At 41.4% G+C, this 71,375-nt stretch overlaps 2 protein-coding genes across 4 annotated transcripts; both read left to right on the top strand.

The window, feature by feature from the left end:
- Positions 1-15,173: 15,173 nt before the first annotated feature.
- Positions 15,174-38,854, top strand: DNAJC6 (DnaJ heat shock protein family (Hsp40) member C6). Of its 2 annotated transcripts, none has more exons than XM_026074533.1 (18): positions 15,174-15,331; positions 16,295-16,344; positions 16,449-16,597; positions 19,783-19,905; positions 22,096-22,229; positions 23,418-23,612; positions 24,028-24,145; positions 25,759-25,838; positions 26,017-26,210; positions 26,302-26,382; positions 27,256-27,696; positions 30,049-30,183; positions 31,549-31,617; positions 32,352-32,477; positions 34,004-34,264; positions 34,663-34,808; positions 35,560-35,736; positions 36,641-38,854. In XM_026074533.1, the coding sequence occupies exons 1-18, from the start codon at positions 15,198-15,200 to the stop codon at positions 36,740-36,742; spliced, it is 2,715 nt and encodes a 904-aa protein (XP_025930318.1). In that variant the 5' UTR covers positions 15,174-15,197; the 3' UTR covers positions 36,743-38,854. The 2 variants fall into 2 exon arrangements, with proteins under 2 accessions (XP_025930318.1, XP_025930317.1); XM_026074532.1 differs by having other exon boundaries at positions 30,049-30,201; positions 32,352-32,486; positions 36,641-36,742.
- A 1,315-nt stretch (positions 38,855-40,169) lies between these two features.
- On the top strand, positions 40,170-45,860 carry LEPROT. 2 transcript variants are annotated; one of them, XM_026074560.1, is made up of 5 exons: positions 40,170-40,281; positions 40,481-40,556; positions 40,891-41,077; positions 42,384-42,518; positions 43,267-45,860. In XM_026074560.1, the coding sequence occupies exons 1-4, from the start codon at positions 40,266-40,268 to the stop codon at positions 42,498-42,500; spliced, it is 396 nt and encodes a 131-aa protein (XP_025930345.1). In that variant the 5' UTR covers positions 40,170-40,265; the 3' UTR covers positions 42,501-42,518; positions 43,267-45,860. The 2 variants fall into 2 exon arrangements, with proteins under 2 accessions (XP_025930345.1, XP_025930344.1); XM_026074559.1 differs by having other exon boundaries at positions 42,384-45,860.
- Positions 45,861-71,375: the final 25,515 nt, after the last annotated feature.

The raw sequence follows: 71,375 nt of genomic DNA, 5'->3' as shown, positions 1-71,375 counted from the left end.
CCCCATTAAAATTTGCCATTCTAGGTAGGGTTCTTTATATGTTGTTTTTGTTTTTCTTTAAAAAAACAAACTTTTTTTACTCCTAGATTTTAGAAATGTCTTTTAATTTTGTGCTATATTTTTGCTGGTGTTGCTCATAATAATAGTATGTGTCAGTAGATTTTTATTCACAGTAGGCTGCTGTGTAATAGTTACTTGGATTCTTACATTGGCACCCACTGAGACGGCTGGATGTTACGGTCAGTTTAAAATATACCATTAAAGCAATTATCAGAATGAGTTTCCTCAAACTTTAAGAACCAGAGGCTTTGGGGCTGCAGAAGGTAGTATTCATGTGCAGCCAGGTGTGGGGAGCATGCTGTAGCTCATGTCAAGTAGTGGCTTTTGTCTAATGTCAGTGTAGTGTATTTGAGTGCTCCTGTTGCAATCGTTCTGTTCTGTTTCTTCAAGCCATTTTGCTTTCTGCCGAGTGAAAAAGACGTGTTCATGGATAGTGAGACAATACCTTTATTTATAGGTTATTTGTGCAATATTCACAAGGGAATTTGCAATTTCAACAGCTCAGCTACTAAATATGAGGACACCCTAGAGCGTTAATTGTATTAATGCTCTCCATCAGTTTCTAGGATGCTCTTCCCTTGGATACGCGGAACTGGTCAAGGGCCATTTCCAGGACTTGGAAGCTAACGGTTCAGAAATCTGTGTTATTCGGAGTTCACTTCCTTTTCTTCACTCTGGTGTTCTCACTGGCAGTACCTTACAGTCCATCTAAATCTTACAGGCACTATAAACCTGACACTTAAGCAGCAACAAGCCTCAGACCTTAATATGGCTCTTGAATTGAGTTTATGGAGCATTTTGTGATACTTTATCTGTTTAATAAGGGCTTTTTGCTGTGGGTTTCTCAATCTTCACATCAAGTTCAAAAAAATCTGCGTGAAGTGTGATACTCAGTTTAAAATCTGAAGAACGTACTTCGCTCTGCCTTGCTCTGTTAGCCATTTATCAACATAAAGTGTTTAATTTGATCAATTCATAGTAAACATACTTTTCTTTACTAAGTAATGAAATTATAGAAGTTCAAAGAACCATATCCACCCCTCTGGCATGCTTGTGATTTCTAGTGATTCAGTAATGGAAGCTGCTTATTAATCGGGGGACATGATTTATCTTTAACGCCGTATGAAGATGGATGGCTATGGGTAGCTGAAAGTAGGTAGCACTACAAGACAAAGAGGAAAAAATAATCTCTGATAATGCTGGTGTTTTGGCTAACTAATAGTGAGAAAACCCCCCAAAGCCCATCCTCTGGTTACTCTTTGGGGGATAAAATAAATAGAGAATATAATATTAAAAATATTTGAGACTGCTCCCACTCATGATGACAAAGTCTAAATTCACAAGGATGGGCAGTGGCAGAACRTATTTCAATTGGGGAGGAAAAAAGATCTGAATTCTTCAGGAAGTAGAAGGGCCATATAACCTGATGATATGTTATGGTGTAGAAGGAAACTTTACTGCTGCTTTTTGGTGGGGGTTTTTTGGGCCGTGGCCTGTCTGCTGTTAGGGCATACTCTGAAGGCGAAGGCCAGGAGGTGTCCTGGCCAAATTAGAACTCATCGTTTGCTTGAGACATACCTGCCTTTCCTTTCAGGTATTTCAGTCATTATTTATTTCCGGCTTTAAATTATGGTTTCCTGTGCAGTGGAACAGCTGCTGCCAGAGGTCTCAAAATGGATGTTTTCTATAGAGCAAGGAAATAGCTCTTAAGTAAAACTCTATATAACCCGGCAATTTGGGACACTTAGTGCAAACGTTTGCAAATGCAACGTCTTGGTTTATCTGTCTGGCAGAGTTCTTGCTGTGCTTGATCCTGACATCTCTGGATGCATTTAAATAGCTGGAGAATCAAACCTTCCTCTTCTCTTCCTCTCCCCACATATTATGTTTCATCCACGCTAGGGCAATGTCATGGACTTTGCCTGAGAACCATTTTGCAAGATAGGAATAACTGCTGGCACAGCAGACCCTCGCTGCTATCTCTGGGACACTGAAATATATACRGTTTTGATACGATGTATGACTGTGTTCCCTAACATTTTGTGAGGAGCATCTTTGTACTGGAATGATTAAACATTGTCAGAACAAGGGGCCCTTGTGTGAGGAAAAACAAGCTTAAATTTGGCTGCTTCTTCAAATACAGACACTAACACGTTGGGATGGACTGGCTTGCATTTAACTAATCTTTCTCTAACTTTAATTGGCTGTTGGTTGGCTTGTTCTTAAGCTTACTGGTCACTTAACTGGGAAGAGAATATCTTGYGCATGGGAGACGGGAAGAAAATGACAAAAAATATAGATGAAGTGTGTCTGTGTTTTTCTGTGCTGAGAAGAAAGAAAAGACTTGTATAATCAATATTTTACATGATTAATTTTAAGGTAGCTGCATTACTCTGGGCATGGAAAAAAATGGGCCTTTGCTATCTAGAAGATGTATATATAGATAAATATTAAGCAGTTACATAAATCAGACTGGTAAGGATTTGTGCTGAAGGCAAAGTGCTGGCAACTCTGGACAAATCCCTGCCTGAACTAGAAGAGCTCTTATTTTACATTGCTACAATTATACTAACTCGCATGAGTTCAGAAAGCAGGCCTCTTGCTTCTTATTTCTGTTTTTTTTWAAATAAATCCAAAGTGCTAGTTTTTAATACTTAAAGTACCAACAACTTTTAATGTGGGCTTGCAATCTCATAAATAGCTTCTTGCAATAAAAATAATTGGCAGTTACAGCTATGCTGTAACTTTCAGGTACTTATGATTACTGGCTAAATATTTTTTCGACTAGTAGTGCTTGGTATCCAAAAAAGGAACCAAAAGCACAGTGTGTGTGCGCATGCTTGTGTGTGCATTGGAGGGGTTTGCTATTAGAAGATGTAGTCATGAATAGAATAGGAGCTCATGAGGAGGGACTTTGAAGATAGTATTTGAGGCTTAACCTGCACGTGTAGCCAGCGTGTTGTAGGTATGACGGCAGTCTGAGCACTGCGATGGAGGGTCCGACTGCTCCATTTCCAGTGACTAAGCCTGGGAAAATAAAACACTTAAAGTCTGTTATGACTAGTAAACACTTTTTGGTCTAGCTTATTTAAAGCTCTTACACGGCCGTAACCTATGCCATGAGGAGAAACATCGTTATAAGTCATTTAACCAAAGAGGTGACAGTTTTTTAAGTTGCTCAAAGTATAGCTTAGGATACCCGTGTACTCATAGGCAGTATGAAGGAGACATCTGACCTATAGTGATGGCGAATGCCTCACTACCAGGGTTGTGCTCAGCCCAAAGGAACCAAGAGCAGAAACTACTACAGGTGGGGTGGCCATGTCAGCTACTGTGGGCTTCTGATGCTTCTTACATCATGACCTTGCTTGCTGTTGCTTTAAAYTTTGTCAGGCTTAAACCATTTGAACTGAAATATTGGTCAGTGTGTGCTTAACATATACATCTCGAATTTAAATCTCAGTGTAGTCTGACTGTATAAGGTTACATTTCAGTTCTGGGACTTCTTGGGTGTGCGTTAAAGCTCTCTGTACAACTTTAGTACATGCCCTTAACTTTTAAATGATCGAGTTCTGATATAAAGTCTTGAACAAATTCTATAGAATATACTGGATGCCATATACTAACATGATGATAGTGCGTAACTCTAACTAGGTCTCTAATGGGACCTAAATATTACTTGCATTACTTCTAAATATTAATTGGTCTAGAAAGTATGCTGGATTTTGGTTGGAAGTTAGAGGGAAGGGGAGAGAAAAGGGAGACTTAAGCTGGAGTTGGAAGGACACAAAAYGTTGCAAGTTCAAAACAAAGAATTCAAAGAAGATCATCTATGTAGTATTTCTTTTTTTGCTTTAATTTCTGAAAATGATTGTAAGATGAGAAGCAGGCAATGCAGAAACTCTTTGCTTGCTGAGTATTGAAAGAAAAAGAGGGTCTGGAAAATGTAGAAATATAAAAGTAACAGCAAGAATATACTTTACAAAAGGAACAAACTCTTGCTCTATGCTCTCCCATGGCATTTATAAACTATATAACCTACAAAATAGCTTTTAAACACTCAAGGGATAGACTGACTTGCAAATGTAATCTCTTGTATTCTGGTGATTACTCTTCACTGAGCTGGGAGAGAGACATCTCCGTGTCACTGACACAGAGACAAAGACCGTCTCTGACAATGTTGTCTTGTGTTCTTTTCTATCTGCATTTTCAAACAAGGAGGTTCAGTTTAATAACTCTTTTGTTTGTATACTGGTTTTGGACGCTTGCATGGTGTGGTGTTGGCAGTAGCTTTTTAAGGCAAAAAAGAGAAGAGGATAGAATGTAAATCAACTTTAAAGACCAATTTCATGGTTTGTGTTAATACTTCAGCATTCCACCCTGAAAAGCATTTTGTTCAGTGTAATATAAACTTCATAAATAAGGGAAAATGTATAACAAATGAAACAACTTTGGCACAGTACTGGGGGAAGGAGGGCTTTTATTTGCCCTAACATCACTACTCTTTTAAAAGATGAAACAAAAAGCCCTCTTCACTGAAATCTTACATATTGTTTAGTTGATGGGGCAAGCAGTATTTTTATTTAATGTTTCTAAAGCAAAAGCATCTTAATTCTTAAAATTTCCATTACATGTATGGTTAGGTGTCTTTAAAAAACCTTCAGATAAAAAGCCTTAGACTCGTACAATATTAGTTCTAGATTTTTTTTAACCATAGAAAAGAAGGAGGAAAAAAATCTGTGAGCTTCTCTGCCCTGCAGCTTTATATCCTGTCAGAGGCCCTCGGAGTGCTTCTGAGAGGAGATCACTGGCCCTACCCCAGCCCATACAGAAAACTGAGGCACAGAGAGGGAGCGTGACTCCTTGGGGAAGGAGGAATACAACTCCTCTAGTCAGGTCAGTGCTCTCAGAGGTTGGCAGCACTGCCTGCCTGGGGCTGTCACCCCGCATCAGCAAAAGCGCACACAGAAATCTCCCTTTGCCAGTGGTTCCTTAGGGCACGAACCCAAACCTTGGTTCAAAAGGTGTCCAAGTGTCCAAGCATCACAACTATGTGGTGTCAACTGTGTACTTATTGTGTAACGGGGGCCCAAGCAAGCCAGGCCTTTGACTTGCCACGTGCAGGGCCTGCAGCCCCGCGCGTTCTCAAGGCAGCCCATCTTGTAAGCTTTGCTGTGGTCTCTAATACACTGTGTTGTTTTGCACAGCAAGAGCATGAAGTGCTCCATATCTTTCGGTTAACAGGAACAAAACAGAGCAAGTCTTCGTGTTCTCCAGAGAGAACTTCCTATTCAACGGATCACCTTTAAGCAGTTGTCAGTTCCTCTTATCTCCTCTCTTTCCTCCCAATATTTACACCATACGAGCACCGTGTAATCTTGTAATGGATTTATCTTCACAGCCTAACTTCATCTGAAAAGGATTGCTCATAGCTTTGAGGAGCGAGTGAGGCACAAGTGTTTCACAGGGTTACTGTTCTGTTAGAAGTGAAGCTGCCAAGAAGTTCTCCTGCAGGTAATAACATGGCTTCAAGTCTTGAGGCAGTTTCTGTCTGGTAAGCAGACTATTTCAGGCAAAAGCTCCATATGGATATGGTGTCAGCTAATTTCAGGAAGGTTGTAGTAAAAAAAAAAACCCTCATATTTGAACAAATTATTTCAGATGCCGTAATGCTTAGGATGTCTGTGCCATGAGCAGCATCTGTGCTGAACACTGCATGTACTTAAACATTCCTGATGATGAAAACTGCAAATACTGCCCTGAGGAGCAGTGGTTTTGCTCATCACCTGCACTGACTGTCCTTGCCAGCCTGCAGACCCCCTTGTAGCCTCCTGACACCTCAGACCTCTTCTCGGTCTATCTTTATGTCCCGTAGCACATCCTCTGCCAGCTTCTTGTCTAGTATTCCTTATACAATYGCAGTTTGTATTACTGCCTCTGTCTGTTTCTTATGCAAATTGCCTACTTAGTAAAGAACTATTCTTTATTTATCTTCTCTGTATCTGAGCTTGTTGTGTTCTCAAGGAGCTCGGTTCTCAAGGAGCTCAGTACAGGCGTATTTCCTTTCTGGGCAGTCCTCCGAGCTGCATGCAAGTCAATCACTGTTCTCGTCCGTCAACACTCCTCCAGCAAATCTAGCTTTCCCCTCCTACTTAAGGACCGTTTTGTCTTGAACACTCTTGTCCTTAATGCGCTTACTACAAAATAGCCAAACTGTGCAGTTTTTAGGATGAAGGATAATACTGTTCTGTTGTTGTGTGATTTTTTGATCTGATGAGCCCTTCTCCTGGCTCGTGGTATGTTTCCCTCTTTCCCTGAGTCTGTTTAGAGTCTGAACTTTTTTGTAACCTGTTCTTAAACTTCCATTTGGCCTTACCTAAGTCATGTGGTTTAACCTTATTCAAAATAATCATCCATGTAATAGTGTGCCCTTAACATGACCCCTGTCAAAGCTGGGCCAGGAGTGCAGCATTGCTTAAACTACTGCTTACATGGCTTAAGGGGCCTTTTACTTGTTATGGAAATCCTGAGAAACTACTTGGCAGCTATTCTGACTTCAGAAAGATTGTGTACCATTTTGCAGTAGCTTCTGGGCAATGTAAGTTTTATTTAATTATTTCTAATAAATCCACATTGCCTTTCACTGGTGTAGACTGGTGTTCTAGGTGTTCCAGTAGTCACTGGAGATTTTCCTCATCTGTGTTTAGAAACTGTAGTCCAAATTATCTGTCCCATTGCTAATTCTGCAGTTCATGTCTTCCTGTTGCTCAGACAAAAACAGATCTCAGCTACAAAATTTTCCTCTGGTATGCCTTTTGTTTGGGGGTTGTCCTCATCCTGCAAGAGGAGCCCCCGCTCTTTTCTCTGCTTTTTCTGGTGTCTCCCTTGCTCCTGCTTTAGGAGACTAGACTAGAAGTGCTTACATTCAATACAGTGATAGGATTATATATGCAGTTCAGGAGTTCAAATCTCATGTTTTAACACAACAGGCAATGAAATATTAATGGAAATTATTTGATTACTGAGGCAAAAAGCAAAAAGTCAGCTTAATTCCTTAGCTGTGGCAAAAATACCACCTTGTTACACACTGAAAGTGCAGTCATGTCTGTACACCTAATGGATTGCTCAGTGCTTCTGATTTGTAACTTAACGTGTTTTTTTTTAAGAGCCAAACCACACTTATTTTCTGCTAAGTAACCTATTGCAGTAAAATGAAAACATACATATCAAATGTACATGCCAAAAATCTTCCAACATATGAAGCCTACTAGATCCATAGGAAGCAGAGAAAGCTGCCTTGGATTGTGACCTTGGAGAAGGTGCTCAAATGGCAGGACATTACCTGCGACTGAGCCTCCTGACTGCTAACCTGGTGCCTTGCTTGCCGAGGTAGTCTTCGTTGCCTTCTTGGAAGGGAAGCTCTGCTTCAGCAAACGACAGTGAGTCCTGCCTTGCCCTGTGATGCAAAAGCCTGTGTAAAATGAGGGAGGGGGCCTCCTACCCTTTTCCTTCCTTTCCTTGACCGATAAAATCGTGTCAGCCCTTCTTGTGCTTTGGAAGGTCCTCAGCACCTTGGTGAGCACCAGCAGGAGTGAACAGAAGAGCTCGCACCTCAGAGCTATTGCTGGCAGACAGTTTCTTGTGGTGTTTCCATTGCTACGCTTAATCACTTGTCAGGGGTTTCGTTGCAGTTCTGGGAAATACTTGAGGCTTCTGCATGTTCGTTATTACTGAGCCTGGTATGGCAACCATAGTGTGTTGTCTCTTATGCCCTCAAATAGTTCGTCCTACTTCTTTGCTCACGCTTTAAAAACATTTGCATGCCTCACGTGTGTATTTTAAAATGTCAGTAAGAATGAAACATCTGTATTGGGATCCCAGCTGGACAAGCAATGAAGGTATCAAATGGTATCAGCCTGTTTTGCTACTGTTGTACTGCAGCTCTACCCTGAATGTGATTTTTCTTTTTTTTAATTTTTATTTTTTACAGAATAACACTTAAGATATCTGTGCTCAGTCTTTTAGGGAATCTAACTATACCAGAAATCTGGGGTAGCAGTGGAGGAGGGGACAAGTGAGACTCGGTTTGTTATCAGAGAATCTAGTCTGCTCTTTATGTGAGTCTGAGGAATTTCCCAAGTAATTTCTGCAAATATAAGTGCTTTCATTTCAGGTAAATGCCTCTTTATCTCTGTCTTAGGCACCTCTACTGCAGCTGATTTATCCCTTACCCCTTTTAAGCCCCTTTACAAACCTGAGCTCAGTACCTATTAAAAAGCTGATGTAATCCTGACACTTGAGTTCTCCTTAATCTAAGAGAGGATGTAGGCATATAAAATAGCATAGATGCTATAGTGTCTTTGCTTCAGTTTTATAGAACTTAGTTGTTCGAAAGAGAACTATGCTCTAGAACAAACAGTTCAGGAGGGTTGGATTGAACACTGTCTCCCAGACCTCCAAGATTGTGCTCTGAAAGGCGTATTTAACAAATGAAGCACTTTGTTCTACASGCTGCTGATTATCACTAGCTGCAAAGGAGCCACCTGCCTAGATATCTTCCTTTAGAAATACTTGCCACCCTCCCACTTGAAACGTGAGTTTAAATTGTTCCATTAATGGCTGTAAATTGATTTGCAATCTCCTGAAAGATGAAGTGCCAAGCATGGAAGATAGCCTCAATCTGGGGAACAGAAGGAGCTGGAAATGTTGAGGGATATTGAAACTCTTCTTGCATGGATGGTTGCCTGGCTTTCTGTTCTGGTCTTTCTGCACGCATGCACCCCTCGGTGTGAAATGGAGATGCTCTAATAATGTCGTGGCAGGAGTGCCAACCCCTCTGCTGCTGCTTCTCCACTCCCCTTTCTGTGTTGCTTGGACACTTGTGTGATGCTGAGCCAAACCTCGTAAATATGATGGGGCTGTGACAGCCTGGTTTCATATCCCTTAAAGCTGCTGTGGAATCGCATCCTGCATTGCACCGGCATCGCTGGGAGGGCTGTAGTGCAAGGAATGTAAGCCAAGGCTGCACCTCATCTGGTGAGCAGGGACACTGTGTGGCGTTAGAAGCATAAATAGTACCGATTTTTGCTGAGTGTTCCTTAAAAACAATTCAAGCATTGTTGCTGAAGTTGCAACAGCAGAGGCTCAGCCTCTTTCAGTTTGTGAACCGCTAAAAGAACCCTTTCTTCTCAGGCAATGAATATCCTACACCAAACGTTCTTGCTTCTCTTGGGCCCGTTTCACTGCGTTGTGGTAATAGCATATGGGGGAAAGACAAATGAGGGGGAAAAGCCCTAGAAGTACTTCATGGGGAGGGAGAAGCAGTGGCAACTGCTGAAAACTTCTAGAGATCTGGAAGCTGGGACGTGTATGCGGTTAGCTGACAAGTTTTTTTCTCAGCATAGCGTCAGACTGTCCTGTACTATGGAAACAGAATTCAAAAGAACATTTAATACTCTCAAACTAACCCTCCCATAGCTTTTGCCTAAAGGAGAATTGAAATCTTCCGTGGCTGGATTCTTCTGAATTGGTCCGTAGCTCTCGCACTGATTTCAAGTCATATTTTATTTTGCTATGTTAAACTGAAACATATACTGACATCAATTTACAGGAGCCACAACCATCTGAGTGCATATAATGCACTATTTTTCTGTGAGGGGAAAATGAGTTGTTTTCTTCCCCCTCAGTAGAAGAGCATACTGGAGCATACCCCGGGAGTTACTTGTTAAAACGCTACCCTTGCAAGTAAGGGAAGGTGAAGGTGATTTCTGTGCTTCTAGAAGGGTAAGCATGTGCATATGAATCTCCTTAATGATAAATTGTCCTTTCTGCAGACTGCAAGTGGCTTAGTTAATTTAAATGCTTCTTGTTTCTGCAAGGGCCAAATTGTACCAAGTGGCAGGTACGTTACAACAGATTGTCATATGGAAGGTAGGTATGCACTGGGTTTTGGGAGGGTAGGAGAAGAAATGGTTAATGTTTTTCTAGGGAAGAACCATGGTGACCCCTATTCCTACAGGAGCCTAGTGAGGAATAGGGAAGGTTTAGCTCTTTCCTCTCTCCTTCTCTGAAAGAAGTGCAGGCAGTAGTTCAGAAAAGGTTTGATCAGAAAAGGTTTGATGTTAAAGATATGGGCAGACTGAGGTAAACCTGCTTCCTTTCCTATGGTTTCATGTCTGCTTTTTGTCTGCCCTTTATAGGCAAAGGTTTGCTTACTCTTGCTAAGTAGTCTCTGAAACTTCATGTTTAACTGCCTGATTTTGAATTTCTAGACCTCTTGCTTTGACCTCCCCGCTCTCAAGCTAAGTACTGCTTCATCAGCATAAACCTTCAGACTGACACACATTCTTAAGTGCCTTCTAAATGTTGGTTTGCTTCCCCCTTCATTTCGTGAAGAACTGGAATTCGGGAACTGTGGTTTGCAAGGTTTGGGGATGGCCTGGGAGGTGCTGTGCCCAGAGCATGAAATGTACCCCCGCACGCGGTGTTGGACTGGCTGAACAGCCAGCCAAGATAATTGAGGGAATATGCACTCCAAAATGAGAAATGCATTGAGCTAGATTGAGCCATAACAAATAAAACTTCAACACATCAACCAAATGGATGAAGTTGTCACTTCTCCATGCTGCTCTGTTGACTGGGAATGCTTAAACGAGGAGCCCATGGCTGTCATCGCCTAATAGAATTATTCAAGAGAAACCGTCCTGTGTATTGTCTCAGTCCTCCTTTGCAGTGGGCATACTGCAGTTAAGTTGCTACACCAAAAGTTCCTTTATTAGGAAATTAAAAAGCTGTAGTTAGTGAACAACCCCTCCAAATACAGGTCAGAAGCATGTCTGTGAAGCACACTAAGCCTTTCAAGGAATATCCAGTAACTGGGTTAATGAAGAATTCTTACTGTATAAAGAACAAGATGCATTTCACATGCATAAAAGCTGCTTATTCATAATAAGACTTCTAAACAGCAACTCTAACACACAAGGTTAATTGCTATGTGTTAATGTGCTGAAAATCTGAATTGTTGCAAATTGCTGAGAATTGCAAATGTGCTGTGCTGCTAAATTGCAGTGAAGTATTTCTATGCAGACAAGCTTGCAAGCACCTCTTTCTACCATAGCAGAAGATGCTATTGTGGTTTGTGGGGGAATTTGAGAGTGTTAATGTTGGCTTTGATTGCAGCATAAACAAATAGGCGTGCAGGATGCAATCCCTGGTGGGGATGGAAGTGTTGAAGGGAGAGCACTAAGGACATATGCCTTGTACTTCATTTTAATACAAAATGTGCCCATTGCCTTTGTGTTAAGCTAACAATGTCTCTCTTCTGAGTTTACTACCTGACTCTTGTACAAAGATTTTTCTGAACAGGAAAATTGTTTGCTATGCTGCTAACTCAATATCCTCTGCATCTTATCTGCATTGTCTCTTTCCTTCCAGGCTCCAAGACAGAGCAATTAAGAGATCATTCCTTCAGACTTAGCGAGTGTCCTTGGTAGTCCAGGGCTGTGACTGGAAGCAAACAAGGATTACTAATATCTAGTCTCATTTGCAGTATTGAAATCATGTCTGTTAAAGGGGCTGTCAAGGAGGATCATTTGGGGGTGCATGTCTGGGTACTTCCTGGTGTGTGTGTGGTTGCTTGTTTGGTTATTGTGTTGTTCAGCCTGATCTAATTTCTGRTGCTTGTGCAGCTGGAGCATGTTTCTGCTGAGTTTTTGATTTCTTCTACTACAGAGCAGGATTTAGCACGCTGGCCAGCCTGCAGAGGACTTGGTGGAAGAATCCAATGCCATTTGCTTAGGGCTTATATGTTCAAGAAAAGCCTATCTGTCAAGATAGCACTCTGAGAGCGGTGTACAGATATGCAGTGACAGCGGTAGGTGATACTAGGCCAGCTGGCCGGTTTCCCCAGGAGCTGCGTGGAAGCTGGTCGCAGCCCTGCCTGTCACCATGCCCTGTTGCAGCTGGCTGTTACACGAAGCAGGGGGAACCGTAGCCATCCTTCTGAAAGGTCTGCAGTAACTCTGAAGGTTGCTTTTGCAACAGCGACTTAGCTTGGAAGCATATTATTTGGCAGAAACTACAGGGGCAAACTACCATTTTTTCCCAGTCTTTTATTCTTTTCTTGTGGGTTTTTATATATGTTGTCTGATTGGTATGTTAATGCTTTAACCATTTCTGCTCCAGTGTTGGGACTTGTGTGGCCTTTAAACATCTTTATGCTTTGTAGGAAACACTGCTTATTAGAGGAGCCTTTGAATATATTTTCGGTTAGCATCTCTGCTGCTCCTGATCCTGAAGCTTTAGTATTTCTGGAATGAAGTTAGATTTTGTTTCTCTGTGAACAGCCTGTGGAAGCTGTATCCTACCTAGTAACTAAGAAAGGCAGTCTTTGTCAGCAGCTGGGATGCTGCTCTAATTCATTGGCAAAAAGATAATTCAGCAAATTATTGCACTTAGTGTAGTGCCAAATGCTGGTACGTTGTAAGCTTCTTCCATAGCTTTGCCTCATCTTAAATCTTAAAAATGTAGTGAAATTCTCATTCCCTCTCTGTTTCTCTCTTTTGCTCTCATTTTTTGGGAGGTAGGGTGGATTCTTCAAGATTTTATTGTTGAAAATGCTCTAGGAGAACAGCAAAAACGCTCCAAGAATATGGAAAATGTAAAAGCTGCCCAGTACCCATTGGTCTTCTGATCCCCTTGCCCCTTTTCCTTGTTCTGAGTTACCATCTTGCTCCCTTCCTTTCTTTTAAAGGTTGACCTACAAAACTAAATGTGCCTGTGGAACATTACTTCTTTCCTCTACTCCTGGGTCTTCTAACACAGAAGAATATGAAAGCAAAGTATTTGAAGAGATATCAAACACTGATTCCCTACTCAGAAGCCAAAACGCTACTTTGATTTCTACTTGAAGTAGACACTTGGAAATGATTTGGATAAAGGAAATGTTCCTATGCCTTAAGAAGGCATCTTCTGTTCTGAAGTTGGCAGAGCATTTTAGATCTTATTACAAGCACAATGGAGAGTAGAAGATACTGGCTCTGATTTTATCAGTTTAGCACATGGATCACATGCATATGGATCATGACCACATCACAGTGCATTAAGCACCCCTTGAGTACAGGGGAATAAATAGCATCCCTCTACCAGTGGAGTCTCCAGGTTAAAGATATATATTATATTTATTGATGGCTTACTCTGGGTTTGAAATAGTGAATACCATTTAAATGGGTTTGGTAATCTACAGAATAAATCAGWAGAGACTTTTTTTTTACACATAGCTTTTTCATGTTTCTTAATAGTCTTAATGCCTCTAGAATATTTATTCTGGTAATGATGATCTTGTGAGCCATGCTTCAGCAGTGTGTATCTAATATCACTCATGTACATGCTATAGAACTAAAGAAATTATAGCTGTAAGGTTTCTCTGTAAGCTTCCAAAAATGTATAAYGAGCGCTGGGAATGCCACTGGCCTGCCTTAGCCATGACAAATATTTCACTCTTCCAGGTGCCTGAGTAATTATTAATGACAGGTATGGTTTTTGTTAGAAAGCAGCTGAACCACTACTCTAAAACAGGACAAACATTTGCAGACTTTCTGGGTGCTCTGTGAAGGGCAACTCATATTGGATGTCCTCTTGATTATTAAGACTACCTTAGTGTGGCATGTATTTACATAGGTTGCTTGTTAATTTGTTATGCTGGGTGATCTAGATCTCCTTTTCCACCTCCTGCAGCTCTCATTTTAACTAACTTCTAGCTGATCTGTTCTACTAGATAAAGAACAATTAGTAGTCTCTGCGACAGTTTATGTCCCGCTTTACCTGTTCTTTATTTGTTCTGAAAATTAATCCATGCTTTGACTTAAACTAGGAGTTGACTTTTTAAAATTAATGAGACTGAAGCAGTAGCATTCAGACTAATCTGACATAATTATACATTTGTTACCTCATTAAAGTAACATAGCTTAAGTTTGGTAAGGTCAAAATAGTTGAGGTCTGGTGAACAGAAAACAATTTAAGTAGTCAAAAACCTAATTTATAGATAAGCATTTTAAAATATCATTTTATTAGGCTTGTGTCTGACAATTATGCAATAAAACAAAAGCATGTTTACTGAAGTCTACATTCAATTTATTATATTTCTACATTTCTAAGAATGACTTACACTATAAACATAATGCTGTTGTAATAAGAAAGGCTACAATAAATCAGTTCTTGATTAAGACCATGGAATAGTTATTTTATTACAACTGTAAAATGCAAACACTTGAAGTATAAGACCATATTGCGTTCCATCAAAATAACACTTGAAGTAGCTCTTCCGCTGTCTCATTTAGTCTCCTATTGGCTTTGCAACGTTGACATTTCAAGCTGTGAAGAAAAAGCCTACTAAAAAGGTAATCCTCAAGGCCCTGCTCCCCTTTAGACTTACCAGTTTGCTGAATCCTGTACTAATGCTGCAAGTGTAAGAATATCCAGAAAGCTGCTCACTTTTTCAGCTAGAAAGTTTAATTTCTCAACTCTTCTCCTTTCTTCTCTCCAAAAAGCAAACTTCCGTCTGCTTCCTTTCGAGCAAATGTAACTGTACTGTTAAATGGCTTAGTCGCTCCAATTAGCTATTTAATATTCATAGAAATTGATAGTCATAAGACAACCTTCAGTCGCCTAGCTGCATTCAAACTGGTAGCCATGCCGGTTATGCAGAAGAGCTGTTGTACGTACTAGGGACTCTTTCGTACCCCTGTGGAGGCAGTTGTTGTTTTGGTCTTGTCTGTGATTAGCAAATTACTGTGATTAGCAAATGCATACTAAGGAGCTGAATGTAACTGCTCTCTGGTCTTGCTTTGGGTTGAGATGAGAGAGCTTGAAAGGCTGTTGTTGATACTGTGCTGATACTAGACACCCAGCCTACATACAACACTGAGGATCTCTGATGGTTTCTGTGGCTTAGCCAACAAGAATGTGCCGCTTCTCACCTCTGGAAAATCACTACTTTAATGAGCAAAGCTGCTTCTGCACTGCGCTTGACAGGCGTAGTTCTGTCTGAATGGAGCGGTAGGTTTGGCCCTATGGATTTGTTCCAAAAAAGTGATGTTGGGTTTGGTTTTGTTATGCTTGAAGGTGCCTCATCACCAGACATGGAATCCAGCTATGGGGGAGGCTTGCTAGATATGGTGAAAGGAGGAGCAGGGAGACTCTTCAGCAATTTGAAGGATAACCTGAAGGACACTCTGAAAGATACATCTTCAAAGGTCATGCAGTCGGTTGCCAGGTACAGTACAGCTGAAGCTACGTAATTCAGGTGAAATCAGTAGCTGCAAAGTGCCAGTCTGAGCTGTCATCTTAACTAGCACAATACAAGGAAACTATACTTCCAGACGACCTAATGAAAGAATGAGGTGAAAATCACAAGTGACTTCTATAATTCTGTCTCATAATTGGATATTTGGCCTCAAGGAAGCAGAAAAAACAAAGTAAAACTCTAAGCTTGATAATAACTGAACATCGGCATCCTGAAATCTAGATAAGGCCTCCCCTATGAAAACGGAGTGCCCAGTCTCCAATTCTTTCATTTCCCCTTGTGGAGTCCTCCTACTACTTAGCCACACTTAAATATTTTATCACTAAATTTGGCTCATTTTGTATTTCAGCACTTGGTGTTCTGTGCAAGAAGATTCCTCTTGCTGAACAACCTAATTCTCCCTCTTTAGCTGTTCTAACTGTTCCCTTTGCTAACGCCACTTTTTGAGTTGAAGAAAAAGCTGAGTCTGATGACCAGGCTTTGCTCTGGTCATCTATATTGGTGATATCCCCCTGTACTTGGCACTCTACCTGCCTCTGAGTGATACGGGGCTACAATAAATTAAGTGGAATAGAATGCAAGACCTCAGAGGTTTTGAGGGATCAACAAAGTGGCTACCTAATAGAGATTTCTCCTGAAAACTGGCACTAACAATTCATGAGAAAATGGTGGAAAAAGGACTTTTTTTGGAAGCTTCTGCAACCAGTTAATACAAATGGATATAAAAGGGAAGGCCAGGTCATTGACTGCACGAAATTACTTGTACCTTTTCCTTAAGACATAAAGACATAGTACAAAATCAGTTTTAAGATCATTCTTTCCTTATGTCAAAAGTAGATTTTTGCGGGAAAACAGTGTTCTGTTGGTTCCTGTAATTAGATGTCTTCTGTAAACATGTGCATAACATCTGTCTCCTACTTTGTCTTCTTTTAGTTACACCAAGGGAGAGCTAGATATTTCATACATTACCTCAAGAATCATAGGTAAGTACTGCTTTTTACCATAAATAAAACTTGCAGCATTCCAGGGTTCGGAAGTTCATAAACATGTTATCGTGCATACTCAGCCTGGCTTCTTGTGTTTCTAGTGATGTCTTTTCCGGCTGAAGGTGTTGAACTGGGATTCAGGAACCACATTGAAGATGTACGGACATTTCTGGATTCCAGACATCCTGACCACTACACAGTCTTCAACTTGTCACCGAAGTATTATCGCAGTGCCAAGTTTCATAACAGGGTGAGTGTGTTCGGACAGGATGACAAGAACAGGGGAAAATTTCTTGAAAGTCCTCTAAAGTCCTCCCAGTCTTCCTGTGAAACAAGGCAGCAGTTCGTGTTTGTCTTCTGGGTGTAGCAGAATGTAATAGGAAAAGCAATTATAGACACTTTCTAAGCTGCCATGGTCTTTTCTGGGTTTTATCTGATGTCTGGGACTTCAGGAATTAGTGCTGGAAAGTTCAGGGTAAATGCTTATACTAGGAGCCTGTGAGAGTAAGTGGAGTTGCACAGAGCTGGTGCTGTGCTGCTCTTGGCTCCTAGACAGCTGCTAGAAGCTGCTGCAGAGGACTAAGGAGTAAACACTTTGGTTTCTCACACCCTTACACAGGTGAGCTCCAGAAGGAGTTAACATACAGACAGAAGTGTATGCATATGTACTATGGGGGTGCACATGAATTAAATGGGATCTGAGCCACAACAGATCACTACTGAGACTCCGGTACTCCGAATACCAAGGGATATAGCTGTGGATTGCTTTATCGGTATGGTCAGAGGGGTGACAAGGATTCAGCAGGAATTCTAAAGAACATCTGTCAGAGCCTAACAAACATGCTTCAGAAGAAACTATTAATAAAAGGTAGCTTATTTTCATGCTGAAGGATCCTTCAGTTGTGTTGGAGTGCTTAGCAGGCAAAGCACAGGACTGGACACTAGATCTAAGGTGTGTTTTGGCTATTCTGCTACAGTATGACTTCAAAAAGCCAGCTGCCCTCTCTGCCCCAGTTTCCTCCTCTAACACCAAAAGAGTATACAGAAGCATTGCTCTGATTCATTAATCGCTTTTAAAGGATATCTCTATATGACATRCTGATGCTGTAGTGCAAGATTAGGTCTAATCTTTCAGAAAACTTCCTGTCCTTTCCCTCTGCCACAAGGAAGCAAGGATTTTTGTTGCTGTTGCCTTCAACAAAAAAGGCAACAGCAACAACTGCCAGGCTTAACCCTCTGTCAGGGAAAGCGAATCTCATGCTGCATAAGTCTCGCTTCATTTTAGTTTGAGGTATAGTTGAATTTATTTTCAGCAACTGCTCTAATCACCAATAACCACTCAAAGCAAATTTCTCAGTGGCCATCACTAACCAGCTATGACTTTAAATATGGGTAAATGAACAGGAAAGACTAATTTAAAGATAACAAGGGCTCTGAATCTTCAGTTTTGCTTGGTTCTGGTACAGTGCTGTTGCTGTTAGTAGGAGAAGGACAGATCTTTTGATAGCCCAGCATTAAACATCTGTTGGTATATTGCTTGACCTGGCTATAACTCCACAGTGCCTCCCCCCCCGTACTTCATTTCCTACCCTACAAAACCACTTGACAAGTGACTTTATGTCACTTTCTAAGCATCACCTGGTGTCTTGTAAGCTATTGCCTTGACACAAAAAAGAAAATGATGCATCTTTTAATAAAACATTATTTTCAGGTTACGGGCTATCTAATACTGACTCTGAGTATTTATCAGGAAAATGTAATGTGCAGAACAGAATACATGAGTTCAGATAGTCATATGAAACAATTATGAGAAGTTCAACCTCATGTTTATACATTGGAAAAAATACTAATGGGCTGTCAAGGAAGTGAAATCATATTAAGAGTATTTTCTGCTTTGGATGAGTATGCCAGATGAAGCCAAGTTTTGAGACACATACTTGTTCTTTAAATTGAATGGCTTTTAATTCTTACCTTCTTTAAAACTTTTTGTCACGTTGTGGTGACCGCTAATGGCTTGCTGGGTCATTTGCATCCTCTGATATGGCTGTGTCAGGAGGGAAGGCAGCCCTACGTGTGAGGCCCAAACTGTCCAGTCTATTGAGGAGAAGAGGGAAGCGTGAGGAGAAAAACCTGCTGCTCACTAATCTTGTTGTATTCTGTTCTTCTCCTTCCCTCACTGCCTTGGCTCTCCAGGCAAGAGAGGAGAGCTCCCATCTGCTGAAGAAAATGTGAACAGTATAAAAACATACAACTCAAATGTAGCATTAAACAAAACCAAACTTCAAAGCCCCCGATAGGTCATATTCTTGGCTCTTACTGCCCTAGTCATAGTACTGAAATAAAACAAGCGCTAACTGCACATTTCAAAAGCTCTATAGCAATTCTTCTTACTTTTCTATAATGTTGCCTTTCATGAGTGGTGGTAAGGTTATACTTGAAATAAATGAAATGCTACATAATGCATATTTAACTTAATATACGTGAAATTATAGGCAAGTAACTACACAATTATGGACTGTTTGGAAATGTATATTTACTTGATAAGTGATAATGGCTTTTCCAGATGCTTTAGTGTGTTGTCATGAGGCCTATTGAGAGGATCTGCAGTTGGAGAGTCACTGGCCATATTAATTCTAGCAGCTGCTGGTGTTCTGGATTGCCTTTTGGTGGACTAATTGCAAGTGGATCTTGTGCCTCTAAAAGCATGATGCAAAAGTATTTGAGGTTGGAAGGAGAAGACTTTCATCTGATAATATAAAACAATGGGCATGCACATATATCTTAAATTTATGACATCAGTACTCCTGCTCTGTTAGACTTGAATGAATATTTATGATCCCTGTTTGTAACAGGAATAGCCATTTACAGTGATCCCTTAATTGTCGCAGTACATACTCTGTCAGATTGATAGAGTAGAAAGCTAACATTGGGTATTCTGCACAGAGGGCTACTGAATGCTGAACCTTTTGTTGCTTTCTCCCCAAACAAATGAAATGGAGATGTCTGCAGAAGGCTATTTGATTGCACAAAATCAGTGAGAACAACAGATGCTCAGTATCCTTTGAAAATCGGAGCCATAGCTTTTAGGGACAAGTTAGACAAAGACTTTGTAAATAACAGAAATCAATGTGCTGCTGCAAGACTCGAGTATTATGAAAGGTCACGCAAGATAATCTGACTTAACATGTAAATTTTTAAAAATGTATTGTCATTGACAATACATCAATATCATGTTATTTAACTGTGAATTCTTTTTTGTTTGTCCCTTCATAATTCATAAAAGTCTTGGAGCAGAATTATGCATGAGAAGAGATGGAGTAGATTAAGTACAAAACTCTAGATTGTAAAAGAGAAGTACTCTTCTTGGCAAAAAACATTTGTAGAAGTATACTTAATGCTCTCACGAAGCCGGTTTTCACTATGTGATTCCTTTAGGTATCTGAATGTAGCTGGCCAGTAAGACAAGCACCCAGCCTGCATAATCTCTATGCTGTCTGTAAGAACATGCACAACTGGCTACAGCAGAACCCCAAAAACGTGTGTGTCATCCACTGTATGGTAAGTACACCAGAAGGTAACTGAATTTTGAGATGTATGAATCATCGGTCAGTGTTCTGTGTGGCGTGTCTTGAGCCTGTGTACAAGGATGGTGACAAATTCTAAAAGAGAAAGAAATGTAATAAAACTGACCCCCTAGACATCTGCCATCTGCTGCTAAGTGAAAAAAATCTAACTATGAATGTCAAGGGGCAATGCCAAGGAAGAGAAATCAAAGTAGTTCTAGCAGTGAACTAGTAGAGGTGAAGAATAACAAAAAGGTTTGAACTTCAGCTGAGAGCCAAGCTTAAGGATTGCCAGCCTGCTGTTGCTTTGCACTGTATTGTTGCTAGTCACAGTACAAAACACAGCCTCTAAACTGAAGGTGACTGCTCAAAGTGTGTGTGTGTGTGGGGGGGGGGGTTAAAGCTGGGGATTCTATTTAACTGTGATACTGAGACTCTTAAGGTCTCGTTGTAAAGACTGCTTGTCAGAGCTGGCTGAAGGAGRCAAGTTGCCTTCTGTTCCTCCTTGTGCACGACAGCTGAATTGTTTGTTAAATCCCACTTAAGGGTTTTTCAGTACTATGTGATGTATACATCTGATGCTTGAAGATGGTGTGATTCTGTATCAGTATCTTCTAATTTAGCCTACGCTACCTTTAATATTGACAGTAATGCCCAAAGGCAGGGTTCTGTTTAGCTCCTGGAGCCTAAATTAAATCCGGGAGGCTGTCAGCCCTGATCAGCATAAACTGAAAGGAACTGGGGAAATGATCGATCCCAAACTGCATAAACCTTCCGTACAAATCTAGCAGTTTCTGCCTTCTGTTGTACAGCTAGCACCTCTGAGATATAAGCTTCCATTCAAAAGGAGACTAATATACACTTGATTTGTCTAGTCCTGGAAATCTAGCTCAAGAATCAAATTCCTTCACTGTCCTTCAGGCACTAATACCAGGATAACGCTGTAAAGGGCAGGGAGTCCTTTTTAACACTTTCTAATAAGTCTGAAGAAGCCCACTCATTTTTTAGGAACTCGTTTCAGAGACAATTAGGCAGGGGCTAAACCTTAAAAAGGCAAATAGCCTAATGACCTTAAGCACATGCTCAGGTTCAGCAGATTACTGGGACCGGTCAGCTGTGGTATGACAAATCCTACAGTATGGCTGGAGTGCCTAAAAGGTGCCTGAAAGAAGTAATTGTAAGGGCCTGTATTACTTTTTGACTTATGCTTCAAGCTTTCTAAAAGTGACTGCCTGCCTGATGAGCCAGTAAGAATTTCCCACTTCTTGGTATATCAATCTTGACTTCTGGGATCTTCTGCCATCCTCTGAGAAGTGGGAGATGAGCTGTGCAGCCTGGCACTCTGGTAGGGCTGAGCAGGCTCTCGCGTACCCATTGCTGTGCCGTGAGCATGTGTCCAAAACTAATCAGACATCAGACTTGGAATTTGGCAGAAGCTGATGGAAGGGCTTTTTCTTACTGTTTGGCTTGCCAGAGCTGGGATATAGGCCAAATAGCTCATCACCTAGAATTTCCCTGGATATAGCAAAGACACAGGACACATACTATGGTTCTCTTGTTCTTTCTGTATTTTTGGTCTTTTGTACCAATCTGGCTCGAAACAAAACAAACAAATGAACAAAAAAAAACAACCCCCACCCCACTCCCCCAACCAAACACCTACAGAAAGCTTAGGCTTGTTCAGGAGCAATCTGCAGGTTGGAGACTGGAGCTGTTTTGGTGAGGAAGCCATGGGCTGAATTTTCTTTGTCTGTGAACTCTTCTAGGTTAAATTCCTATTATATGGCTGCCTGGAGCAGTGGGACAGGTGTATTTCGATCCCTGTGGTTAGTTCCAGGCCAATGTTTGAAATAATTATGGTATGAAGGCTTGGGAGCATCCATGAAACACTGACATTCATAGACAAAATGTAGTTCTGGTCATTCAAACCAAGCCTAATCCATTACCCATCCTTGGCTGCTCACTGGATATCGTCTTAGCTTTGATCCAGTCCAGTGCAACTAACTGAAGTCCTAGGTATTAAACAATAATATGAGATTAAAAATTCTTTAGTATCATGTGGTCTCATGACTAGACTTTCTGGGGAAATTATTTTATGTGACTTAAGGAAGAGGTGTTTTACTGAAATTTAAAGGATATCCCTGATACTATTCATTTTCTACCCTCCCTCCCCTTTCCTTAACAGGATGGCCGTGCAGCCTCAGCAGTTCTGGTCAGTGCGATGTTCTGTTTCTGTCACCTCTTCTCTAATCCAGGCCCTGCTATGCAATTGCTGAACTTGAAGAGACCTGGAATTGTACTTTGGCCATCTCACAGGAGGTAGAGTATACTGGTTAAATGCTAAGTAACCGAGCTATATTCATCATACTAAAAAGTGTGTGAGTGCACGTATGTGTGTTTTGGCAATGTTATCCCATCTCTTAGGTTGAGACATGCATTCAGATTTCGTTTAGTTCCACTGAAACAAGTGAAACTGCTAGTTTCAGTAAAGTAGTGGTCAGATCCAGTGGAATCGCTATCCTTGGAGATGCACAGGGCTTGGCTGGGTATCACCCTGAGTGACACAATCCAATTCTGAGGTTAGATACAGCTTTGAAGTTGGTCCTGCTTTGAGCAGAGAACCAGACCAGATGATCTTTAGAGGTCTCTTCCAACCTGAATTATTCTATGTCTTTATGATTTTGTGAAATAATGCATTTGAGTTAAAGGGGGGACTGTATGTTGGAATATGGGGTATGTTGCATATTCCAGCCTCTCCACCCAGACTGGCCTAAAGATTCTGGCAGGTGACAACAAACTGAAAACTCCAGAGTTCCTATTCTGAGCATTAGCAGACTCATGTACTAGTCATGTTACTTAGCTTTGCCAGGTCTTAAATGGTTTATGGCCACTTCCATTTTGCCCACATTGATGTAATAGCAATGGAGGAACAAAATAAAGTATTACAATAATTTTGCTCTCTAGCTCAGGAAAACGGAGAAGTCTGTAGTTAACATGGCTTTAGTGAGGCCCCCTCTCTCTGTCGGCTTTGTCTTTATAGAATTTTTGCACGTAGAAACCTCTTGCTTACAGTTTCCTTTAGCAGAGGAAAAACTGCTTGCCAAAGCAGACCAAAGATAGTGTTACATATGTAATAATAATCCTTCAATACCTGACTGACAAAATACTTCATGTACTATGTGCATGTAAAATAAAAGGTAAATTTCTACTGGTAAACCAGGAAAACCATTGCTCAGCACCTTCTCTCCTAAAGGGTGCAGAGAAACAATCTTCAGCCCAGATCTAAAAGTTAACTTCCTTCCTCTTGATCTCTTTTTCTTGTAATTAAACACAAATCAGGAATGTAGATTTTGTGCCAGCTGCAAGCATGCTAGAGTATATGAAAATTCCAGTTTTGGAACTGTGAAAGACTAGCATTTTCACTGGATTTCAAGGAACTCTTCACGTACAGAATAAAAATTCATCATCTGGGGAGAAGATTTCAGTAATGGCTTTCTCTGTCTGCAGATACATAGGATACATTTGTGATCTAATAGCAGACAAGCCTGTCATTCCTCACTGCAAGCCACTTACGATCAAGTCAGTCACCCTCAGTCCAGTCCCTTGTTTCAACAAGCAACGAAATGGGTGCCGACCCTTCTGTGACATTCTCAGTGGAGAAACCAGAATCCTTACCACTTCCCAAGAATATGAAAGAATGAAGTGAGTTCCTGTGACCTTCTACCAACCCTTAGGAGGTTAAAGCGAGGGGTGGGGTTGGTTTTGCTGTACTGTGTCTAGTATCTATGCTGGCTGCAGTCATTGTCACACTGCCTGATAAATCATGGAGTGCAAATATTAATTGAAGGTTGGTGCCTAGTGTTGAAAATAAACTGCCTGAATAAGTCTGAAATGGTGTCATACAGTGGAATGCCTTCACAGAGACAGTTCAGGATTATGCTGGTTTCCTCTGTGGAATGTTTCTGTTTCAACTAAAGCTAACACTAAGCAGAGTGCTGAACGCAGTTTCTGTTTGCTTGACCTGAATGAGATGATAGCTTTTATGTTGACTTTTTTTGGGTGTTACTGGCATGTGGAAGGGAGCTTAACAATGGATCTCCTTCTCTTCCCTTTAAAGAGAATACCGTGTACAAGAAGGGAAAGTCCTAATTCCACTAGGAGCCACTGTACATGGAGATGTTGTTGTTTCTGTCTACCATATGAGATCAACCATTGGGGGACGCCTACAAGCAAAAGTATGGGCTTCTCTAACTTCTCTTGAATGATAGAGGCAATGTAGCTAACTAAGAGAGGGGTAAATATGGGGTCTAAGACTTCACATGGCACTCGTCATGGTGATGTAGAAAGTTTCCTTACTTGACAGCAGACATGCACAAATTTGGGCAACGCCAAGTAAAAACAAGGAACAGCTTTTGGAGAAGTCCAGGATGGCCCTGGTGTCTCTTTACAGAGATGGGGTCTATTGATGGGGTGCAGGATCCTTCCAGCTGATGAAAAGATGCTGATGAAAAGACAGAAATCCTCTGTCAGTAACCAGCACAGGGCAAACCACGACTAAATCCTCTACCTACCTATTGTAAAAAGATGGAATAAGCATCTTCTTCAGATGACTTACTGAGCCAGCGCTACCGCATAGTGTGCATGTTGCTTGTTCCAGAACAGCCTTCATAGTACATGGAGAATACTTTTTTGCTTTTGAGGGCGATGAGGCAATTCTGTGCTCATTTGTCAGCCACAGGTCAGATAGCCACCTCTCCATAGCCAGACAACCACGCAACACTAGCAGACCAAAGAAATGGGAGACTTTGGGAACTGGGGAGGGAGAACATAGGGATACTGTAGTAAGTGCACCCTAATTTCTCCTTTCCACAACATACTGGCAGTGCTGAAAGTGAAGATGTTTATTGGTCCATACTGTTCTAAGACTTGAGATTAACTTTGAAATGCTGTTCTTTGGCTCTTGTAATTGCAGAAAAGGAATTTGGAAATGCAGTATGCACAGACTAGCAAACTTTTCTTGGATCTGCAGAAACTGAAGCAGTAGCTGTGATACACTAAGCTCCAGCAATAACCTTTACAGTAATGATGGTTAACTATCTTAATCAGTGAAACAGTCTGCTTAAATTGTCATGCCTTAAAGCACAAAAAATGATGGAAGTACCAAGTCATGCCCCACCTCATTTGCTCCCTGCAGTTGGGTGCTGCATGGCTGCTCAGGCAGAACAGCTCCTGAACCCCAGTAGCCAGCTGTGGTGGCTGCATTCTTGAACTGTCATGTTATCCACCAGATCTGATACTGTAGTCATCCAATCTTAATTTTCCTGATAATATATCTGAAACCCTAATGTTCAAGTTGCAGAATGACTAAAAATTCTTTTTTCTTCTGAAGTTTTTATTGGTGCTCTCTGCTGTGTAGGCAATGCTTTACTGAAGCTTCCACTGCAAGTGGAATGGTCATCTATGTTCCTGGGTTACAAACCTGTTGCTCCAATATATTCAATAGAAACAGATATCAATTTCACATATTTAAGTGCTAAAATATCAAGTAGATCCTTGAAATGAAGACAAGTAGGAGATGAAGACATATTCATGGGAAGGCACTCTGCTATATGGAGGCAGGAGCAGAATTTAAGGCAGATGGTAGAAATATTTAGGTCTGAGAAGTAAAAGTTCTGCCTTCTCTAAAAGAAACTGAATGAATTAGCTTATATACCTATTTATAGTTAGCCTATATAGTAACTGGTAGAGAGGTAGTCTTAAGTAACTGTCTGTGTGTATTATGAACACTTGTTCAGTCTGGTGCTCTGTGTTTTTTGTTTGTTTTTTTTTTGTTTTCCTTTTTTTCCAGATGACCAACACACAAATATTTCAAATTCAATTTCATACTGGATTCATAGCCCTGGGAACAACCACACTAAAATTCACCAAGTGAGTATTTTAAGCTGGGCATTAATCAAACCTGAAATGTAAAAGCCTTATGAAGGCTGAAGGAGAATATTCACAGATGAAACATGAAAGTCTGCATGCATGCATATATTAAAAGACTTAATATAGATTTGCAGAAACAACCTTTACTTTTAACTGAACAACTCTTTTTCCCATTTAGACCTGAATTGGATGCCTGTGATTCTCCAGACAAATATCCACAACTCTTTCATGTTATACTGGACATAGAAATACAGTCTGCTGATAGACAAACTGAATTAACTCCTCCATGGGAGAACTTCACAACAAAAGACATCAATCCAAGCATTCTCTTTTCCTCTCATCAGGAGCATCAGGACACTCTTGCTTTGGCAGGTAAGAGCTGCAAAGGCTTACTTGCTTAACTTAGATGCTTAACTGCATGCTGGACTTTTTGTTTGATTTTTCTTTGCGCTCTGTGCTGCAGGTAAAGGTCCCACTGACACACCTCAGGATAACATAAGAAATGTTGGACAGAGTGCATTCTTCTCATCTCTCAGCTGGCAAGGTATGTAGAATTGCTCTTTAAAGTAAAATCCATTTAGAACTAGGAAAACTTTTTTTTACCTCTCCCTAAAGCATAGAGGCCAAAGGATCTGACTGTAACATGTCTCTTGAATTTGGTTAGAGTGGATTGCTGTCACATCCTTATGCTGCAATTGAGTGGAAATTAATTTCTTACAATGTTCTCTTCAAATATTCCCTGCCTTTGCTGTATATGACAATGATTACWGACATAGTTCTAGTGTGAAGTTTCACTGTAGGCCTCCTCAATGTTAAAATAAATTCAAGCTACTTTTTCCTAATGTTGCATTTATATATAAGATGCTATGAGAATGTAAAATATTGAATAAAAGCATGATTTGGGTGTCTGTCTGAAAGGCCATTGAATAGTGCTGAATACCTTTAAAATCTCATGGTGCAGCCTAATGCAAGGTTCCTCCTTTGGCATTAATGATGTTAGATAGGAACCCAGCATAAGAGATCCTTGTGTGCAAAACCAGGAAGGTGATTTATGGCACTACTCCTTTTAAATGAGTGTTGTTTTGCCTGGATTTTGAGGCATGAGTGGAGATCATCCTGGATGCTCGGTCTTGACCCAGAAATTTGTTCAGTTCTCATCTGTGCTCTTTACACTCACTCGCTCTTCAGGTTTGAGGAGAGTCAATTAACTTGTGTCTGTTTCCTGATCAACAAAGCTGATTCCTTACAATACAGGCCAGCTAAGACTTTAAATTAATCTTTGTAAAGGACTCAATTTAAAATCTAATGAACGCTACGGTGGTGTTCTCAGTAACTGTTCTGTGTGTAAGCTGATTTTATGAGAGCTTTGTGATTGGAAAAAACTGACAGCTAATTAATTTTATTTTTAATCATTTAGATCAGAAATCTGACAAAAGTAGCTCTCACCCCACCTCAGAGGACCGAGCAGCGTTGGTACATGAGGAAAGCGAACAGTCAGATGACGAACTCTTGTCCCTTTCCAGTCAGCACAGTAATGCCAGTGGTGACAAGCCTCACGGGACACCAAAACACAGCAAAAAGCAGCAGGAGCCTCCAGCGCCGCCTCCGCCTGAAGATGTTGACCTGCTGGGCCTAGATGGTAGCCCTATGAGCAAGAATTTTCCCTCACAGCCCACTGCTGCCCCCTCTAACTCAGACTTGCTGAATGATTTGTTTGGGGTTGGTGGGCCAAGTGCACAAGGTGGACAGTCTGCTGCTGAGGAGGTCTTTCACGTGGGGGGAACTGGATCCGTTCAGTCAACTCCTCGGCGTTCTGCAGCTTCAGCATCCCCATCGCCATCCCCAAGGGTAGGAGAAGGTAATGTTGGCCATGCCTAGTACATGCCTTGGGGCAAGTGCTTTGAGAATCCCACCTGAATGATCTCCTCTAGGCTATTGGTTTCCTCTTTGGGTGTACTCATTTCATGGAAGCAAAGAGCTGCAAGGGATCATAAGTGTTCAGCCAGCTCCTTTACTCTGAGGCAGAAATTGGTGTAGCTTAACAATCCCGGTTTCTGCTCTTGACTGTTCAGTGTGTTCCTTAAAGCCTCTGGTGTGGGTCACCCAAGTGTTGGGCTGGCTTTTTAAGCTGACAGTCACTGGAGGTCATCAGTTTTGCTCTTACGATGTGTCCAGTAATACATAGRAGGAGAATATGCATTCATTTAAAAACAAAATGAAACAAACAAAAAACAGTCTCTTGGGTTTTCGGTAGACCCATAGCAGTCTGGATCTATTTTTTTTTTTTTTTTAACTTTAGGGGGATTGGAGCTGTGATGCTGGTCTTGGAATATGACATTTGGCTACACGCTTCTGCTGTTTCTGGTCTTTCAGCAGACAAGTAGGCAGTATGAGAAGATTTTTGTTTCTTTCTTCAAAGACAGATTGAGATCAGGCTGCCAGAAGGAGTGGTTGAATAGGTATTAGAAAGAGACAGGCATCTTTTGGAGGGTTAAGTGAAAGGAGGAAGGTAAGTGAAAATAATTTGGAAATGAAAAGGCGAAGAGCAGAATCCAAGTTGTTGAGATTCTGCTAAGGCTCTCTGAAATAGATGGTCAATTTTGCTGAAGGCAAAATGAGAACAACTGGCCTGATCAGAGAACAGATCTCCAAGTACTGTACTTCAGTGGCACAACCTCCCTGTGTTTGGTTTGTCCTAAATCTTTATGTTACAGTTTAAGAACTGACATGTGTTGTCAACACATACTGGATTCAAAGGGCATAGGATACTTGCTTAATTTTTTTGCAGCAACTAATAACTTAAAGCATTTGCAGTGCTTGCCATTTTTCTTGTACAGAAACAGTATTTTTTCATTATGTTAAGGAGGCCCAGGCTTGAGGGATGCTACAGCTGACAGCAGTTGTACCTTCCGTAGGACAACCATGCAGCCAGTTTCTGAAGACTCTTCTCCCTTCCTCATTAGAATTTAATTAGAATTAAACCTCCCTAAGCTTGCATTTTTTTTATCTAGTAGTACACTCAAGCACCTGATTCGCCCATGGTCTTTTTCAAAATGAAAAAGACGGGAATAATTATAATCTAATTGTAACAAGACTTGTGAAGGGAGGAAAGAAGAGGAGATTGAGGGCTGGAGACAAAGTGTTGTCAGGGGAGATGGGACAAGCACACAAGTTTCATCAGAAGAAATTAGGCCACTTGTGTATGTAGAAAGTTGATTTTTGCTGTGGATGTTGTACACTCCCTTAGAGAGCTTTCCGGGGGAGGGGAGGTTGTGTAAACACTCACTCCACAAGGCAGAGGTGCAACAACAGCATCAGAAGATTTCTAGGTAGTGGTGTTGAGTGGCATAGCAACGGGAGTTGTATGATGCTGTTTTGCAGAGGCCAGGTTGGCCAGAATAAGAGCTTGGGAGATGAGTGAAGACTAGTAACGTATTAAGTATCATAAGCAATGAATAACTTTATTAACATACAATCCTTAGAAGCGATGCGTTGTCTTTCTCACAATGTTAAATACTACATCTCTATTTAAGATGTTCTTTACCTTAAACTTGTTGACAAATAAGAATTTGAGTGACTTTATGGATTTCTTCTTTTTTTATTTACATGAAAGATAGTGGGCTAAACAAATTGATCAAAAATGGAGGCTGAGAATGAGCTTGATCACTTTTTATTTTTATTTTTAGTTTGGTAACAAGTAATGCTTTGTAGGAAGATACCAATTATTTTCTAAAGCTATTTCTAAAAGACAGCCATTTGTCCCTGGATGTGTATAACTTTAGATGGCCTGAAATAATCTTGGACTGCATTCAGCACTCGAGAGGATGGCAGGAAGTTGCATCAGGACCCCCCTCTCCCAGCTCCCAGGCTGTCCCTGACCATCCATTTATGTATCTGCAGTACGTGCAAGCTGAAACCTAGAGTCTGAAGTGTCTAAATTCTAGCCTTGCTTCTAAATTCAGCTGCTTCCTCTGGATGAGACAGATGGAATCAACAAACATGTTGCCATGACTGTCATGTGGCTTTCTAGGTCCCCTAGCATGTGGCTGGGCAATACCGGTACTTTCTAGTTTGCTCTCCCCCAGTGGCACGCTGTCTCCTATTTGGTATTGGCAGGTATTAGGTTTTCCTCTCCACATGCTGTTCTTTTCCCTGGAGCACGTTCATTGTACAAGCTAGCAAATTACTTTTCTCAAATATGTTTTTCCAGCAACTGCCTTTGACCCATTTGGAAGTAGCCCTAAGCAAACTGGTCCAGACCTCCTGGGCTCCTTTCTTGGTTCATCAAATGTCACTGGTGATCCGTTTCTTCAAGCAACAAGAAGTCCTTCACCAACTGTGCACAGTGATCCCTTTCACATGGGTAAGAAACCGAGGCTCTTCTAGTGTATTTAAGTAAACATGAAATACGGCTTTGTGATGGAGCCATTAAGTACAAATCGATGCTTACCATGAAATGAGTCTAAACCACAGAAACCCTGCTAAACAGGAAAGAGTTTTATGTCTCTAGATTTAAAGCATATTCATAATTTGAAGTGTGGTAGGATGAGAATTATTATGCTCATGTCTTATACTTAATTAATAAGCCATTTTTATACATGAAGAAAAGAGACCACTAAGAACATCTGCCTACATATGCCTGTGGTTATGAGGTCTCATTTGAACCAAACTACCATTAATTGAGCTAAATAGAGCACAGCATATTAAGTATGCTAAAGAAAACAAGTCCTTTGGTTCTTTTAGTCAAAGAGCATCTGCTTTCTTCAGATTTGATAGTAATCCCGGCCACATTCACAGTTAAATTTGACTCTTATTTGAAGATAAGACAAGGAAATTTTTTTCTTTGGACTTTTTTCTTCTCTTGCTTTGTTTGAAATACTGTCCCTTAGTTATTTCCTTTGCTCTCCCCTCCCCCCCACCCAAAATTTTTAATATTGTAGCCTTCTGTGATTGAAACACATCCAGATACAAATTCATCTGTTTCTGATCATCTAAAACATGTCCCTTGGGTGGGACAGTCTCTCTGGAAAGTCAAAATGACAAAGGAGAGAAGTAGTACGCTGCTGGCACTGGTTATATCCCCGCTTTGCCAGACTTGGGTATCGGATATTAACTCTGTGAATAAGATGTTTGGGTCACGCTTGGAGCTGGCTGCACTAATGAAAGGAATTTAAATGGTATCCCAGCATGATGAGGTACTGAATTACAGTGCTACTGCCTATGAATAATGAAATACTGGCAGGGTGAACTGTGTAGATGTGCAAACTTTATTTGATGCAGGGTTAAAGGAAAGCCTGTGCTTTCTCTCTGGTTTACATGTGTGTGTTATGTTTTGTTTATTCGTGTTCTCCAACCTTGCCCTTCTCAGTATAGAATATTTCCTTGGGTTGGGATGTAGTCAGAAATGTGTAAGACTATGTGTTATTCCAGTGGTAAGGTTTTATATACATGCATATAAAGCCTTCGACCAAATCTATGAACACTATAAATCTGTGTCCTTCCCCACCTACCTCTGCACAGTATTAGATCAGAAATAAATGCTAAATTTTTAATGCTTATAGTGAGGAAGTTTTTCTGATTAGTGAATAGTAGATACAGAGAGTACAGTACTAGCTCTTCTGTTCCCTTGCCCCCTACTCTTCCTAGAAGCTGGAATACATTGGCTTTGCTGTATTACCTTGAGATATTTATATGTAATCATTCTGCTTAGCTTCTAGCACACCAAYGGTTTCCATTCAACCAGATGTTTCAGGTGCTTGGGACTGGCCCAGCAAACCGGGTACGTATCACGAAAATTCAAGACACTTAATGAAAAACACTTTAGGGAGCACTGAGAGAGGAGAGGCAGATGGAAGATACTGCCAGTGCCTGAAAAGAACTGGTTCCCACTGCCTGCTACTTAGCACTTGGCCTAATGCAACAAACCTTCAAACAGGATTTTAGTTACTTTTGTCAAGCTGCAGCAGGTATGCTGAGCCTGCTGTCCTGGTCTCCCAGGCAGCCAGATGAGGATCTGGCAAGGGATTGCCAAACTCTTTCCAGTTCAAAAGCCCTGGTTTTCTTCCTCAGGAGACCAGGGTCCGAAGTGGGACAGGTACTAGCTGAGGGTGTATATAGCTGTGTTTCATTCCAACGTGGAGTTGAGAGATGGACCTGGGATGTGCTATAAGTAGCTAGGATACCACTAAATAGCATGACCCTTTCTAATATAGGGAGAGTAAGTACGTCCTAGCAAAACTTGCTACGCAAAGCTAATTCAAGGATTTTAATTTTTTTAAATAAATCCATTTGTCAGAATTACTCTGTCACTGCAGACATTCTGGGAAACATTCTAGCTGCTGAACTTAGTTGTGAGTAGGTGTGCAAATAGTCTGGATCAATGTTGAGTTGAGACTTTGCTTAGAAACCTAACAGTAGTACATTGAATTTTAACRGCAGCTTTGTAACATCATGTGACTGAGAGTTGGGCCCATGTAAAACTAGAAAAAAAAAATTTTTTTTTTCTTCTTAAAGGTGGCCTAGGTGTGGGAAGCAAGTCAGCTGCCACCAGTCCTACAGGATCCCTCCACAGCACTCCCACTCATCATCCTAAACCCCAAACACTGGATCCATTTGCTGATTTGGGCACTCTTGGAGCAAGTTTAGCAGGTTTGCATTCCTTATAAAAATTACCAGTTTGCTCTATTTTAGAGAAATAGGATGAACAACCTGGGATGTGACAAAGATCTCTGAGTCCTCTCAGGCTGACTGCATGACAGTGTTTCTCTCAGAACATGCTTCAGGTTTTCCCTCCTGCCTGATTCTCCGTAAGGTTTTGCAAATACGTTCCTTTACTGGTCCTGCATCAAAAAACCTTGCCAACAGTTTGTTGGGACCTCAGTGCAGTTAGGCTATGTAGATTGCAAAGCGTAACATACCTCTCATAAGTTTCAACAAAGTCTCTGGTTAAGGATGCTGCTCTGTTTGCCTTTGATTGGAGAACTGTTGCTACTGGCTTTGGGGGCATGCCTGGAAACAGGCTTTGGCTCTTAAAAGCTATTGGGGTCCTCGAGGACTTGTTTCCTTTTTCTAGACATGGTTTGTTTTTGTCCTTTGTGAGAAAACCTATGGTACCTCATTAATCTGCCCCTAATTCACAGCCCTATCTAAAGAGGGAGTCTGAATCCCTAGCCTGTTTTCATTTGCACCTGCTACAAATGACTGCTTGACTCCTCGACAAGCATTTTCTCCTTGTTTTATCTCACAAAATGATCAGCAAACCCTAGGCCCCAGTGTTAAAAAGGCAGTTCTGATCAACCGACTTAAGTTTTCCTTAAAAACCCACATGCCAGCTTCTCTGAGTCTGGTAAATAGATTTTTATTCCCTTTGTCACTGCCTTCAGCTCCTTGTAAGCTATTGTGGTTTTATCTGATGTTTGTTTTCTCCTTTGCGTCAATGCCAGCATGGTTCTGGAATTAGGTTTCCCAGTTCCCTCTGCTGGATTGCTAGCTGCTCTGCAGGAGCAAAATAAAAAGTATGCCAAGCCTCATGTTAAAGCCATTGAAGTTTTTTTGTTGTTGTTTTTGGTGGTGTTTTTTTTTAACTTACAGATTTTAAAAACAAAKGGAGACTTGGCATCCACAGGATATTTACCACATTTTTATAGTTCACGATTATGTCAAAAGCACTCACCCCAGTTTCCATGACACGTTTCAAAGTCAAAGTTGAGTGTGGATGTTGGTCTCAAACAATAAAACATTTATACTGCATACTGCCCACCACAAACTAAATGAGAGGATCATCCCCTCAGGTAATAAGGTGCTGAAGAACACAGCTTTGCGGCACRACATCAGGACAGCCCAGCGTAACTAGGTATTATTTCAACACGTAACGCAGCAACTGTGGTTCGCAGCTGCTGGCTGCACCTAGCTTTTGCTGTTTCCCTGCCAAGCCACTACGCTAATTCCTGTGCAAGTTTGTAAGGTAGGCACTGTCCTTTAAGCAGCTTATAAAGCAGTGGCAGGAAAGTTGAAGGGTCTTGCTTAAAATTACAAAAATAAGTTTGTGGCAGAGCTGAAAATAGTAGCCAGCTGCTGGGGGTATTTTGTTTAGGTTTTCTTTAGAGAAGGCCCGTCAGCGTCCTGTTCACTAATGCACACCATCACTCTTTCCCCGTACACTGCAGGTGGCCCTTCGTTTGCCAGTAAACCAACCACACCGACAGGGCTGGGCGGAGGCTTCCCCCCCTCACCGCAGAGACCTTCTCCCCAGCCCATGGGCGGCACCAGTTGGCAGCAAGGACCGGGCTACGGCTGGCAGCAGTCGCAATCCAAAGCCCAATCGAGCATGCCACATTCCTCTCCCCAGAACAAGCCCAATTACAACGTGAGTTTCTCAGCAATGCCCGGAGCACAGAACGAACGTGGAAAAGGACCAGCTAATGCTGGTAAGCATTTCTGAATTCAGTATCCAAAAGGTTGGGTCTTTCTAGGACTGCTTAATGCTCAAAACACCTAAACAGGTTAGGATCTAAGCAAGTAAGTGATCACTTACTGATCACTTGAGATACAAAGCTCAACAGCTCTAGCTGTCTTGTCCTGGACTTTGAAGTGTATTTAGGAATTCTTGGATTATGAATGTGCTTGATAATTCAAAAGTAGCATTAGGTGGTACCTCTTTTGTGAAAACCTGCACATCCTGAGCATGAGGAGACTGTTATGGTGATAACTGTGTGGGGGTGGCTTCGGTGGAAAAAGTGTTAAATAAAACTCTGCATAGAGAGTTTTATACTCTATAAAATAGAGTTCTCTATTTTGAGAACAACTTCAAAACTTCTTTTTTAAGATTCAAAACCAAAAGTGTCTGCGGACTTCGAAGATCTGTTATCTGGTCAAGGTTTTAATGCTCACAAGGACAAGAAAGGACCCAAAACAATAGCTGAGATGAGAAAAGAAGAAATGGCTAAGGAGATGGACCCAGAGAAATTAAAAGTAAGCTATATTGTTGCTTATTATGCTCTTACAAACATTCCTTCTCATCATGCTGGAGGCTGCTTGCGCCATTGTCCCTGAAGGGTGGAGGGGGTTAGGAAGTGACCAGCTTTCCTGAATGTGAGGAGGCAGCTGAGCAAATCTTCCAGACCCTCTAGTGCCAGAAGCTATTAATCACTGTTTTAGCACCTACTTCATCTAGTGCACATCCTCCACTGCATTGCCGGATCCCTAGTACCAGGCGGTCTCACATGCTTGCCTTCCATAAGGTATGTGTCTAAACTTGATAACATCATAAACTGCTGTGCTCCCTGTTCACGTTGCAGTGAGTTAATGTGACCAGAAAGACAAAACAATGTCCTAAACTGTAGATGTTGAAGAAAAACCGGAAGAATCTCCACTACTTCATCGGAAATATTTTTTTTCCTATTTAGAAAAAATAAATTTGAACAAACTCTTGTCTGTAGTAGCTTCTTAAAAAACATTTTATTGTACCAGATAAATACCAAAGAACATCTCTGCTAGTCTGCAAAACTCAGGTTTTGGCAAAATGAGAGATGTTCTTTCAAGGAGTAATATAAAAATTAAGACAAAGAACACAGACTGACAAATACCTTCCAATGGCTTTCTAAAGCTTGGAAAGAAGTGCCGGCTGCTCCTTGGAGTCATTCCTATTCAAATGGAGAAACTCTTTTCCTATTGGAACATGTAATATAAGGCACAACCTGAGAATTCTCATTCTTCTCTCCAGGTCCTAGAATGGATTGAAGGGAAGGAGAGAAATATAAGAGCCCTACTGTCCACAATGCATACTGTGTTATGGGCAGGGGAGACCAAGTGGAAACCTGTTAGTATGGCAGATCTTGTAACACCAGAGCAAGTGAAGAAGGTCTACCGGCGGGCAGTACTTGTCGTTCATCCCGACAAGGTAAGGTTTTCTTAGTTTCATCTTGTTCAGAAACTTTCGCTGTTCTCAAAAATAAGGTGAACAATAAAGCATTAAATGTGATAGCTTAATTTATTGGTCCAAACAACTTTGTAGAAATATTCTAGTTGAAAAATTTGGCGAGTTTTTGAATGGTGAGAACTCTGACAAACCAAGCCCAGCCCTCAAGACTGTGCTTGGTATAAGCCTCTCCAAGCAACAGGGATTCAGACCTTCAGCTTTCCTCACTCTGACTCTAAACCATAGTGGCTGGACAACAGTCCAGAATATTGCGCCTGCTACAGAAAAGTGCAGTGTGATAAAGGCATTTGAAAGGACAGAGGCCTTAAAATCATGTTTCTAAAATAGAAGAATTAGGTTATCCAACTATCAAACTTGTCTTATGGTCTTGCTGCTTACGCATGCCAGCCGATGTGCAATGAAGCAGTCTGGGAAACCCTACAGTGATGAGGCTTCCACCATTAAGCAACTGGAGGTTCTGAGGTTTTCAGGGCATTGGGCAAGGCTTGAAGACGAGGGCTGCACAGAGGCTTGCAGGGATGCTGCTTTTATCAAGCAATTGTGTCAAGTGGCAGCTCTCTCATTCAGTCCTAGTAGAAAGCCTCTTGCAAAGCTTAGATTAAAATTCCTTATCTCCTCTTGGGGCTGCAGTGCTTTACCATAAACTTGTGGGGTTATCTGCTCTGAGGAGCTGAGCAGCTGAAGATTCTTAAGCTGTAAAGCAGGTAAGCAGCCCTCAGAAAGAGTAGATTTTTCTTGTCAAATATAACTGAAAGCCATTTGCTGAAAGTAAACTGTAACTGCTTGAGAATCTAGCTGTTTAAATGTCACTTTTCTGTAGTCTGGCTCAGTAGATGTGATATCCCTTTTTCTGTTTTTGTTCCAGGCTACAGGGCAGCCATATGAACAATATGCAAAGATGATATTTATGGAGCTAAATGATGCCTGGTCAGAATTTGAAAACCAAGGGCAAAAACCCTTGTATTAGGTATCTTATCAGTCTCCACTGCAGACCTGTGCTAGTGCTTGTATAGTCTCTTGTCACAAATGTCACAGATCAACCAAACTCTGGCTGGAAATTCAGATGTTTCAGAAAATTGTGAGCCTAATACTTATCATGAAGAACAAGACAAAGGTTTCCTTATATTTGTATCAAGAATCTTGAGCCCAGAGGAAATCTAGCTGTGTGGCTTGCCATGTGAGAGCCACGGGGTTACAGTTTCTTGTAACTTTTTTTTTTCCCCCCTGTGGATTCAAGTGGGGTGAGAGAACACATTCTGGAAAAGGCGGAATTGTTTTGTCTCTGACACCGTGTAGCTGGTGAATATCCTACTTTTTTGTGAATTGTGATATGGCAACACTTCAGTTGAGTTCAGTAACTGGTGGTGAAGCCCAAACTTCGATGTACTTTCTTCCTAGGTTTGGATCAAACTTTATCAAATTTAAGTGCTCAGATGTGGTTTAGGCACACTTCTGACAGTCACCATTTGCTGCTTAATTGCTCATATAGTACGCCTGAATAGAGACAAAGCTGAATCCTGGGTAGATCAGYGTGGCAGCTTATTGCTGCTTTACGCATTAATACTGTACTTCACCTCACAGTCCAGCAGTGAAATGTGCAGAAGAAATTCCACAGCACAATGTCTTTAAAGCAAGCAACAAGTATTTGATGTTAAACGGCACCTTGTTGGTTTGTTAAACAGCAGTTTTGGGGAAATAGTGAATTGGGAGAAATGATTTTCCCCATCTGTAAAAGTGGAGAATAAGCATGTACTATATCTCCACTGAAGTTCTCCTTAATAGCTAAAGCCATCAAACAAAGAAATGTCAATGATTAAAACCCTGCTGCATCAGTTGAAGTTTTAGAAAATTCCTGGATGGTGGGTAATATTTCCCCTTGTGAAGATTCAGAAGTTTGCTTGCATCACCTCTATGCCTTTAGCAGCTCCAGAGCAGTTGGCAAAGGCTCTCGGCAGAATGCAGCTTGTGGCAGCTTCACTTTTCAGACCCCAGTGTGGAAGCTGTCATGTAGGCATCTGTGGACCAGGTCTGATCTTTGAGGTAAATACAGCCCAACTTGATTATCTTAAAGTTTGCATTGGTCCAAAGCAATAATAGTCACAAGGAGGTATCTCTGATGCTAAAGCTGGAATATTTTTCCTAGTTAAAACGCAAGTTATGCTCTTCAGCCCAAATTCTGGCTTTCTCCTTTCGTAGGATAACTAAAACTAGCAGTTCATTTCCAACACATATCTGTATCTGAGCTTTGAAAGGGCAGATATTCAGAAGATAGGCAGGAAATCATTCATACTTACTGTTTAAGGAAAAGATTGATATCTGATGCAAATCTTTAAAATTGGTGTTTTTAAAGACAATCCACTTGTTGTTGCACTTAAATTTTCAAGTGGCAAAACTCTTACTGCAAAGACAGTGTGTCAAAGTACATTGCTCTCTGTATAAAAGTCATCCTTTTGTTGTATTGGTCCACTATTTACTACCATTAATTGAAAATGTGAAACCAACACGTAGGTCTCCTTTTATATAAAAGACCTTAAGATAATAGTAACAAACTGGATGTTATTTATTAATGTTTTGATCCAGTATGTGCTTGTCTTATTTAAAGAGATAACTGGAATGTGAATCATGTTCCTGTGATTTGTTGGTTTATTGTTTCTCATTTACATTTGTAGATATTGTGACCTATGCCTAATAATAAAAAGGATCTCATTACTATAATGTACTTTTTTAATAATGAAAACGACATTAGCTTTGTATCAAGTTTGTCATGGCAAACAACTCTGGATACTCATACATTCACAAAATACCCATTCATCATTAAACTCTATCTACCCTACCCCACTTAAGTTTTGATTACTCCCATCCCTAATGTTTTTATGGATGCATGGAAGTATTAGGACGTATGTATATCAAAATAGTTAACTAAAAAAAAATTCTTGTCATATCTGGTAGTGACAGAGGTTATCAATGTTCAGGCTTACTGTTTGACTAAACTATTGTAATTTTTGTAAATACAATATATACTCAATGAAATTGTGACTGGTCTAAAATATTTGTATATACATTAAAAAGCTCAAATTAATATATTCAGATATGTTTTGTGCTTGTGGGGGGAAAAAACCCTCTGCCGTTGTCACCGAAATCRGGAGTAAAACTCCTTAACACCAAAGTAGCGTTAAGAAGCAGGCATTCTCTTCATTACGGCGCCGGGTGCGCGGGGGATCACTCCGTCCAACGTGCACCCCGTGTGTCGCATCATCCGAAGTCTCTATTGCTCTGCCACATACATATGCATTAAATTTCCCGGAATGATTATACCTATTCATTCTATTCCCTGGAACTAGTTATCATATTTACATAGTCATTACGCATGCGGTCTGAGTCTCCGGGGGGCTTCTCTGGTGGTCCCTGGTGGTTGCTGAAGAGGTGCCTTCTCCATGAACTCTGAGCTCCTTTTCCATATGCRGTCTCGCCTTGGCTCATTTCTTTGCTTGAGAAAGCTGTCTTGTTCCTAACCTTGGTTCCCGCTGGTTTCTGCTGGTTTATCTGTGCTCCTCGAGGATGTATCGGTGAGAGTTGCCAGAACTGTGGCCTTGGTGCACTCTTGTCTGCAGCTCCTGGTGACAGCCCCCCCCTTTCCCTCCCCCTGTCGAGACTCCTTGGGTGAGGCCCCTGGTAGCACCGTCCTGCTTTAAACACAGGTCAGGGCGACATCTCTGTATGTGCTGCATAAGCAGCGAGGCATTAATTAATGCCAAATGGAAATTTCTTTTGTCTGCAGTGTTTTAAATATGACTAATACATCTGTCATCGCTCCAGTGCGGGGTTGGGCGAGACCTGCTTCTTGTACACATGAGCATAACCGTAAATTACTTGCTCTAGAAACAAATGGTTTTGTTTTTTCCTTGATTTCCTCAAGAGCAAACGCTAGTTCCTGTTACTGCACGTGGGTTAAAGGAACGGTAAAAGCTTAATTTATACAGAGCAACTTTGCAATGGGAAAAAAACCTTTCCGGCTTACAGGGAGGAAAAAACCCACAAACCCTTCCCCTCARAAAGAGATTTTGATGTCTTTAACCACGAAAACTATAGAAGCGACTCAAGTCAGATGTGTATTTATATATTTCTTATTGCTGTGGGCCTAAAGGACATCTACATTAGCAGTAGCTATACCAAGACGCAACCTTATATTAAGACTTTTAGGGGTGTTTTTTTTTTTTTTGCTTGTTGCCTCATGGCCCAAAGACCCGCCCTAATCTTCCAACATGGGCGGGTAACCATGGCGACGGGCGGCTCGGCGCACCACCCCCCCCCTTAAAGGGCGCGTCGCCCCTTTTCGAGCGACGCTGGTAAAGTCGCGGCGACGCTGTCTCTTTAAGGAGGGAGGTCACGTGGCGCGGCAGGTGGGCGGAGCCAGGGCCAGCAGCCGGAAGGCGCCGGCCGCCACCTCAGCGCGGAGCCCCGCGGAGGCGCAGCTCGTCCCCCCCGGAAACATGGCGGGCATCAAAGGTACCGAGGGCGCCTGGGGTCCGCGGCGGGGGGGAGGTCGCGGCTCGGAGCTGCCGGGGGCGACACCGTCGCCCCCGGCAGCTCCGAGCCGCGACCCCCCCGCCCCGCCGCGGACCGAGGCCCTTTCCCTGAGGGAGCGGAGCCTCAGGGCGGGGTGAGCGGGCGAGTCCGCCTCACCGCCTGCCTTGTGCCGTTGCAGCTCTCGTGGCGCTCTCCTTCAGCGGAGCCATCGGCCTCACCTTCCTCATGCTGGGCTGCGCCCTGGAGTACTACGGGTGAGCCCCCGCCCCGCTCCTCGCTCCTACTCGAGGCCTTTTCTGACCCAAATCGGGTGCTGCCCCCCCTCCCCCCGCAGGAGCGGCGCCCCCTCCCTCACGCTTTTCCCGCTACGGCCGCCTAACTTGACAAAACACCCCCCTTTCTCCCCCCCCCCTCACGCTTTCCCCTTATTTAACCACCTTTTCCCTCACAGACCGCCCTTCTTCTGAGATAATTTATATAAAATCGCAGCTACCACAGTTATTTTTATTTTATTTTAAATAAAAAACGCTTAAGTAGGAACTCTTTCCAAATTAATAATCTATTTTCTTTTTTTTTTCCCCTCCCCAGTGTATACTGGCCACTGTTTGTCCTAATATTTTACTTCATCTGCCCCATTCCCCACTTCATCGCGAAAAGAGTAAGTGACGATAGCGATGCGGCCAGCAGTGCCTGCAGGGAGCTGGCGTATTTCTTCACGACTGGAATTGTTGTTTCTGCCTTTGGGTTTCCTATCATCCTTGCACGGGTTGAAGCGGTAAGTTCTACTTGGTAGCTTTTATTGCAAAAAATCAGTTATCGAGTATTGTAACAGTCTTTATAAACTTTTCAAAGTGCACTGTTGCTCCTTTTTGACCCAGAGGAGGCAGTTTTGTTTGTAAATCTTGACTTTTGTTTCATTATTTTGAGTGTTTCTACATTCCAATGAAAATAATCCCACTGTTGAGGTTTGTGTCTGTGCCTATGCTGCTTTTTGACCCCAGCAAAGGACTTACATGATTAAAAAGTTGTCCCTTTTTTCCAACTTTATGTTTTGATCTAACACAAGATATTATCTCCTCCTATGTGTCATGCTTCTGTCATCAAATTTTGCATTGCTTCTTGTGCAACCTTCCTTATTTTTATCTTAAAAATGTCTGCTTTCTACATTTAAGATATTGATAATTTGGTGACTAGTGTGTATTATCAGTTAAAAAAGAAAAGGCCAATTATGCAGAACGGCTGTTCTGGTTTTCAGGGCATTCCCTTGCTTAAGCTTTGTCCCCTGAGTCTGAGGAAATCCTGCTAGTTTCTCTTTCTCTAAACTGCTCCTCACTGGTGAAATTTTGTCACTTCTGCTTGCAAGGCAAAGAACTCTTTCCTCTTGTCTCCCAAACTACTCAATGACGTTTTTGAGTTGTTTTGTTTTTCCCCTGTTGGTCTTTCAGTTTTGCTTAAAACTTTGGGTGCTTTGTGGTTTATTTGTAATGCACCGTTTCCCTGACGCTGCGTTTTAAGTTATGGACCTGACAGTTGGCAGAACCAAAAATGACCACGAGGGGGAACTCTAATTCTAAGTTACTCAAAAAAGCTATTCTATAGCTCATTCCTAGCAACATCTTTTAAGAGTAAAATGTTGTTTACTTAAATAAACTCTGTCAGGCAGATATTTAGCTGCAGAAAGCTACTTACCTTTAAGACCACATACTCTTCTCCATGTTCGTTACTTGCATTTACTTGAAAGACTCTTAGTTTGATGCACAGCAATTAAGAGAACACTAGTTTCATCAGGATTTCCTATAATTTATGTATGTTTTCCTTGCTGAGTGGGTTGTATGGCAAGATAATTATTTTGTCCTAAAGGACAGCATTATCAGCCTGTCTATTGAAGTCCTGTATTAATAATATGAATGGTTGCTAATTGAATAATTACTCACACAAATTATTTGTTGTTTGTCTTTTTTTTCTTAGGCTTTTAGCACCTTTCTGTAGTATTTTGTTTAGTTTATCTAATGCAAATAAATAACTGGTCTGTACATATCTTATAAGAAATGCTTTGATTGTTTCATTTCCTTGCATTTCAGATCAAATGGGGAGCCTGTGGTCTGGTCCTGGCTGGCAATGCAGTCATTTTCCTTACTATTTTAGGCTTTTTTCTTGTATTTGGTAGAGGAGATGACTTTAGCTGGGAACAGTGGTAGGACACCGCTCTGACACTGGTAATGTTTTACAGCATACGTCGCCATATGTATACTCTGTGTGTGTATATGTGTATATATTATAATATATGTATGTGTGCAAGCGGAGAAGTATGTGTGTGCATACACATGTAGTCCTACGTTATCAGATCATAATATGCTTCTTAAAATGTGTGTCAGTCAAAGGGAAAAGGCCCTTGTGACAGCTTTTTAAAATGTGTTCAGTAAAAGCTGGAATCACAATTGCAACATTTGTCCCCAGATATGTTTACAAAGCATTAACTACTTTACTCACTTTTCATAATATGTGCATTAACTTTTTTTTCAATCACAGTAGTATCATTGACACATGTGACATTGGTCAGCATGTCTGTTGTTTTTTTTAACAATGTAATCGAAATAGGCCAATATAAAGATTATCTTATTTACTGTTGTTCAACTTGATTGATTTTTCTGCTTAGATTAGGGATGAATGAATAATTGTCTTCCACTGTAACTTTGGTAGTTTTCCTGATAATATAAAACCAAATGTAGGTTATGCCAAATTCTTTCCTACATAATGAAAAAAAAAAAAAAGAAAATAATAACTTTAGTTAAAATCCTCCCTTCCATTTATACTGCTCATTTAGCAAAATTTTTTTTTTTTTCTATAAAGATATTCTGGTTTTGTCCCAATTCAACTTACAGCTGTGGCTACGTGTTGGGAGTAATCTGATATATTTTAATGCCTCTTGCTGTGCTCAGACCTGAAATAACTTCTTTCATAAAGGTTCACAAAAGAAGACACGTTTGAAACTGCTCTCACGATCTCAGGACACTGGTAATCGCAATGTAGTGTACAGCTCTGTATTCTTACGTGTGAAAGACCTGAATCACAAAGAAGTGAATGTTCTGCTGAGAGATTCCCAACAAAGCAGAAACTGTAGGACTTGGTATATCCTCAATTCTTACTGCTTTTAAAACGTACTCACTGAAACTACTACTTTTTATGTCTGTTAGAAAAGATTGAATTAAAACACTATTTTTAAATGGCATTATCCTAGTAAATGTTCACATAATCACACGTATAAAAGCAAAGTTTATTACTGTTCTGACTTGGTGAAGCCTTCAGATTGTGGAGGCATGTGACTTTATAAAGATGCATTCTGCTACAACCCTAATTCTGGAGGACACTTCAGTACCCTGAAGAGGGGTGCAGAACAGACACCCTAACTCATTCTTYCATCGAAAAATGGACGTGAAGTGATTGCTGCTCCCTGAAGTAAGAAACTGAGCGCCTAGATAGGATATGTTCTAGTATTCTAGTTCTTTAGATTAGCAGGTTATGAATAAGCATTTTACAGCTGTGCGTCAGTCCACAGCTGATTGCTATCACCCTGCATAGGAATGAGGGACTCTCTGTCAGGAAGTAATAGAATCAACCCTACAGGATGTGGCTACTTTACCAGTGCGATGCTTTTTTCCCCTTACACTGTGTGGAACTGTCGATGCTGCTCTTCAAATTAAGTTCTCCCAATACCAACATATTGCAAAATGATGTCCTGTGGATTGCCCGGCAGAGCAAAGGTTACATCAGCACTCTTGACGCTGGGTCTCTCGTTCATGCTCAGGGCCCTAGAAAAAAGGTACAAAAAAATCATTCTATAGTCCAGGTAACATCATGTCACTTTAAATAGGAATAGAATATCATGTTTCAGGAAGGTAAATAATTCTCATATTTGATTAGATCCAAAACTGTTAATCCTATATTTTAAATTTAAAACTTCTGGTGTACGTGAGGTGAACCCTACAGTGTTAAGGAATGCTGAGTACCTGGATTTCATACGTATGTTTAGACTGTAATTCTTGTAAAAGAAGAATTAACATTAAAGGACAGTTGGTTTTTTTCTGGATGTTAATGCTTCATTGCAGGTGTAGCAGGAAAATGCTTGTGAAGATGCTGGGCATAAGCAAGTTCTCTTAGAAGGTTTTGTTTTGTTTCTTCCTGACTTCAGGTGAAATCTGTTAGACCCTACTGATTTGTCCTTAATGTTGTAAAGTACTAATGGGGAAATGACTTGTTCAAATTACCAGCTGAGCTGTTTAGAGTAAACATAGCTTCCATTTATAGACTCTACTTTGATTTTTTTTTTAGAAGAAGTCTTTTTTTTTTTTTTGTCCTACACTACAACATTTCTTGTTCAGATTGGTGAAGTAAAACAGCAACAATAATTATACAAAAAATTAAGTGCCTGATCCTGCATATGGCTGCTGAAGTCATTGCTAACAATTGCATTTAACTCCTGTTAAAATATTTATATACTTGCAGGATTGGGTTCTAGAGGTTTTAAGGGTGTCTTGTATTTTTACTCCTTAGAATTTGTGTACCAAAGGCTGCAATAGAAGGCTACAGAACTATTAAATTACCACTAGAATTTCATTTTAGAGAAGTGGAGTAAAAACCATCTGAGATTATTATTTTTTTCTTTAGGTGAGAGAATAGTTATTTGTAGAATCTGTTCTAGCTCTGTTAGTAAATAGCGTGTTTGTGACTGACTGAGACTGGAATACTGGCAGTAAACACGTGACAATCGAAAATGAAAAGACTCGAATGTACAGTCTTGAGGAGAGATTGCTTCTTTCACAAATTATTCTATTGTATTATATTTCCTTTGGATAGTACTGTGGTTGGTGGGTACCTCATGAAGCGGCAGGCAGATGTTGGATGGAGAAAGTGAACGCTTTTCTTTTTTTTTCTTTTGAAAAAGCTACATGCACTAATCATTAATGTGAACTTAATGCGGTGTTCACCAGAGACTTTTGTTTTAAAATGGTTAATTTCTAAAATTGTATTTATTATAGAGTTTAAATCATGGAATTCTTCCTTCACCTCCTTAAAAGTAAATTTGCTTGAATGAGTCGTCTATGTTAATAGCGTAAAAAAAACTCTCAGTTTTTTTTATCAAGAGCTTCACTCATCACACAAACCTGGTGCTCTGATGGCCAGTACTGGGCATACTGTCACWACCTACCAGTAGCAATTTACTGTGGTTTCTCTGAAATTATTTTCCTATATGGAAGTGAATGCTATGTATCCAAAGTGCCTTAATTTCAAGACTGTGCTGATTTTGTGAACACGTATACATGGAAATATCACTATCTATGTTTCATAATCAGTTGAAAATCTGTTATGCATTTTATAAAGCTTCTTTGTCAATTAATCATGTTTTCTGAAATTCAGCAGTGCAGCTTTTGTAACTTTTGTAAACACTATTTTCCATAATTGTCAGGTTCTTGAAATGATGAAGTATTAAAACATGGAAATTAAAACATACTCAACTTTTCTTTTTAAATTGTCTAATAAAACTGAGTAAAGATGCCTGATGCTTAAGTATTTGTCCTTCTTAAATTCACAGAGCTGACATAAGACTTTTATACAAGAGGAAAGACTGGAGAAACAACACATGGGGTCCTTCATAATGGTGTTGTTGCTGTTAGAAGTGGCTAAGGTGGGAGGTTAATGAGCAGTTCAGATGTTTGTTGTACTGGAGCTCACGCTTCTTAATTGCTTTGTAGTAAAATGAGGTGTTCAAGTGGATTCTCAGGCTCTAGGATCCTTGGGGCTATTTTGCCAGATGTTCTCTTGTCTGTGTCCCTTCATTTCTGGAGCCGTGTAGGAAGTTGCCTTGTGGCTCTTGGCTCTGTGACAGTTTTGGTTTGGGGCTTGCTGGTCATCAGGAAGGCCAGTCGGCACTGGTGAGATCTAAGCATGGGGGAGCAAGTGTCAGAAGCCATTATCTAATTGCAATAGGTGGAATTACTGTTATGTCCTATACTGGAGCGTATTATAGAGGCTCTATTCAAATGTGCCAGTATCTCATCATCACTTAGCCTGCAGCTATTGCTTGTTTCATATTCAGCTGTGTGTGCTGAATCTTTGATCTTTTTAAAGATGTTCAAAGAAAACAAATGGTGTGGGTAAGTTAATACTTTAAAGGGCTTGTCCTTTTCCACTTTCCCTGCTTCAAAAGGGTCTGGCATCAGACAGAGCTGCTCTGTCAGCTCTAATGGAAGCAGGGATGCAGAAGGCATCAGAGCTACCTCTTTCCTTTCTAGGTCATTACYCTAGTTGCTGAGTTAGTATCTGTTAGGTGGGTGACTTTGATCTCACCACTGCTTGGGAAAATGAAGCCTTTTCTGTTATTTTAATTTAATTTGTGAAATCGCCCAACTTCAGGAGAAGAAGGCTATAGGGTCTGGGTCCTGAAGAGAGGATGCTTTCTGCTTGCAGCAATGAATTGAGTATCTAAAGTTTTGGAGAAGGTCAGTATACTTGTGCTTTGAATCCATTAGCTGCTGGCATTGCCCTGTTTTGCTAGACAAACGTTTGGCATTGCTGTTCTTTGGTGCCTAGCCCAGCTCATGCTCTGCATATAGCGACTTGATTTTTGGACTGGAGACTTGGATCCCGAATGCCTTTCTATAGCCTGGTTCTGGGTTTGCTGGTATCATCAATATGATATAGCATCTCATATGTTCTATCCCTCACACCCTTGTTTTTGGTGACTGCTCAAACCTGTTCCCTGCCAACTAAACCTTAGTTGGAGGGGGAGTGGGGAAGTAAATATACATAAGGAACTTGCACTGGTTTTATAGTCATTTCAGGCCTTAAGCTGGTAACCTTCCTAAATACTTAGGACTTCGGGTAACTTTTTAGAAACYGTAAACAGACTTTAATTCCATAAAATGAACGTAAACTCATTAATACACAGGGCTTAACCAAACAAACTTGTCCTAGTGAGCCACATGCAGACTTTTATTGTTAAACTGAAAATTATGTAAAGCTCTAAAATGATCTCAGTAATACTGATCTCAATTGTTAACACAGCATGATTTTTAAGATACGGCATCATTTACTCTGCAGGGATTGTTTCTGACCTATGATAATGGATGGAAAGACTGTTTCACTAAGCTGGATGCACACTGGGTACTAATAACTGATTGATTTGTTTAAGTGGCCCCTGCAAGTACATGACCAGTTCGTACTTAGAAGGCTTTACAGGGAAGTGCCTCTCCCTAAAATGTGGAAGGAGGCATTGGCTGGTGAACTGTGATTAAATTTTAAAGACCAACTTGATGTTCTTTTAGAGAAATTTTTTCTCCAATGACTTGTTCCTATATCTAACTTTTGTTTATTGTTTTGTTTTTGTTCTTTTTCTTAAGATTATTTCAGCTGATAAGCAGCTGAAGGGATTTTAGAGCAGCCAGATACTTTAACTTCTCGAGAAACTTTGTTATGGTTTAGAGATGGGGTTGAAGGTGACAGAATAGGGACAGTCCAAAGATCTTACAGAGGAATGCAGTTCATTTACAGCAGTGCATTTTGAACATTCACCACAGCCAGAAATAAAAGTTTCCTAGAAAAAATTGTAAAGTTGTAGCCAGCTGTCTTCTCCCTGGTCAAGCTGGGGCTTTTTCTTTCCTTGAAGTATTTACGTATTTTAAATTGCTGTTCCTGTAGCCCTAACCTGTCTGGCTGAAGGAGTATCTTCACCATGTGCGTGCAATGTTATTCCATGATGTTCACGTTCTAGACTAAAAAGTCCTTCAGTTGGGCAGCAAATTGTGAATTCTAGAGGAAATAATATAAGCCTGCCCTTTCTCTGATATTTATTACGTATTATCTGGAACATAAACAGAGTACCTCCTCACTAGTCTTAAGTCAGTTTAGTTTTAGGGAGCAGACCGCATCTGATGTGCACATTCAGAGGCATCACAGACTTCTTAGGATGCAGTTTTCATTGCTTCTTACGGGGTTCCTTGTAACAGCACAAAGATTTTGTTTCCTTTCCTCCTGAACAGGTGAACAAACAATCTTAATACTGTGCTAGAGGGGTTAATATTTGTATGGGATTTAGATGGGATAACAGATTCTTCACATATTCACCTAGTTTGCTTGTCCTCTGTTTCAGGCCATGCCTGTTTTCCCTTGGTGGGTAAACTTTTCCCAGGAGTGTGCCTGTCCTTGCATGGGTTGTTTTGGTTACAGGTTTTTGTGTTCCATGACTAGGACTTCTCCTGGAGGTACTTCACATCCTGTTTTGAAGCTACCATTTCCAGTAGACCAGTTCTAGATTTTAACAAATATTCTGGATGCTGCTTCTATTTAATGGCCCATTTTAAATGGACTGGTTGATTGTTCCAGACTTTCTCTTCCATGAGGGTGGTCAGTCCTTGCCTCCACGTGCAGATGGCTTTCTTCCTGCTGGCTCTCAACACTCAGAGGTCCTTGTGGGCATCTATGAAGCAGGGATCACTGGAGGGGAGAGGACATGGATTATAAATTTTCCAGAAAAAAATGTGTGTATTTTTATAAATGATAGGAGGAGGATCATTTAAAAAATGAGACTAGGCATATGGCTTTGTTTAGTAAAGTAATTAGTGTATAATGAAGAATAGAATGCACAGTATACAATGTCACTTCAGAATCTTTGCATATGGGAAAGACTTCCTTCTGTGAGACATGCTTGTAACATTGCTGTCTATTAAAATATTCAAACAAGTAATTATGGCAGTCCCCCCAGATGCTGTGATCTGAAACCCTAACTTTGCTAGCTATTTGCTTACTAACAGCTGAACTGGATTTCCCGTTTAGTAGTGTAAGTTGCCTGTGTTTTGTTTTAGTTTTAATTGCATGTTTTCCTGGGGAATGCTCATAAGATTAATTGCTCATTTTTTGTAGTTTTAAATTTATTAAGTTTTAAAACATATTCAAGCTCAAGCTGTATAAGCTTCACTTGAACCCCTTAATGGAGAATACAGTTCTATTTAATAAGTGCTGTGGCTCAAACMGAGCTTGAGGCAAAAAGCGATGTCGTTGTCATATGGCCAGTATTGTGCAGGAGGTCAGCTGAGGTTGTCCATGTCTGTGAATTTTGGGTTTTATCACCTGCTTTGAACTTCACTTTCCAACGTGCTGGGTAAGTTGCTTTCATTTTCCTGGTCAACACAAAAAATGACATTGCTGGAATGGTTTTGTTTGCTTGAGGGTTTGGGGAGAAGGTAAAGGGTATTTATCATGCTCCACAAAGCGTACGCTTGGAGTAAGAGGATTGATTGTGACATTTATATGCTTTGTTTACCCTTTGTTTTGGCTTTTTAAACTGGGCTTGTGATTTCGTTATTCATTTAATTCCTGCCTAAGACTGGTATTTCATAATATAATGGGGACCTTTGTTACCAGTCTTCCATGTAAAAAACGGCCTTTACACAASATAAAAACAAAAGCTGCAGCAGTTGTAACTTACTGGCCACTGATCAAATTCTCCCTTTTTGAAGCTGGTGGGAATTTGCTGTTGGGGTCAGTGGGGTGGGGAGGGAGGGATAAAAGAGGCCTAATCCTGTAAGATGCCGAAACCCTTAACGGCTGAGGTCGATCTGTGTAAGCGTGTTTATGAATCACTTCCAGTGAATAGATCGTCCGTCCTCTTTGAGCGTCTGTTTCTTCTGGCTGCACCACGCAGGATGTGAGGCCAATGCTGGTTACAAAAATCCATATGTTTGTATTTCAACAGAGGGCATTTTGCTCCCAGATAGTATTTAACAGCTTGTCCTTGTTTTTAGTAACACCATTTTAGTGTCACTCTGCAAGGCCCATCTTTCTTTGATATTCTGTTTTCCTTTCTAACTGTATAAATTCTAATGACTGCACTGAGAGGTCTGGATGTTTTAAAGCAAGCATGTGATATAAAACAATCTCCCATATAAATCCTGGAGAACTTTGCTCTTAGTTTTGTTTTAAAGTATTAAGAAATGCGGAATATTTCTCATATACATGCATAAAGTCTATTTACCYTTTTGAATTTGACTGTACAAAGTAATATAAATATAACTTAGGCAGCCCAGAGCACACTATCTTTTCTATACATTTATTCAAAGAAGAAAGACTGAATCCTTAACGTATATTTTGCTGTTAAGTTAAAATCTACAACAGCAAAATATATTAGTTTCTAGGGGGTTTTTTATAGCTAGAAGAATGCTCATTAGAAACAATCATTTCAAACTACCCATTTTTTCTAGTAGAGTCTGATAAGCCAGAAATGTCTAAAGACAWTTTGCATTCAACACATAGTCCTCTAACTGGGATTCAGATTTTTTCAAATGTCTTTAGACACCTAAAGATTGATGCAGGTATCTTATGTGACTTAACAGATTAGCTGCCTACCTCCTATGACATTCAGAGGATAGGTGTCTAACCATCTTCACTGATTTGGGGAAAGTTGCTAATGATTATTTTTGTCCCTAGTCCTAAAGGACTTCTTTAAACCTGGTAGAGGTAAAAATGCGTTCAGCAAAACTTAACAAGGATGTTTTGGAAYTCAAGACCCATCAGGTTCATTAACTCTTGAATGTGGGTCAGCATCTTCAGACTTCAGAAATCCACRACCGGCTGCATTCAGTGATTTCCACCATCATGTTCCCCTGCCTGCAGGTTGCGTCCTGGGAATGCAGAAGGACCGCGCTGGGCAGAGGGGACAAGAACGGCCCATCTGCACCGGGACTGTGGTCTCCGACCGTGGTGTCGGTGGACAGGGTGCTTGTCCCCTCCCTGCTCTGGCCTGCTCTTGGTTGTCCCCTCTTTTACAGCCAAATCCCAAACAAGCCTCCCCCTCGCTGCTGGCAGCTCCGCTTTCTCTGGAATAAGGGAGCGAGTTCAAACTCGGGCGGCCAGTAATTACAACCAGTTCCTGCTTCGCCACCCTGATGGGAGGGAGTTACCATCAGCTCTGGGAGTCGCAAGAAGAGAGCTTGAGCCAAAGGGAGTCTCGTGTTCAAAAAACTTAACAAACACTGATTTATGGATAGCATTAACAAGACAGAAAGCGGGGCAGGCGAGTGGCAATTTAGAAAGAGCTGTGTTATAAAATAATAATCCGTTCTGTACGTGGATTGATGGCTCTGACATCTGATGCTCGAATCACAACTTGTGCTTAACAGAAAGGCTAAAATATATTCAGTGCTCTTTCTCTCAGGAATGGCTTTCCCAGATGCACCATCTAAGAAACGATTCAGAGGTGACAGTTTCTTTAACCAGGCAGACCCAGCTTTGGTAATTCTAATTAGTCTGTTTGAGTGCTAGGATCTTTATTGTACTTGCCCTGTTTTCCCTCATTTATCTTAGTGTCTTCACTAATAAAAGTCAAGAGCCGTTGTATAGTTTGCAATAGCTACATGTATGTAAAAAAGCCAATTTTTTTTCTTTTGCTAGCATAATCTCACTTAAGTAAAACCAAGGTTTGAGTTTTGATTTTTTGTAACCATAACAACAGCTAACTTTAGAAACGACTTATTTAGGTGGACACTTGGCCTTGCGTTTGGGAGCTGCATGTAATGGTTTGTGTTGAAGTGCTGAATGCTWTAGCTGTTGTTGTTGTAGTCACTTTTCTGTCAAATGCTTTAACTAACCAGGAGGCTGAGGTAGAAGGAGAAAGTTCGCTCCCTAGAATGGAATTCCCTTGCTCTTCCCTAGAATTTTCCTTGGGAAATAATGGGGATTATTCAGAGCTTCTTTCCAGGTGTCATAAGACCGAGCAGAACAGAAGTATGGGTAGCCCTGAGGTCAAGTTCTTGTTTTCAGAGAAATGAGCACATTCTCGTAAAGAATGTGCTTTTCTGAGCATCATGTGTTAACATAAGACATAAATCCAGCATTGCTGAATAAGTCTAGTAATCACTATCTTTATAAGAATGCATGTCATTAATTCTTTTCCAGTACAACTGGCACAGCAGAAGCATCCAGATAAAATCCCTGATTAGACCCTGTGTAGAAAACAATTTTATTTGTTACAAGTTCATTGTTATCTTCTTCACTTAAAGGCTTAACCTAAAAGCCCCTAAAAATCAATGGAAAGACTCCTGCTGGTTTTGGTGAATTCCATATGAGATCGTGGTAGAAAACAGTGCTATAATTTTACATGCGTATTTCCAACAATACTTCTGTCTCTGGGATTAGAGTACTGAGTTAGCCAAAAGAATATCTGATAACCAGCGTATTGTAATGGCTCAGGACTCGTGCTTTCCTAGCAGCGTGTTAAAGGTATGTTTGCGCAGACACAGCTGAGACATGGTATTGGGGAAAAACAGTAGCTCTCCCAGAGAATTCCTGGTAAGTGCATGTGATATGTACATAGATCCATACATTTCCATGCATTTGGTAGATATAACTTCTTCCTAAAATATAGAATATTATGTGTAATGACTTCAGAGTGAGGAAAGGGCCACTGTTGCAATCAGAGTTCCTTGGTAGTGAAACAAGGAACAAAATGTCTAACTGAAAACCATATTGTGCACACACAAAATCTTTTTTTTCCCTGAAGTAAGTCACCTGAAAGCCCCCCCCCCAAAAAGGGGGGCTTTTGGAAGAACTCCTCTCTTGCAGGTCAATGAGTTGTGTGGGGGTTGGATTGGATTGAATGACGGTCAGTATTGGACTGATCAGGAGCTAGTGATAGGATTCCAGTCCTGCTCTCTTARGAACTTGATTCAGCCCCTACTGAAATCACTGGGGTTCTAGGGTGGGCCCGAATTTTCCATTTCCTCAAGGACTAATACGTAGTTTGGTACCTCCCTGGTCCACTCCGATTTCACCGGGAATCTTTTCATTGAACTGCAGAGAAAGAGCGCGGCTGCAGAGGAGCGGTGGCCTGTTTGGTGGCTTTCGAGGAAGCGAATGAAGCGGCGCGCGGTGCCAACGCGAAGGCGGCCGCTTCCTCGCCGCGCGGCTCCAGCGAGACCGCCRCGGCTGTGGGGCAACGCTCCGCCGTCAGCAGGCCGATGAAAGYGTGCGGGTGTTTCATAGCGTGCGATGGTGATATATATGTCTGTGGGGGGGTTGGTTGGTGGTTTTGATCAGAAGGTTGTACTTGGGCTAGCTTATTACCTGGTTTTTGGGTTTTGTTTTTTTTTTTTAGTGGTGAGATACACAATAAATTCCTTTTGCTAAGGCTTAAAGGCTTGGTTAATGATTTTCTTGAAAAAGTTTTATTTTTAAAACTCCTTTTACTAGCCCTGATTTTTTTTTTAAGGTTCTGTTTTATAGATGAAGTCTTCCTCATGTCCTAAGCTGTGTCTGGAATGGAAGGATTTGATGAAATATAAGCAGCTAATGGCCATTTTATAATATATGAAAGTGTATGCTCTGGCAGTGTTATGATTTATAGCGTTTCATTGCGTTAACTTGGTTTAAAATGGTTTCTCAAATTTTGCAGGCTGTAAGGTATTTCTTAAATGTATACCTTTTTGATCTGGTGTGCAAAAATGGCCCAGTTAACTTAATTTTAGCGTCATCCTCGTGTATTTACAGTGAATGCTACTGACAAGTGATAGAAGTAGCAGTTCCTGACAGCACTGATATCCGTGCACACTTTTTGTTCTTTCAGTGACAAGAGTAATTACACCGATAGACAGAAACAAACATGAAGTCAGTTTTGTGGATCACTTCAAGTAGATCCTGAACTTTCTGTTTCTTCGTAAAGGGCTTTGTGTAAGTAAATCAAAGGGCAGAAACATCCTTCTTCCGCCTGTTTGCCTGATGTTTAAGCGAACATTTTTATTGTACACATCTCTACTAAGTTATGGTGTAAAGTATTATAAGTTACCAAAGCTAATTGTATTCTCAGCCCTAAATCTGTTTGTAATGTGCAGGTAATGAGGAAGTCTGTAGGTAAACTCATTATGAGGATCAGTCAATATGTGTTTTCCTGTAGCACTTGTAGTAATTACATTAGCTTGATAGCATTTCCCTGGCTTTCTTAAAACTTTTAAATTAAAGTAACAGGCCATTTGTTATTGCTGTGTTTTTGCTTGGAGACAGAGTGTGGGAACAAGATTTAGGGTATTTTGTTCCCGTTTAAACATCAAAACTTTTTACCCCAAACGAAACCTTTCAGATTTAGTTTTTATTAATCATGTCTGATGGTCAATTTTCTCTCTCTCTAGCCTACGTACAAAGAAATTGGTGTGGTGGAAATGAAAACCRGCAAGGCAGTAGAAGAGGCACCGGATGCTTACCCGTGGTTGTCCAYGGGTGCCGTAGCATGAGCCGTCATTGAGGTGTCCCGGAGCAACCCCTGGTGCCTGTTGTCGCTTGGGCTGCTTGGTTCGGTTTCGCGTTGGGGAGAAGCTTTGGGTGCGAGATGCATGCACTTCTACAGCAGCTGGCATGCAAGAACCTCGCGTTGCGTTGCTAATGTTAATGAATTTAGCTTCCCGATGCTCCTGCGAAGTGGCGCGGTGGAGCTATGCTGCAGGTCAGCAATAGGACTTGAACCGTAGGGTTTTGGCTCTGTGCTCCTCTCTTCAGTCACTAGTTCACGACTCTGGAGCATACGCAATCGAGGTTATTACTCAAAGCCAAACAAGTTGGCTCTGTGGCTAGCCGCTCTGTCTTCTTGGGCAGCAAGCACGCCTTTGGGTATGGCGTAGCGCGAGGGGAGGAAGGACTGGAAGAGAGGACGGAGGGCCTGCCTAGTAAAATCACAGCACGTGGCGAGCGTTGTTTTCTGTGGCTTTCTTCTACTGCTCTGCTTCACTATAGCATAGCAAACTGTGGCAGGCAATTCGTACTAGAAAGCCTTTCTTCAGACTGCTAAGCCCCAGACTGGCTACCAGCTCCACTAACTTGTCTCTGGTAGGGAACTCGGAGTCAGCTGCAGGAATGGGGTGAAAAAATGAAATCACTTCATGTTTTTTTTTTATACCTGCATTTCTGTAAAGCAGGCAGCAAACTGATGCTGTGGCTGATGCTTTGCAGGAAGCGCAGAGTACCTCCTGCCTAAAAATTAAGCCTTTCAAAATATTTCTAGTTTAGTATCTCCAAATTGGGGCCCTTGTTCCTGTTGGCCCTTTATCACCAGAAACGAAAGGGTTGGGACACAGGCAGAATGTTTCTGAGTYGAAATTGCCTCTTAATTCTGCTATCCAATAAACTGTATATAGCTTCTCAGGACTTGTAACGTGGCTCAGAATGAAGCAGCAGGACAGAAGGTCCTGCAATCAGGTGTAGGATGGAATAATCCTGCATTAAATATGACCTTTCTGAAGGGAAAACTGTCTGAGCTGAATAACCAAATTAGACTCGTGTTTGACACACTTCAAGTGCAGACCTTTCGGCTAAAATACCTAGTCAATAAGTGGGAAACTTGCTGTTTGGAGATGCGAAAAGTACCTATAAATGTGCAAAAAAGGAGGACTGTGACATTTTAAACTAGATGCAAGCCGTAGGATGCAAGTGAAAGACTAGATTATATTCTGCAGTTGAATTTTGTCTTCTGCTCCGATGTTCTGGTTTTGCGTGGACAGCTCTGTCAGGTTTGTATACAGCCCAGGATTTCTCTCTGCTTGTGTGAAAGGTCTGAAACTCAMGTCCGCTTCTTGTGATCCAGATCGCTAGGTTCAGCGGTGTTTGTGTGGATCCTTCCCAGCAGGCACCGGCGTAAGAAGGTTGACTCCTTTTCTGCCCGTCTCCTCCGGCGTCAGCAACGGCTTAGCCCGCACCTCCTTATGCGGAAGCAAGAGCGCTTGGCAAAGGGAGGTAATGCTCTCGGAGGGAACGCGTTTCCCATCTGGAGTTCTTATGGGGAATGAGGCACGCCACGCAGATCGCCTCCTTCCCCGCAGCCTCCCTCCGTGCGTCAGCGTGCTCCGAGCCTCGGCCACGCGGCACTGAAAACTGGGACCGTGACAATAGGAAACAGCTGCTCGGTTCAGKGCTTGTTGGCCCGATGCCCTCTTCTGACTGCTCCGATCCTCGCTGCCAAGCATAGAGGGAAAAGCTTTCAAGATCCCGTGCCGCAGTCGGAGGTGGTCTCGGAGGCCCCTCGGCGCGAGGACGCGGCTCTTGCTGCTGGCGCCGCGTGCCACCGGGCAGGGGCTCCGCGCTCCCCTCCCCGTGCGCTGCCGCTCTTTGGTCCCATCCACCCTTTCCCCTTATCAGAATCCCATAACCTCCTTTTCCGTCACACCTCCTCCGTGCCAGGGTTATCTCTGTGCATCATTTCCGCCCCGGCGGGACCCATCTGCTTGCTGTTTGTGCTTCTTCCCCCTATCTGGGGTTTTCTAGCCCCTTTTTCCCTGTCTTCCCACCACACGTTATTTCTACAGCTTTGCTCCTTTTTTTCTCATGCTGTTTTCCCATGCTCTTCTTTCCTTGTCACCCATTATTATTTGTCTAGAAAATAAGTCATGCAGAATGTCAACATCTCAACATAGAAAGGGGTCCACCCATTCCCTAATTTTTTTTTTTTTACTCTGTTTTTCTGATTTCCTTCCAAAGCTATTGGCCACTGATGTTTGAATATTCCCTAATGTTTTGAAATTGTCAAATCTGGCTCTGAAAAGTTACTGAGGGAGAGAGAGAGAAATGTCATCGCTGCTGAACAAAATGTYTCCAAAGCTCAGCAACCCGGTACATCTGTTTTTGAGATGAATTTAAGTTGTGCTTCCTAATATGTCTTGACCATAATGCATTTTAATATGGATGAAATACTGCCAGACTTTGGAAACTTAGACTCAGGTCCTCAAAGGTAGATGCCAGATTCCCATTAGTTTTAGTGCCTAAAGACGTGGTTTGGAGCAGCATCAAAAAACTAGTAGTTGAAAACTGGATGCAGTATACTAGGACTTTGTTCAATATTTAGGTAGAATAATTTATTTGATTTTCAAGGAGAAATTTCTTTCACCATTGCAGCTGCTATGGGGCAAATTACACAATTTTCTAAAAGGTCAGCAAAAAAAGCATATTCTCTGTACAGTTGGTGGAAACTCGATTATATGAAACAGATCCAAATACGATACACTGAAGAAGATTCTGGGGCTGAGATATCTCGGAGAAGAGCTGCTGCCAGAAAGCACCATGAAAGCTGTTAATGGTCGCTTGACAAGCCATTTTAAGGAGCAATTGTTGCTAAACTGGAGCAGCAAACACAGGATGGTGCCTTCAGGATACCTGGAGCCTTCAGTGCGTTGAACGCCCGTGTGAACCTCGAGTCATACGTAAACGCGGCGTGTTGGGTTGCTGCAGCGGCTGGTCCTGGCTGGCGTATTGAAGGTGAATTCTCCTCCCTGCCCTGAAAAAAACCCAGCGTATTTGCCTTGGCATTAGAAAATGCCCTGTGGCTATTCCTAGGGTTAACCGTATTCCTGGAGGCGCTTATGATCAGAAGGAAGACCGGTAAGTCGCGAGTGCATGCAGTGTACTTACCAGCAGTTCATATATTGCTGTGATCTGCTCGCTTTACTCCTGGCCCTGGCACTCCTAAGTGATGCATCCATTCCAAAACCATAGCAATTAAACCTTTTCCACGTATAGGGTATTCTAGTTATGAAGATACATTCGCAGAGTCCCCAGGGAGCTTATGGTTTAATCACTGTATGTATGTGGCATAGACTCAGTACTGTGCAAGTCCCGTAAACCAGATGGATCCCACCTTGAGGGATTTACAGCTTCAGAGATTCCAAAGTGTGACAGTCCATCAGGATACTTGAAATTCCAGTTAATCCCTTCCTTCCGTTTTGTTTTAAAACATATCTGTGTGAATATTGATTTATACAGAGCTGTTCTTCCTTTGTACTCCAGTGTCGCGTGAGAGGTAGCGATTGACTTTGGAAAAACAGATTTTTGAGGCAGCATGTGACTAAGCAGTTGGGGGTCGCAGGGGGGCGGCTAGAGACCCTCTGTGCACAGCAGGGCTCAAAAGAAGGTAGCGGGGCAGGGAGCAGGAGCAAGGGCAAAACGAAGGCTTGACCTCCTGGCAGGCACCCTGAAGGACAGTTCAGTGAGAGGACCAGCCACAGCCACCTCGAGGCTAATGACGTTGAATACAACGTAGTGAACAAACCTTAATCTAAAGTCTAATTCAACCGTACCGGGATACGCTTGATGTGGTTAGGAACTGTCGGTGAAACTGGGTGGCTGCTGTTTTGCAGAAGAAAGTCTAAGCGGTTTATGAAAGCAGTTGTTACTCTTAAAATCTAGGAAACGTTAACAAAATGATTCTGACTACAAGTTGAGTGTAAAACTGAAACGATGGTCAGATCCGTTCATCCTTCAAATGGATTAATCCGAAGGTCTTCTGCAGTCTCTGAAGGTCTGGCACTCTTGGACAGTGGCGTGTCCCGAGTCTCTGCTCCGTTATGTTTGTCTGAGAACACTGGGGTTTTGGCTTCTTTTCTGGAAYGCCTTTTTTGTTCTCCTATAAAAAGGCCTGTTAAGCTGTAATGGTTGGACATACGATCCTTTCCTTTTCTCTTGAGAGAAGAATAATGCATCTGAGAAGAGCTATGCAAACTATCGCAGATGTTTGATACCTCGTCTTGTCCGATTTACAAACTCTTTCTCCTTTTTTGAGGTGGTGGGGCAAAGTGGGTAGGGGTCTTTGCACTCATACTCCAACTTCCCCTGCCTTCCCGMATGGTGGGCATGGAGCAGATGGTTTTGTATTTTTGTTTGGGATGAAACTTGTCACTGACGGATAAACATTTGAAGTAAAATCCTGTTTCCATTGATTAAAACACAAAAGTGGCCTGACTTTGGATTGCAGCACTGTTTCATTCAGTGTTTTATCTCTGTAGTATTGAGTGCATGAATGTGACACTGGGCATGTGTTAAAATTTTACAAGGTTCAGAAATGTCTAAGTTGCAAAGAGGCCTGGAATATAACACTGGATTTTTTTAAATTTTTTTTTAAAGAAATTTTGCAAAATATCTTTTCATCTTCACCGCTCTGTCTTGCCAGTTATATTCTGGGAATTCATATCCTCTGTAATAGATAGCAACAATCTGAGCTTCTCAAGTGTGTTATGTTTTATAAAGCTCTTCTGGAGAGAGATTTTTTTTTTTTTGCATAGGAAAAAGTAGTGGTGTTTACCTTCTTTTCGGTTAAATGCAGTAGAGCCGTGCTCTCATGCTGGCAGGGATTACGGGGACAGTAGACTAAACAACGCTTCTCTTGTGCACCAACAGCAAATTACACTTTTGACGTGGTTACAGCCCGAGCTGAGGGTAACTTTACGTGGCCGGCGGTGTTCTGGCTGCGCCACCGTGCCATTTGTGCACGTTCGCACTTGGGTCTGAAGTGAGCATGCAGCAGGAAGAAAAATGGAAAGGAAAAACAAACCGACCCGTTGGAGAGGCCTCTGGCAGCTCTGTGCAAGTTGCTAATGCTGCTCAGCCTCGCTCGCTCGCTCAATTAGCCTCTGTGCTCTTTATGTTTTCCAGCTGCTAATTCCTGTCAGGTAAGTGCATGCTCTAGAAGTGTTTTTACTGGAATCAAGAAGCCTGGCTAAAGCACCAGTAATCTTTTACTCTATGTCAAGCTGCAAGTTTTTTTTTTTTTTTTTTAATTTATCTTTTTTGACCTCCCCCCTGCCCCAACAGCTTTTATTTAAAGAGCCGTTTGTAGGGAACGCGTTTCCCTAGCGAGTCTTTAAGCGCGTCTTTGCAGGGGAGGGAAATCACGAAAGATCTTATTATGCTGGTGCAGGTTGGAAACCTGTATTAAACAGCACCCGGTCCGCAATTTGGCCTCCAGGTAGATGCTGGAAGAGCAAGGAGGAGTTCAGGGAAGGAGGTCGGCCCGTAAGAACATGCRGAGGGGTTGTTTCTGTCCTCTCCACCGTAGGGACATGAGCGGTGGCCTCCGGTAGCTGGTATTACCGTAATTTGGTAGTGCTTTTGTACTCGCAGCCCTCCTCTCCCGGCCCGTGGGGACCGGTGCCGCTGGAGGCTCCCCCCGTCCGCCGCTGCCCGTCCGGGCTCGGTTCTTCCTCCGCAGCCCCAAAGGGCTGCGTTTTGCTTTCTGAATGCGTTGCTTCCACAGAGGCAGAGCCGACTTTAACCATGCCCACGTGCGGTAGTAAGACATACAGAAACACTTGAAAAATTAATATATATGGAAAAAAAAAAATCAGCTGATAAGGGGCTGGAAGACGGTGGAGAGGCAGCAGAGGCAGAGCTCGCTGCGTGGGTCTTGCTGCTTTCCTGCTCTAACAGGCTAAAGTAAACGGCTACAGAGGAGAAGRCCATTTGTCCATTATCAAGGAGATAATAACCCATCATTTTACCATGATTCCTGCAAGAGGAAAGTAAATTACAGAAGGAGTTAAAAAAGCAGTAGTTGTCTTATTTCCCCATAGTTTTGTTTCCTTTCCGCAGACACTGTCCTTGTTCTCCCTGAAACCTAGTTTCATGTTCCCACACCCAGGGCTTCGTCATTTAAAAGAAAATTAGATCAAATGCGTTTTAATTTATAAACTGAGAAGCAAAATCATTAGAGAAAAAAGTCAATTTGTTAGAAAACAGGTTTGTCCTTTAAAGTATTGCAGAAGTGAAGTACAAAGGTTCACACAGCAGATTGGTTTTCTGTATATCAGAGGCAGCATAAGTACAACCCGTGATGTAAATGTTACTATAGTAACTAGTGTTTTTATTTAAAAGCCCAGTAAATAGACATATCAAACCCATATAACTTGTCAAAGTGTAAGTTAAACTGCAAAGCCTGCTCATTGAAGGAACTTTTTTTTTTGACATTTTTGCTGCAATTTCCCCTCTGAGCGTACTCAGTATTTTCTTCTAGCCAAATTGCTGTTTGGCACCCAGGAAATATGCCTCACTAATGGTGACAGTACTAATTACCTGGGGCCTCTCGTGCAGCCGTGCGAAGGCGTAAGAGGGGATGAAGATTCCTCCTAGTGAATTTTATGCAGATCATTCCCGTCTCCCTCCCCTGAAAGCCTATCCCTAACAGCCAGAGCTACCTATCTATAAAAAGAATTAAGAATATATTATGAAATGTTATGTATTTCTCATGCTACCCCGCTGATCCAGCTGAACAGGGGAGGGCTCTCCTGCAAAGCCGGGTGCCTGCTCCGGTCCCCCCCGTCCTTCCRCTCTCCGCCGGGCGCCGCTTGGCCCCTCCTGGCCCTGGGCCGGCCACGGTCAGGGCTGCTGTTGGAGCTCGCTGCGCCCCGAGGTTTCAGCTCTCTCCTAGTATCGTCTGTGCGTTGGATGCTTTGATTATAAAATGATTACAGACTTGTATAGATGAAGAATCATGTCTCACGAATATCGAGGATATATTCTGCTTTTAATGAATTTATGCTCATCTCTTCCATTTTGAAAACCCCTCAGTGTTTGCTGGTATAAACTAACGTTAGCCGTTTGCCTAAAAGTTAAACAAGTGTGGATCCTCGCTGTTTGACCTGTTGATACTATCGTATCTTTTGTGTTGGACAGTGATGCTTTTACGGCTAGAACATTGACGTTGTTCAGGGCTGACAAAGCTTGCCGGCAGAAAGGCCGTGTTGCGTTATGCTTGACGTCGCTCATCTCCTAAAGGATTGTGCCCAGAAGCATTTGGGAACGTCCCAAGGTGAGCTGGTTCACTCAGCTTGCGATTTTTTTTCCTTCTATCCATTCTGAACCCTCCGTTTCAATTTGTGCCCATTTTCTCTTGTCCTCCCACCATGCACCACGTTGAAGAGCCCAGCTCCATCTTCTTGATAACCTCCCTTAGGTATTTGTGGACTACTTGCCTGCTCGTGAATGAGTTTGGCACTGATGTGTCCAAAAGATGATGTGTCTTTCCAGCAAAAATGCCTGCAGTATGTAAGTATTTTTAGTATTGTTTGTACAGACACTTCCGACAGATCTACTTGGTAAACTGGGAGATAGTTAATAGAAGTAACAACAGAAGCTTAACAGTACTAAAGAACATAAAAGTCAAGAAGTCAGATGTGTCTATCGATTTGAATTATTAATGTGAGAAGAGAGCATGATGCAAAAGTGGATGGTTTGTCACATATGAGTCAACCATTTTACACTTCTCTCATGAATAATTTTCAAAGTCTTTATTATCCTCAGAGACTTATCAGTTTTGTGTAATTACTATCTATATGAGTCACTAAATTATTTCATCCTCTGTAACTATTTTCTTGCCTCAAAAGCTTCCATGTAAGATGGCAATAGTAGTTTATATCACAATCTACACATATTTAGGGCTCTCCCCACATTAGGGCTGGAGTGTTTGCACACATTCCTGCGAGCACCCACAATATGCAGTTGCACGTAAGTAACCTGAGGACAACACTCCTTACATCACCCAGACAGTGATTTCTTCGCTTTGACGGGTTTCCGTCAGGTGTTTAGTAACCACACGGCTGCACTCGCTGTGAAATGCTAAGTCAGTCTTGGGATACTGACACCCTTCAGCCGCAGTGTGGATACTTGTGCGAGGGAAATGATAGTGAAAATCCCAATGGTTCCAAACCAAAGCTCTGTTGAATATTGGCCTATTATTTTCTTGAGGTTTTCATTTGTCTCCTGGTAACCCTCTGTTGTCTCCTGTATGCTTTTTGGAACAGGGACCATCCTCTCATCATGCATCGGTAGAGTATCTAAAACAACAAGTTTCAGGGCTCCTGCTAAAATTAAAGAACTCAAGAGAAAAAGCTGAGAGCTAACACAACTCTGCAGATGAGGCAATTTTTTCATTAATACTCAGTTTGACCCAACGATAGAACTTGTTAATTATTTGTCAGTAATTTCACCTGGATCTGTTTCTTGCTGGAGAAGGATTTATTCCCTTTTAGGTGCTTGTCTAGGGTGTCAGAGGTGCAGATAAGTTTTATTCTCTCGTATAAAGACACAGATTTGGGATCTCACCTCCCCAGTGGACATCTTAGTTGCCAACAGGACAGTTCAGTTGTTCCACTATTCACAGACAACCGGTCTTGTTGTGCCATCACTTAAGCCAAAGATAGTAATTTTGTTGATTTTTTTGAAAAAGAGCAAGAGCTATTCATGCTACATAGAGTTGTTCAAAAGTTTCTCTTGATGCTGGCATAAAAAGTTGGGGAGTGAGTCAGGGTTTGAAGATTCCTATTCTGCTGCTAGCATCTCTTTTGTTAACAGATGTGATTCATTCCTCCGTGCCTCCGAGGTGAATCACTGTCAATGAGGTTTAGACCGCTCACAGTGAATGACTCCGTCCTAGAAGGTAAACGTGTGCTTGGATAGCTGCAATCGCTTCCCAAGTTCAAAGCGACACTTTTGCTTTTAGTCCTACAACAAAATGAATCAACGGGGGACTTCTGAATGATTGGGAGGGATTATCCTGCTCTAAATTACAAAGGTGTGTCTCTTTGGGTTGTCTTTACTAAATTAATATAGCTACGCTTGCATCAGTCTGGAGGGGAAATCTAGGCACACAGCTGCAAGGGGTTTCCAGCAACGGAGATGTGCTACATTTAATTATGTGGTTGTATCTGATAATGATATGTCCAGTAAGCTTAAATGCCTATTCAATTGTCCTTTCTTCTGGTTATAGGAAGGCTCTACTTCTTTAGATTCGGGAACTAAAATCTTAGTTTGTAAATGTATTTGATGCCAATTTATTGTATCAGTCAAAATATAGGACTGCAATATGTGTTTGGCTGTAGGAAACAGTGAGATGAGTCTTTCAGGAGAGGGAACATATTTTTTTGTACAGAACATATTTAATCACCACCTCTGCTATTTTTAATTTACAATGCAGATTGCAGAGAGCGTTTCTGTGGGTGCACAAAAAATAAAGTCTAATTTTGTTGGTGTTCTTAATGGAGAAGCAAGCTTTTGGTTGGCTGATTAGATTTGGGTGCTGGAAAAGAGGTGCAGAGAGACTGAGTGCAAAACGCTCTTACAGCAGCAAAAACGAATTACTTATGAAAACAGGCCCTTGTGGGGGCAGTAGCCATCTTTGCATTAACTGAACAATGCAAATGGACTTCTTCCTTCTAGTGGTCATTAAATGATTTAGAAAAAACTCTACCTGATACAGACATTCTTTCATTTATTCTTCAAGTATTCACTGATTATTTTTTTTTGGGAGGGGKGTGTGTGTGTTATTTTTACCAGAATTTTGTCTCTCCGTTAAAGAGTTTCGGGGAAATTTTTAAAGTGCTCCACTTTCCCATTAGGAAAACGTGACCCAGACATAAATGATGGGACTGAATAATTGGAGGCTGGAATCAGAGGTGGATACAGGAGTCAGAAACCGTGGTCAAGACAAAGCAAGGTCAGAAGCTGTAGAGGCTGAAGGTTACACAGAATTGAGGCAGAAATGGGGTCAAGGGCTGGCTGGTAGGTTGGGAAAGTGGAGAAGCCACTTGAAGGTATACCTCAAACCAAAGGAGGAGTTATGAGCCTGATCAGAGGCTAGTCAAAAGGTCAGAAAGCTTCTACAGTTCTTCAGGATGGGACCTGGGACGAGGAGCAGCGAGGGCTGGCGCAAAGGCACGCAGGCCGGTCAGTAGATGGAACGAAGGCCRATGCTGGAAACGCATCCTGCAGCCATCAGCAGTTGCTGGTATTGCATAATATACTTGGCATCTGGGGCAAACCCCTGGTGAGACTCGTAGCCTAATCCTGAGCTGGTGCGGTTCATCTGGTCTCAAGGCCCACAGAAGACGGTAACAAGACCGCTGGCTGCAGCGCTTGGTGCTCGTGTGGGGTCTGATGCATTGGTGCCGTTTGAGATGGGTGGACCAGCTCTGACAGGATGGAAAAGTGTCTGCAAAGACGCTGCCTCAGGATGGCAGGAACCCGCTACTTTCTTTTAAAGGAAACTTGAAGATACGGCAAGGCTCTGGCTTTGTCCTGAGAGGAAAGCCTGGATGTCCCAAGTCAGAACTTAGGCAGGAGAGTCTGAGCAACCCACAGCACCCAAGAAAGGACAGCTTGCGTTGCAGCCTGTTCTGCCTCCGCGGCCTGGGTCTACCCGAGGTTAAGSAGCTGTTCTGATTGCCCTTGTTCACTAATCACACGGGACCGATGAGCCTGAAAGAATGTTCCCTACATGTTTGTGTCATCCAAAGAACAGATCTAGTATGTCAGAGCATTAGCCTGTCTCCATAACCTGAATCTGGACACATGCTTGGTATGTTCTAATAGTTTGGTCAATAGTTAATTACAATTTTTTGCTAGTCTGAGTGCTTCGTCCCAAAATGTGCTTTGTCTTTCAAAATTCAAAGMTCTCTCTTCAGCCTCTGCTCGGCTCAGAGGGGTGCTGCCGTTCCTTTAGAATATTTTCAAAGGACAATGCTCACATGATTTTTTTTTTTTTAATATATATAGAATATAGTACATGATTTTCTGTAGCAGTTCTGTAGTTGGTCTCTTTTGGCTGTTGAAACATAAATCAATTAACCTGGTGCAAATCAAATTGGCCATATTAAAAGGGGAAAAAAAAAAGAAAAAAAGGAAAAAAAGAGAAATGTTGACATGCTATAAACCTGAACGTAGCTCAGCTGTGCTCAGAAGTGACCAATTTAACCTGGTAGAACTGAAGCTGAATTTCTAACACTTTTTCTAGCTCTTTCTGATGCAGTTGCTCAGTTTGCCTGAAGTTGCTAAGCTTCAGTTTGCTTCAGATTTCTGCATCTTTATTCAGCTCTGTAAGCCTCCGAGAAGAACTTTTGTTCTGTCGTCTTACTTAGTCACTAAGCTGTTGCAGTTGGGGCAGATGGCTGTAGGGCTTTCCTCACTAGAAGAGGAAAATAATTTGATTTTTTTGCACTTGAGTAGGAGGCTTGCAAGTCTGCCATAAGCCTGGAAGAGGCTTGAGTGCAGTACTACGTGGTGGCACCGTTGGCATCACAACCAATGTCCCCATGGAAGTCAGGTTCTGCAGCAGATTACAGTCATTTTTATTCGTGAAATGTCAGAGGGCACAAAAACAAACTGCTTCAAGGCTCTTTTTTGCAGTGCTCGGTTTTTGCTCAGGATACTATRACTGTCTGCCAGCACAAGGGCTATATTCAAYATGATTGGTGGGARGGAAGGAATTGTTTTAATGTTAGGTTATTTAAATAAATAAATAAACCTTCAAGGCTAAATAGCATTAAGTGCTTTTGTTCTGTCTGTGAAACTTCACATATTGTTACATGTTTTTTGCACTCAGTCAATTGTAAAGTATGTGCATAGGTCACCGAAGTCTCCTCACTGTTTTGCAATAACACTCAGGACTTGATATTTCATGGTGTTCGTCCATGTGTAACTCTCCAAAAGGCTTGTAGACCTTTGCTTTTATCATGTGTCGGGGAGAAAGTCTGAGATCAAATGTGGAGGCTGAAAGAAAACAGATGTTTTTGTTTCTCTCTATGTACAAAAAGACACTCTCCAAAAACTGCTCCGCTTCCTCAGTCTAAGGTTGAAGTCCCAAGAAGAGGGGATGCTGAGTCGAGGCTGGAGAACAAGGAGAACGTCATCTTCAGGCACAGGCCTGCTGAACTATAGGGAATTCCTCTGAATTCAGACTGGCAGAGGCCAACGTCATAGGCCCAATGGTTAAGTATAAACTCTGGTAAAATGGAAAAGGTGCAAAAGCTAGGGAGCTTCTTCAAAATATGTTTATAGGCGCAAAAGAGGAAAAATAGTGGGTCAGTTTGGAGACCATCCCAGGTGTCTGTATACTAATGCAAAAAGTACAGAGAAACAGGAGAAACTGAAAATCTTTGTATTGAGTCAAAATAACAACTGCACCGGCAAAACAAACTTTGTGAGATAATTCAGACTTGGAAGGAAAGACTTATTCAGGGAGGTTTGAAGGCATGGGAAGAGTGGAGAGAAGCCTTTATCACAAGGTTGCATACATTTTTGCTGAGATCCAGCATATATAGGAGGTAAATTTATTGAAAGCATTTGGGCAAATATTCAAAGAAAAGATCTTGTAAAGAGTCTATTATATATTGCCAAAGAAATCAGGTGGATGAGGAATTTTTAACCAGAGCTGGTTAACATCTTGAGAGAAAACTCTTATAGTTTTTTTTTTTTTGTTCCCTAGACTAAGAGAGAGGAACCAGTTGAGCATGTGAAGATGTAAGGGCAGAAGAGAAGATAAAAGTCTTTCAGAAAGAAGACTTCAGTAAACTCAATCACTGTGAAGATCAAGTGGAAAATAAGTCTAAAGACAAGAGTTGTCAAGAAGAGTTGGCAATTTCTTGAAAAAAATACAAGAAAGGCAGTTAAAACAAACTGTCCCAATGAGAATGAAAAGTAGGAAAGTTAGTAGGGGAACAAACAATGTAACGGGAAACTTTAGAAAGTATTGGAATTCTGGGTTAAAAGCATTGGAAGCTAGGTTAAATTACTGAAGAGGACAGTAAAAGAATAGCACAAGCATGTAGGGATAAATCAAAAAAAACAAGCACAAAACTGAGATAGAACCAAAAGGGTCCCTCGGGGGGCCAAGAAATGTCCTGTCAGCAGTGAGAGGAATTCRTACAGGCAAGGAATCACCATAGTATCGTATCTTAGTGATGTTTTTGATGCTGTTTCACGTGACTTTCTCCTAAGCAAGCTAGGGAAGTCTAGTCTGTATTTAGTGGCTAGAAGGTGTTGGACTGGATGGAAAGGAGCATTCAAAAAACAGCAGCCAGCAGTTCAGACTGGTAGAACGTCAGTGGGGCGGTTGTTCAGAGGCACGTCGGAAATCTGGTACTAGTCAGTACCTTCAGTAAGTACTGGAACGATTGAAAAATACATATATTAAATCTTTGGATAACAAAATATTAGGAATGGTTGCAAACACTTTAGAGAATGGGATTATTATTCAAAGTGATTCTGACAAACTGGTGAAATGATCTGAAATAAGTAGGTTGTAATTCAGTAAAGACAAGTGCAAAGCACTTAACTTAGGCAGGAATAATCAACTGTGCAAACAAAAGTTATCGAGGAAGGATCTGAGGGTTAGAGATGTGCACGCTGAGCCTGAGTCAACACAGGCATGCTGCTGGGAGGGGAAAAAAGCAAACACCATTCTAGGGTGTGTAAACAGGATCGTCTCATGCAAAATGCGCGATAATCCTTCCCCCTAAGTAGGACTACTAAGACTTGAGCTGGAGCACTGGCTCCAACTTTGGGCATTGCTCTTTGGGAAAGACATGGAGCAATGGGTGCAAGTCCAAAGGACATCAGTAAACCTTACCAGGTGCCTAGAAAGGATGAATTATAAGGAAAGACTGAATGAACTGGAGCAGTTCAGTTTACACAAAGGAAGACCCGTGTAAGACAATAATATAACTTAATATAACTGACACATATGAAGGGACTTCTGAAAGGAGGCAATTAAGTGTCTTCTGTCTCTCCCAAATATATGAAAATAGGGTTAAACTGCAGGAAGGAAGATTTAGTTTAGATATTAAGGAAAAAAAAGCTTTAAAAATAAATAGATTGCCAGTATAGAATACATAGGGAATTTTTTTCCTTTCAGGGACCTCCAATGCTGTGCAGGGAAGTGGAAGAAAACCTGTTCCTTGAGCTTCAGTCAAACCTTTGTCTTGAGACGTCTTACTGAACAGAAAATTATTTTTTAGTGGTTCCTCTTTGTATGTGGCCTAGCAGGGACGTGACAGCCTAGATAGCTTGTGTTTTTACTTACGTTAAGAAAGTCCAGGATACAAAAAACATCAGCAGCTTCCTAACCTCAGACAGGAATTGTACGTAGACAGATTTCCAAAATTGCCRTACTAGAATTCAGAAATATTCTAAAAATATAATTTATACTCAATTAGAAATGGTGGTTATTTTAATGAGGAGAGAAATTGGCTAATGCTATTCTGAGGAAATGAATCATGAATTATGGAAAGTCAATAAACAAATTAAAGCCAGGCGGTAGGTCCCGTAGATAGTGTGATAATATGTTCAAGCTCATTTGCTGAGAAGAACTTGCAGTAGGTGAACTAAAATATTGTTCTTCATAGCTTATGAAACAGAAATTATTTTTGCATTTGTTTGTAAATAATACTGCTGAAAAGAAAAAAAACATGCCATAAAAACCTCTGTTGCACGTATCTGGGACTTACCAGTGTGTTACCTTGATTCTGAACACTTGCTGCATTTTCCAAGAAAAAGCATGAGCACAAGCAAGAATAAAACCTCTAAATCCTCTGGCATCCAAACACATCTTTTTCAGTTGTGCTCAGTCCTCAATTTAAATCCCTTAACATAATATCTGGGTTTTGTTTTTTAACTGGCAGTTCCTGTCAAATACGTGGTATTGTTTTACATAGGCATCAGCGCTTTTCTCAAAGAGCTCTTTATTCACAAGGGCAAACACAGTCAAATTGTGATTTTTAGTATCCCCACATATCCAGTATTTGTAAAAGATGAGCCAGCGGGCAACGGATACACGCATCATAGCAGAACCAGGTCTTTGAGAGAGATCTGAAAGAACGGACTTTGCTAAGAGAAGATAATCCATATGCAGGGATGCTGTGGAAGCCTTGCAAACAACGGTGGAAGTGGGAGGTCAAGGGGAGCTTCGCTTCGGGCACCAGCGTGCTGAAGGGTCCAGGTGAGCAGAGAGAGGCGAGTTGTGATCGACTGTAAGGCAGGATAAGAATTTAGATATGCTTGTGTGGAAAGGGGAGCGGTAGTGAGCGGTTTGAAAAGTGGGTGAAATGGCTAGTTTAAGCCTCGAGGGAGGCACACTGGTAGCAAAGAAGTTTGGGCCTGCAAGAGCCCGTCCAGATTATTTAATCCAGTTCTGTTTATTGGAGGCACCAAAGTGTATAATAATTCTTCTCACAACTTATTAAACACTCACTTAAAAGAAACTGKTTTTTTCCTCACCCTGTTATTCCCATTAGAAGGCCGTTCCAGAAGTGCGTACTCTTCTGCTGGCCAAGCCTCAGATTTTAATAACCAGCCGAAATGTATTTGTGGCAGGGTTATACCCATCTGATTTCGTGCCAGGTTTGTCCGTTGCTTTGAGCRGTTCGTAGTTCCTTCCTCTCCCTGGGGTTTTGCTCCTCAGGTCTTTCCCTCTGCCCTTTCAGTGTTCTCCCTATTGTGGCTATAGTAATTTTAATTTCCTTAACCTCTTTATTCATCCTGCTTCTAACCATATGGTCAACATTGCTATCTTAACTGAGGAAAATATTTAATGTGGGTTTATAACAAATCTGTAATCTAATCTCTACTTTTGCTGTTTAAGGGGGTTATCTCTAATCTGTAATCTAATCGCTACTTTTGCTGGTTTAATATTTTTTTTCCAAGTCTCCTTCGGTTGGGTTTCTTGCCATATCTTCAGTGACATCTGGCATGGACTGTTAGAGACAAAATACTCTTGGTGAATAGTCTACTATGGACCTAATCCAARCTGGAGGTTCGTATACATAATTGGGCATACAGCTGTGTCTTAGAGAAAAAATAAGCATAGAAGCGGTATCTTTTATCTTCGTTTAGTAACTAGAGTTCTGACTTTTGTGTGAAGGTAGCTTTTAAGATATATATGATATATCATTTTGGAAAAATACAAATTACTGCAGTGTATTCATCATTCATTTTAGAACCATTTTGTATAACCTGGGGATGTTTTTCACCTTTCCAACTTCAGACCTAGTCTTTACTAATTTAATACTTGAAAAACACTTTTTAATAATTTAAGGTCAGGTTTTAAATTTAGTTTTACTTATTAATTTTCACTGTTAATTTCTCCAATGTGGCCCAAGATATTTATGTAAAAAAATAATTTTTGTGACAATTCATACACAGTCAGTCTTAAAACATATCATTAGTTATAGAGGCAGAGAGGAAAATAGTCTCTCTGCATCCAGATTCTTCATAGAGATGTGCAATTTTTTTTTTTTTAAGTAATGGGAAATAATTATCTATGCCTTTGAACTGAATGTTTCATTAACTGAGTTACAAGCCAAGCTTTTTTTTTTTTTAACACATGATCTTTGACGTTTTTTATGATGCAGAAATGAATTTCAGTTGGAAATCTAGGTGTTTTGAGGAAACCTCTCCATTGCTTAAGATCATTATTCTAAAAAGAAAGTAAATCACATAGAATTTCTCAGTAA

Source organism: Apteryx rowi, unplaced genomic scaffold (assembly GCF_003343035.1).
Source record: "Apteryx rowi isolate R43461 unplaced genomic scaffold, aptRow1 scaffold_39, whole genome shotgun sequence".
In the NCBI taxonomy this organism is placed as follows: Eukaryota; Metazoa; Chordata; class Aves; order Apterygiformes; family Apterygidae; genus Apteryx; species Apteryx rowi.
The sequence above is the reverse complement of the archived record's forward strand: the minus strand, read 5'-3'. Positions and strand labels throughout refer to the sequence as shown.

What these genes read in the sequence shown, in the direction of transcription:
- LEPROT (XM_026074560.1), top strand. An exon ending in TGCGCCCTGGAGTACTACGG is followed by an intron (nt 40,557 to 40,890) that starts GTGAGCCCCCGC and finishes TCCCCTCCCCAG; the next exon opens with TGTATACTGGCCACTGTTTG. An exon ending in TCCTTGCACGGGTTGAAGCG is followed by an intron (nt 41,078 to 42,383) that starts GTAAGTTCTACT and finishes CTTGCATTTCAG; the next exon opens with ATCAAATGGGGAGCCTGTGG.